The sequence below is a fragment of the Oncorhynchus nerka genome, linkage group LG10 (genome assembly GCF_034236695.1).
Source record: "Oncorhynchus nerka isolate Pitt River linkage group LG10, Oner_Uvic_2.0, whole genome shotgun sequence".
NCBI lineage: Eukaryota > Metazoa > Chordata > Actinopteri > Salmoniformes > Salmonidae > Oncorhynchus > Oncorhynchus nerka.
In genome coordinates this window covers 14721281-14793369 of record NC_088405.1, presented here as the reverse complement: position 1 = coordinate 14793369, position 72089 = coordinate 14721281, and the positions used below count along the sequence as shown (strand labels likewise).

General features: G+C 44.6%; 1 long non-coding RNA gene across 1 annotated transcript; it reads right to left on the bottom strand.

Annotated features, from left to right (window-relative positions):
* Positions 1-35505: 35505 nt before the first annotated feature.
* On the bottom strand, positions 35506-65532 carry LOC135573657 (uncharacterized). Its single transcript, XR_010464808.1, has 3 exons — positions 65422-65532; positions 43127-43323; positions 35506-35640 (listed from the first exon to the last, which is right to left on the bottom strand). It is a non-coding gene; the product is annotated as an uncharacterized LOC135573657 (long non-coding RNA).
* Between the last annotated feature and the right edge of the window lie 6557 nt (positions 65533-72089).

Sequence of the window (72089 nt, the reverse complement as noted above, 5' to 3'; positions counted from 1 at the left end):
AACATTGTCACACACAGTTACGTCCTGCCCATCCAGGTGCACAGACACAGGTGTAACTGCTGGCGTTGTTCCAGACACAACGTCCTCCGTTGGCACATGGCTGTAGAGAGAGAAGAGAACATTGTCACACACATCAATACGTATTCATTTACTCCAAAATGACATGTGAAGACATCGCACCATTCACACAACAAGTGCTTATTCACTATGTAATACTGTATCTCGGGGACAATACCAAATAACTCAGGCCTTTTTTTGCAAAGCAAATTACATCTTGTTTCTTTAAAAAAGCTGGCAGAATCTTTGATATGATGTGTAGCTAGATTCAGTATCGTATTCCATAGCCACATCTCGTTCCTTCTCTCTATTCCATAGCCACATCTCGTTCCTTCTCTCTATTCCATGGTATATGCCATTTTAATTCTCATCAAAGACAGGATATTGTTATGAAGAGTAATGTATTGTAAAATAATGCATTTCTATATCTCATCGTGATCCACTGGGATGAATACAGTGATTAGGCATAACGCAGACAGTGATTTTCCATCAATACGTAGATAGTGTTTGAGTTTGACAATTTAAAGCATAAAATAGATTGTGATTGCTTCGATTAAATTATCTACAGGGACAACAGTGCGTGTGTGTGTGTGTGTGTGTGTGTGTGTGTGTGTGTGTGTGTGTGTGTGTGTGTGTGTGTGTGTGTGTGTGTGTGTGTGTGTGTGTGTGTGTGTGTGTGTGTGTGTGTGTGTGTGTGTGCACGCGTGTGAGATCCATGTTCATTTGTCTAACGAGACTAAAATGACCTGATTAATGGCAACATTCCAAAGCATTTTACGAGGCAACCATCATCGAGGTGTGACTAATTTGTCAATATGCTTCGCAATGGTCATCGACATGTATAAAAAGGTTTAAAAACAGACAATGAAGATACTACAAACTTTATGATTTTTTAAAAATCAATCAGATAGTGACTGAATTATAGAACATAAAACATTGTACTTGCATGGACGAATAATTAATGGTGTTCAGTCATTAAGGTGGGAATTTAGGTATTCAATTTATTGTAAAATGTCACTTTTTTCATATAATGCACTTATATATACACATTTCCTCAGTATATCAGGTATCTTTGAAATATTTTGTGATAAAATGAAGAAAATTATATGTGCCTCATTTGAATATATACATTGAGGGTATTTGCATACATTAATACATTAACATCAATGGGAAAACTGGGCTGAAACCACCCAAAACATGCTCCGTCTCTAGGTCTACCTGCACCTTCTAGACTGCCTCATTAATTATTCAGTATTGTTGTTGTCACATTCTCTTGCATAATTAAACAATGCCAGCAGCATACCACCCTGCATACCACTGCTGGCTTGCTTCTGAAGCTAAGCAGGGTTGGTCCTGGTCAGTCCCTGGATGGGAGACCAGATGCTGTTGGAGGGCCAGTAGGAGGACTCTTTCCTCTGGTCTAAAAAATATCCCAATGCCCCAGGGCAGTGATTGGGGACACTGCCCTGTGTAGGGTGCCATCTTTTGGATGGGATGTTAAACGGGTGTCCTGACTCTCTGAGGTCATTAAAGATCCCATAAGTATGTCAAGGAAGATACCCATGGCTACACCGATCTAATCATACTTCACATTGTTTGTGAGATCAGATATAATATCACTATCATCCCAGTGTTCCTTCTCGGAAGTTACTTTCATTTCAGCGCATCTAATTAGTAAACATTCCAACTGTATTAAATTATTACTATTTTTTAATTCCTCAAAACACACCAACTTAAAGTTCTCTTTCTTGTGATGTAACTGTCAAGACGGTGCGTTAAATCCCAGACGAAGAGTTTGCATTTTTATAGATTCAACGGAAAGCCAGTGTATTCCATTGAACATATTTCAGCCATTACCTGAGAGTTTGACAGGTCATTACAAATGTTTCCGCAGTCGTTACGTTATCTGTAGTGCCAGATGGGCGGGGTTTGCTTTAGTCTGTCTGTAGTGCCAGATGGGCGGGGTTTGCTTTAGTCTGTCTGTAGCGCCAGATGGGCGGGGTTTGCTTTAGTCTGTCTGTAGTGCCAGATGGGCGGGGTTTGCTTTAGTCTGTCTGTAGTGCCAGATGGGCGGGGTTTGCTTTAGTCTGTCTGTAGTGCCAGATGGGCGGGGTTTGCTTTAGTCTGTCTGTAGTGCCAGATGGGCGGGGTTTGCTTTAGTCTGTCTGTAGTGCCAGATGGGCGGGGTTTGCTTTAGTCTGTCTGTAGTGCCAGATGGGCGGGGTTTGCTTTAGTCTGTCTGTAGTGCCAGATGGGCGGGGTTTGCTTTAGTCTGTCTGTAGTGCCAGATGGGCGGGGTTTGCTTTAGTCTGTCTGTAGTGCCAGATGGGCGGGGTTTGCTTTAGTCTGTCTGTAGTGCCAGATGGGCGGGGTTTGCTTTAGTCTGTCTGTAGTGCCAGATGGGCGGGGTTTGCTTTAGTCTGTCTGTAGTGCCAGATGGGCGGGGTTTGCTTTAGTCTGTCTGTAGTGCCAGATGGGCGGGGTTTGCTTTAGTCTGTCTGTAGTGCCAGATGGGCGGGGTTTGCTTTAGTCTGTCTTAGTGCCAGATGGGCGGGGTTTGCTTTAGTCTGTCTGTAGTGCCAGATGGGCGGGGTTTGCTTTAGTCTGTCTGTAGTGCCAGATGGGCGGGGTTTGCTTTAGTCTGTCTGTAGTGCCAGATGGGCGGGGTTTGCTTTAGTCTGTCTGTAGTGCCAGATGGGCGGGGTTTGCTTTAGTCTGTCTGTAGTGCCAGATGGGCGGGGTTTGCTTTAGTCTGTCTGTAGTGCCAGATGGGCGGGGTTTGCTTTAGTCTGTCTGTAGTGCCAGATGGGCAGGGGTTTGCTTTAGTCTGTCTGTAGTGCCAGATGGGCGGGGTTTGCTTTAGTCTGTCTGTAGTGCCAGATGGGCGGGGTTTGCTTTAGTCTGTCTGTAGCGCCAGATGGGCGGGGTTTGCTTTAGTCTGTCTGTAGTGCCAGATGGGCGGGGTTTGCTTTAGTCTGTCTGTAGCGCCAGATGGGCGGGGTTTGCTTTAGTCTGTCTGTAGTGCCAGATGGGCGGGGTTTGCTTTAGTCTGTCTGTAGTGCCAGATGGGCAGGGGTTTGCTTTAGTCTGTCTGTAGTGCCAGATGGGCGGGGTTTGCTTTAGTCTGTATGTAGTGCCAGATGGGCGGGGTTTGCTTTAGTCTGTCTGTAGTGCCAGATGGGCGGGGTTTGCTTTAGTCTGTCTGTAGTGCCAGATGGGCAGGGGTTTGCTTTAGTCTGTCTGTAGTGCCAGATGGGCGGGGTTAACAAACTCAATCAAGCCCAGATCCAGTATTTTAAATTATTTCAAATGGTATTTGGACCCAGAATTGTACTGTGCGCCAATTTGTTTGCTGGGGTTTGTTTGTTCAGTTGGGGGCAAATCCTACATTTAATTTAAGACAAATGTTCAAGTAGTGATGCATTGATGTCAATGGGAGATTAAGTGAAAATGTAATTTAAATGGAAGTTAGGATTAACCCCACGTTCTGCACAAAAAAAGTGTTGTTTTACCCACTTGTATATTCGGTGGGCACAGCAGGCGACATGTGTACTTCAGTCCATCAGGCAGATCCAGACAATGTGTGTTTCTAGGGCATGTGGTGTTGGGTAGGGTACAGGCATCTACATCCACCTCACACTTCTGGCCCAGAAATCCTGCAAGGAAGCAGCGAAACAGACTCATTATCATCAACATTGAGATTAGCCACTGAGTAAAACTCAGCTGACTGGTAAAATGAGAAGGGAACAGACTTTGCAATTTTCCCCAAACAAGAAGTACAATAGGATGAAGTGTTTGTGAGGAGAAACAACGAATTTCTGACTGATAACATTAACTCAAACTTCTAGGGTTGGTTTCCCAGACACAGATTAAGATCCTGGATTTAAAAGCATATTCAATGGATAATTTCCATGTTTTTTTTTGTCTAGGACTAGGCTTAAAGGTGCAATATTGCAGAAATCGCTCTGCCATTTCCTGGTTGCAAAAATCCTAATAGTACCATTCATTCATTCATTGTACCATCTAAACCGCTGTGAAATATATTTATAGTAATATAAATAAAATATAGTATTTTGTGCTGTTTGAAAATGGTGCACAAAACCGAAAGAAAAAGCTGCAGGCATAGAAATAACACAAATGGAACAGATCTACCACTTATTAGACTTGCTTTCAATGAGAATGACTGATCTATAACTCGCATTTCTATGTGAATTTGGTCAGGTCACCCAAAAAGACACATATTGCAGCTTTAATCCGGGTCCTGGAAACTGGCTTGTGATGTAACAAACCAGGTAGTACTTGACTGTAGACTGAGTCTAAAGCCTTTTCACAACTGATCTTGTCCTGCCGGAGATCCTGATCTAAGGACAACTCGTTCAGAATAACCTGCCCCATCTCTGGTCTTAAAGATGAACACCAGATCTGCGTCCCAAAAGGCATCCTATTCCCCTTATAACGCACTACTTTTGACCAGAGCTCTATATATAGGTAACAGGATGCCATTTGGGACGCATTCCATGTATTGCTATGGATGGATGATGGTGAAGTGGACACATGGGTCGTGTTCAATTCCATTTAAATTCTGTCAATTCAGGATGTAATCAGAAATTACAACGATCTCCTTTGATTTCTTAATGAGGAAGAAATGGAATTTGGTTTTGAATTTCCGTTTCCGTCCTGAATTGACTGAATTGAAATGGAAGTGACCCCGACTCTGGTGGACGGTGTGATGGGGACAATGCTCTGATTGAAAGTGCAGCATCATCTGGCAGCCCAGCATAAACTCTGCCCTGCATGCCAGTCACACACACACACACACCCTCTCATCTCTAGGGTGGTACATCTCCATCAGACTGCATCACTGAATGTAAATTCAGCCTCAGCCGGTCGAGACGAATAAACAATTACTGCAGAATCATATTAATACAGGAGTCGAATGCCCCATGAAAGGAGAGAGTATTCCATATCACAATATTGACATAATTCTCCCGCAGTAATGAGCTTTGGCAATGAGCCGAGTGATTTGCTCAGCTGTCAGTCAAAGGACACTGTCCAAAAGGCACCCTGTTCCCTTTATAGTGCACTACTTTTGACCAGGACCCATAGAACTGGTCAAAAGAAGTGCACTATATAGGAAATAAGGTTGGATTTGGGATGCATCCAATGGCTTGTTTGGGGCTGGGATGGATAGGGCCCTATCTTAGTGAAACTGAATGTGAGGGGGCACAACATACATACCTGGTGGACACCTGCATTTGTAGAAGCCAACAGAGTCCAAGCATGTCCCATTGTGCAGACAGGGGTTGGAGAAACACTGGTTAATTTCTGTCTCACAGTGGGGTCCTGAAAGACAAGAGGAAGGTGTAGTAGTGACTGATTACACTGTGTTTAATTAGTTTATGTAGGCATTTTAATTAACCCCAAATGTAAATGGACTCAATGATTCAACATTGGGATTGTAAATTCCCCATTACAATTCTGAGGGAACATTCCAAAGTCCTGTAGTTTTATAAACAGTGTAGCAGTTCATTCTTTTAATTTCTCTTTAAGAATTACAAATACTGGAAAAACAGCAGGAAAAACTCTTTTCAAAAGCTATTATGCCACTAAACATTAAAATGCATAAGAATCTTAAACTGTGAAACACAAAAGCCAGTGTCTCACAGTGCTCTATCATGTTCCGAGTCTAGTTTAAATCTAGATGGGGATTCTCACAGTGCTCTATCATGTTCCAAGTCTAGTTTAAATCTAGATTGTGATTCTCACAGTGCTCTCTCTTGTTCAAGTCTAGTTTAAATCTAGATGGGGATTCTCACAGTGCTCTCTCTTGTTCAAGTCTAGTTTAAATCTAGATGGGGATTCTCACAGTGCTCTCTCATGTTCAAGTCTAGTTTAAATCTAGATGGGGATTCTCACAGTGCTCTCTCTTGTTCAAGTCTAGTTTAAATCTAGATGGGGATTCTCACAGTGCTCTCTCTTGTTCGCTTGGATTGCGGGATCCTCATCTCTCCCAAGTGGTCATTCTCTCTTTCTCCCCTTACCCATCTGTCTATCGCCTCCTTTGAATTCCATGCTGTCACAGTTACCAGCCCTTTCAAGCTTAACATCCTTATCATTTATCGCCCTCCAGGTTCCCTCGGAGAGTTCATCAATGAGCTTGATGCCTTGATAAGCTCCTTTCCTGAGGACGGCTCACCTCTCACAGTTCTGGGCGACTTTAACCTCCCCACGTCTACCTTTGACTCATTCCTCTCTGCCTCCTTCTTTCCACTCCTCTCCTCTTTTGACCTCACCCTCTCACCTTCCCCCTACTCACAAGGCAGGCAATACGCTCGACCTCATCTTTACTAGATGCTGTTCTTCCACTAACCTCACTGCAACTCCCCTCCAAGTCTCCGACCACTACCTTGTATCCTTTTCCCTCTCGCTCTCATCCAACACTTCCCACACTGCCCCTACTCGGATGGTATCGCGCCGTCCCAACCTTCGCTCTCTCTCCCCCGCTACTCTCTCCTCTTCCATCCTATCATCTCTTCCCTCTGCTCAAACCTTCTCCAACCTATCTCCTGATTCTGCCTCCTCAACCCTCCTCTCCTCCCTTTCTGCATCCTTTGACTCTCTATGTCCCCTATCCTCCAGGCCGGCTCGGTCCTCCCCTCCCGCTCCGTGGCTCGACGACTCATTGAGAGCTCACAGAACAGGGCTCCGGGCAGCCGAGCGGACTCGCCTCCCTGCGGACCTGGCATCCTTTCACTCCCTCCTCTCTACATTTTCCTCTTCTGTCTCTGCTGCTAAAGCCACTTTCTACCACTCTAAATTCCAAGCATCTGCCTCTAACCCTAGGAAGCTCTTTGCCACCTTCTCCTCCCTCCTGAATCCTCCTCCCCCCCCCCCTCCTCCCTCTCTGCAGATGACTTCGTCAACCATTTTGAAAAGAAGGTCGACGACATCCGATCCTCGTTTGCTAAGTCAAACGACACCGCTGGTTCTGCTCACACTGCCCTACCCTGTGCTCTGACCTCTTTCTCCCTCTCTCTCCAGATGAAATCTCGCGTCTTGTGACGGCCGGCCGCCCAACAACCTGCCCGCTTGACCCTATCCCCTCCTCTCTTCTCCAGACCATTTCCGGAGACCTTTTCCCTTACCTCACCTCGCTCATCAACTCATCCCTGACCGCTGGCTACGTCCCTTCCATCTTCAAGAGAGCGAGAGTTGCACCCCTTCTGAAAAAACCTACACTCGATCCCTCCGATGTCAACAACTACAGACCAGTATCCCTTCTTTCTTTTCTCTCCAAAACTCTTGAACGTGCCGTCCTTGGCCAGCTCTCCCGCTATCTCTCTCAGAATGACCTTCTTGATCCAAATCAGTCAGGTTTCAAGACTAGTCATTCAACTGAGACTGCTCTTCTCTGTATCACGGAGGCGCTCCGCACTGCTAAAGCTAACTCTCTCTCCTCTGCTCTCATCCTTCTAGACCTATCGGCTGCCTTCGATACTGTGAACCATCAGATCCTCCTCTCCACCCTCTCCGAGTTGGGCATCTCCGGCGCGGCCCACGCTTGGATTGCGTCCTACCTGACAGGTCGCTCCTACCAGGTGGCGTGGCGAGAATCTGTCTCCTCACCACGCGCTCTCACCACTGGCGTCCCCCAGGGCTCTGTTCTAGGCCCTCTCCTATTCTCGCTATACACCAAGTCACTTGGCTCTGTCATAACCTCACATGGTCTCTCCTATCATTGCTATGCAGACGACACACAATTAATCTTCTCCTTTCCCCCTTCTGATGACCAGGTGGCGAATCGCATCTCTGCATGTCTGGCAGACATATCAGTGTGGATGACGGATCACCACCTCAAGCTGAACCTCGGCAAGACGGAGCTACTCTTCCTCCCGGGGAAGGAGTGCCCGTTCCATGATCTCGCCATCACGGTTGACAACTCCATTGTGTCCTCCTCCCAGAGCGCTAAGAACCTTGGCGTGATCCTGGACAACACCCTGTCGTTCTCAACTAACATCAAGGCGGTGGCCCGTTCCTGTAGGTTCATGCTCTACAACATCCGCAGAGTACGACCCTGCCTCACACAGGAAGCGGCGCAGGTCCTAATCCAGGCACTTGTCATCTCCCGTCTGAATTACTGCAACTCGCTGTTGGCTGGGCTCTCTGCCTGTGCCATTAAACCCCTACAACTCATCCAGAACGCCGCAGCCCGTCTGGTGTTCAACCTTCCCAAGTTCTCTCACGTCACCCCGCTCCTCCGCTCTCTCCACTGGCTTCCAGTTGAAGCTCGCATCCGCTACAAGACCATGGTGCTTGCCTACAGAGCTGTGAGGGGAACGGCACCTCAGTACCTCCAGGCTCTGATCAGGCCCTACACCCAAACAAGGGCACTGCGTTCATCCACCTCTGGCCTGCTCGCCTCCCTACCACTGAGGAAGTACAGTTCCCGCGCAGCCCAGTCAAAACTGTTCGCTGCTCTGGCCCCCCAATGGTGGAACAAACTCCCTCACGACGCCAGGACAGCGGAGTCAATCACCACCTTCCGGAGACACCTGAAACCCCACCTCTTTCAGGAATACCTAGGATAGGATAAAGTAATCCTTCTCACCCCCCCCCTTAAAAGATTTAGATGCACTATTGTAAAGTGGCTGTTCCACTGGATGTCTTAAGGTGAACGCACCAATTTGTAAGTCGCTCTGGATAAGAGCGTCTGCTAAATGACTTAAATGTAAATGTAAAGTCTAGTTTAAATCTAGACGGTGATTCTCACAGTGCTCTCTCTTGTTCAAGTCTAGTTTAAATCTAGATGGGGATTCTCACAGCGCTCTCTCATGTTCCAAGTCTAGTTTAAATCTAGATGGTGATTCTCACAGTGCTCTCTCTTGTTCCAAGTCTAGTTTAAATCTAGATGGGGATTCTCACAGTGCTCTATCATGTTCCAAGTCTAGTTTAAATCTAGATGGTGATTCTCACAGCGCTCTCTCTTGTTCAAGTCTAGTTGAAATCTAAATGGGAATTCTCACAGCGCTCTCTCTTGTTCATGTCTAGTTTAAATCTAGATGGTGATTCTCACAGTGCTCTCTCTTGTTCAAGTCTAGTTTAAATCTAGATGGGAATTCTCACAGTGCTCTCTCATGTTCAAGTCTAGTTTAAATCTAGTTCGTATATAACCTTCCTACGTAATGCATCTAGATGGTGATTTAATAGTTCTACGGTGATTTAGTCGTTAAGCTCCTACCATACAGGGGATTTGTCTCAGATGTGACTGTGGAAGGGATTTATCATAAACATCCGTTCATCAATAACGGAAAATCCAGTACATGTAGTAAAAGGCCCTCTTGAAAGAGTCAATCTCAGGATATGTCCCCTATTCCCTATATAGTGCACTACTTTTGACCAGAGCCCTATGGGATCCACTATGGGCCCTGGTCAAAATAAGTGCACTATCAAGGGAATTGGGTGTCATTTGGGACGAAGCCTCAGTCTACTGTACAGCAGACCTACTGTGATTAATATCACAATGTTCTTTCTGTTGGTATATATATATAAAAATGACACATTGTGCAGCTACAAATTGTACAAATCCATCCCAACAGCGATGTGCAAAGATATCTGTCAGAAGAAATGTATTATAAGTATTGTTCAGGTAGTACTCTCAATGGGTGGGGGGTCATTCTTCATGGAGGATGGAAGATGAAACATGACCCAAGAAATAACCAACATAAATATTGGTTTACTGCAAAGGAACTCGCCATCCGATTATTAAGTAATGCATTTCAGTGTGTGCATTTCTTTTTTTTACCATGGGAGACAGAATACATATTCCAGACTGACCGAAAACAGAGAAATAATTCTACCAACAACTAAGTCAACTCTCTGCTACTCTTCATTATTTTTTTGTCATAAACAGAGCAGAAGACACATTTCTGATGTAACAGTTGGACAAATAAAGTTGTATTGTACAACACAGTCCCCCAAAACGTCTGTAGCCTTCAATAGAATGGAATAGATGGACATGGAATAGAACCAAGAACGTTACAGTACCGTCCAGCTGCCTTAATCTGAGTGGCAGTCTGCTTGTCATCCATAAGGAGGTGGAGAGAGAGAGCAGAAACAGGCTGGCTCCCTGGTTAAAACCCACAGAGGAAGAAGAATTGGTCTGTTGGGGTGATGATGATGAATGTGAGTCGGTCAGATAAACTGTCCTTGAAAGGTAAGGTTGAAAAATCATGTAAACTGGTCATTGAAAGCTCAGGTAAAATGGTTATTGAAAGGTGAAGTAAACTGGTCATTGAAAGGTCAGGTAAACTGTTAATTGAAAGGTCAGGTAAACTGGTCATTGAAAGGTAAGGTTGAAAGGTCAGGTAAACTGGTCATTGAATGGTCAAGTAAACTGGTCTTGAAAGGTCAGGTAAACTGGTTATTGAAAGGTCAAGTTGACAGGTCAAGTAAACTGGTCATAAAAAGGTCAGGTAAACTAGTCATTGAAAGGTCAAGTAAACTGGTCATTGAAAGATCAGGTAAACTGGTCATTGAAAGGTCAAGTGACCTGGTCATTGAAAGGTCAGGTAAACTGGTTATTGAAAGGTCAGGTTGAAAGGTCAGGTAAAGTGGTCAGTGAAAGGTCACAGGGAGAGGGTAGCTGATATAGAAGCCAGGATATAACCAGGGGATGAGTCTCCAATGGCACTGATCCCTATATAGATCACTACTGTTGACAGATAAAAGCAGAAAGTGATGAGATGCCCCCTGAGATGAAGGAACATAAAAGGTCAAATGGGAATATAATTGGACATGGAAGTAAATGCAGGTCGTTCAAGTCAAGTAGAGAGAAATGTACAGGAGTAGTATCAGAAGGAAATATGTGCTCCTACGAACGTATCAGCTAGTCTGTCTTGTACTGTTAATATTATGTCATATGGATTAGGAATGGGCACGCTTATTTGAATATTCAAATATCCGAACGGACGTTAGTAGTAGTACTCAAACATTTTGCAGGTCTATTTTATCCAGAAAAAGCGTATTTTTAATTCAATTATCCTTGTGACATAGTTACATAGACATTATATAACCATGACATTTGAAAGTCTTAATTTAATAAAACAAACTTTGAATGTAGTTTTTATGACGATGCATTGAGCTACTACTACACATTTAGTCTCCAGTCAGCGCTGACAAGGGATTACTATTAACCCCTCTTTAAATAGAGATTACAGACACACACCTAACTGAGGGCCTGACACAGATCAACGCTAAACACTCATCAGAAATATTATTTGTACTATTCTAATAGTGAAATTATTGGATAACAATAGTATGTTGTGTTAGGCTATGTTATGTCCCATATAAATCTTGGTTAACCCAGAACTAAAATCTCACTTAATGTTTACTTAGTCTGTCCACGGGATATGTCAATATATAATGAACAAAAATATGAACAAAAAATGTAAAGTGTTGGTCCCATGTTTCATGAGCTGAAATAAAACATCCCAGAAATATTCCATACTCACAAAAAGCTTATTTCTCTCAAATGTTGTGCACAAATGTGTTTACATCCCTGTTAGTGAGAATTTCTCCCTTGCCAAAATACTTCATCCACCTGACAGATGTGGCATATCAAGAAGCTGATGAAACAGCATGATCATTACACAGGTGCACTTTGTGCTTGGGACAATAAAATGCCACTCCAAAATGTGCAGTTTCTTCACACAACACAATGCCACAGATGTCTCAAGTTTTGAGGGACTGCAGGAATATCCACCAGAGGTGTTGCCAGATCATTTAATGTTCAATTCTCTACCATAAGCCGCCTCCAACATAATTTTTGAGAATTTGGCAGTACATTGAACCAGCCTCACAACCGCAGACCACGTGTAACCACTTCAGCCCAGGACCTCCACATCCGGCTTCTCACCTACAGGATCGTCTGAGACCAGGCACGTGGACAGCTGATGAAACTGAGGAGTATTTCTGTCTGTAATAAAGCCCTTTTGTGGGGTAAAACCTATTCTGATTGGCAGGTCCTGGCTCCCCAGTGGGTGGGCCTGGCTCCCATGTGGGTGGGCCTATGCCCTCCCAGGCCCACCCATGGCTGTGCCCCTGCCCAGTCATGTGAAACCCATAGATTAGGACGTAATTATTTTATTTAAATTGGACTGATTTCCTTTTTATTTGATTTATTTAGTCCTTATATGAAATGTAACTCAGTACATTCGTTGAAACTGTTGCATGTTACCTTTCTATTTTTGTTCAGTATAGAACAAATCAAACTTTTATTTTTTATTTAAGCTTTATTTAACTAGGCAAGTCAGTTCAGAACAAATTCTTATTTATAATGACGGCCTACACCGGCCAAACCCGGACGACGCTGGGCCAATTGTGCGCCGCCCTATGGGACTCCCAACCCCGGCCAGATGTGATACAGCCTGGATCAGCATGGTAATGCTCCCCTGAATATTTCCAAAATTCCCATTATGAGCATTTACCTAGTTAAGTAAATAATCCTCAAAACCACCTCAAAATGTATTCATGAAATATCATAAATACCTTCGATACTGAAACACGAAGGTCATGTAGCAAACCATGAACCGTCAATGAGGAATAAACTTGGAAATGGTTCAGGGTGAATGTTTGTGATTACTTCATTGTTATACATTGGGATTAATTTCCCCTTTCTAAAGCTCCAGGTTAGGTGAAGTGGATAACGATGTGTGCATCGCAGATGAAATATGCAATGGAAACCAATTAAGATAGGATTATATCTTTCTGCAGAGCAAACTTAATTACTAATGTACCATGAACTTTACACATTAGCGTAGGAACGCTCACAGAAAAGCATGCATGTAAAGGATATTGAGATGAATGAGAGAAAGAGGCATTAACCAGATCTGGGTTCAAATAGTATTCAACATATTAAACATTGCTTTAGCCTGCCTGGAGTGGGGGTGCCTGTTATGCAGGGTTTTGGTTTGCACTTTTGAGACTTTTGAGACTTTCCTGATGGTTCCATCACAGCAGGCAAGCCCAATCAAGCACAGATAGAGTATTTGAAATTATTTTGAATAGTATTTGAACCCAGGAACCCAGACAATAGCATTAAGAACTGAGATTAGTGTGTGTGTGTGTGTGTGTGTGTGTGTGTGTGTGTGTGTGTGTGTATGTGCGTGCGACCATGTGGATCACAGTTCTTCATTGACGCATCATGGCGAGAGAGAGCACAGCAAGGTTCAATGTATGTTCCAAAATGGCACCCTAAAGTAGTGCACTACTTTTGACTAGAGCCCTATGCGCCCTGGTCAAAAGTAGTGCACTATAAAGGGAATGTGGTGCCATTTGGGACACACATTAAAACTCAGATCTCCAGCATCATGTAGCCAGCTCATAAATACCCAGAGAGGACTTGGCTGGTGTCAGTAATTGGCTCATATACTGCAGTTCTTGGGCACCGTCCAAGGCCAAAGCAACACACTATGCAAACCTTTGCAAAAATTATAAAATAATGATAAATTGTATTTTCAGAAAGAACACCACCGCCAAAGAAGCCCTCTGCTTAATGATACATTTCTTACTGTACAGCATGGGTCTGCAACAGGCGGCCCGCGGGGCAAAACCAGTGTAATGAAGGTATGAAATGATTGCTATTTTCAAATACAATCTCTTTTCGGGCTTAGTTGGGGTCAATTTGCAGTGTACAAATGATTATGAGGTTGATGAAGCACAACTTTAGATTTCCTACATTATTATTATATTTATTTTATTCTAGCACTTAAACGATTTAATCTATAAAACACAAAACCAACTTTAAAACACAGATTGATTGAAAAAATATTTGTGATAGCATTTATACTTTTTGTACTACAACAATATATTAATGAGTTCCCAATGCATTTCAATGGCAAACAAAGGGTCCATAGACTTTTAAAGATTCTAGAATCTAGACCCATCTCCTCTTTCACATTTTAAGCAATCAACCCCAAACCAACGTTGAGATGTTCAGACTGCCCCTGCTTAGATTGCCTGTCTAGCGATTTTTTATACTATGTACAGTATACTTTCTGAACTATAAAGATTTTAATTGTGCGTAATATAACATGAATGAGAACCATAGGTATACAGAAGTAGCTTTTTAAAATGGTCCTGCTCCTTGGCCAGTTACGCTTCATGATCAACTTCAAAACATTCATCTTCAAACTCTTTATCAACTATAACTACACTGAACAAAAAATATAAAACACAACATTCAACAATTTCAAAGATTTTACTGAGTTACTGTTCATATAATGTTCACAAAATTGACATCAGCAAACCGCTCGCCCACACAGCGCCATACACACTGTCTGCCATCTGCCCGGTACAGATGAAGCCAGGATTCATCCACGAAGAGCACATTTCTCCAGCGTGCCAGTGGCCACAGAAGGTGAGCATTTGCCCACTGAAGTTGGTTACTTCACCGAACTGTAGTTCGATGAGCACGCAGATGAGCTTCCCTGAGACGGTTTCTGACAGTTTGTGCAGAAATTCTTTAGTTGTGCAAAGCCACAGTTTCATCAGCTGTCAACTGGTCAGCTGGTGAAAAAGCTGGATGTGGAGTTCCTGGGCAGATGTGGTCTGCAGCCATGTGGGGGGGGCAGACGTGACACTCATGAAACGTGGGACCAACACTTTACATGTTGCGTTTATATTTGTGTTCATTGTATGTACACATTTGCATAAATGTGAATACAATTACAATTCTTAAAAACTTTTATCAACAGTATTTGCATAAACTACATTTGCATAAACTACATTTGCATAAAATAACTCAACAACAGTACCTTTTGAACCGTTCAAGCTAGAGATGCCAAACCAACTTCACATGTTCAGGCTATCCTTTACATTAAATCATCATTCACAAGCTAGAGATGCCAAACCAACTTCACATGTTCAGGCTATCCTTTACATTAAATCATCATTCACAAGCTAGAAAGCACACCACATTTTCTTCAGGAAATGTACTTTTCTAGTTATAATAATTTTGTCGGCCTCAGAACCATTTGCTCCAACAAAAATCGTTAATTTGATGCCTTTTCGGTTTGTTTTTGGAGATTCTACCATAGCTCCAATTTCCTTCCTGTATACCATTGGATAGACACATGGGTTTTACAACTGTCTGCCTGTCTGTCTGTCTGCCTGTCTGTCTGTCTGTCTGCCGGTCTGTCTGCCGGTCTGCAGTAGAGCACTGGCCTGTGATGTACTAAAATGTGAGCACTGGAACAACGAAAGGGGGCATTTTACTACGGCCATTTTACATTTATTGTCTGCTTTCTTTGCTTAGAGGTACGGTATGCATCGGTAGAGATGTGTTTTATTCAAGATAATAGTGCACCACTACCGGAGACATCACAAGCCACTAAATCTACCTTTTATGAGGAAACAGGAAGCGGGCAGAATATAAACATTCAGAGTAAGTAAATAAAAAGAGGGTTGGTGGCAAGCATGTGAAGCTGTCTAATAAAATCTAAGCTCTAACATTGATGATATATGAACACTGACAACCACAACCACTTTGGTTCGGTGATTGAAGCAGTGGTACAACCATCTACTGTATATTGTGGGCAGAGAGAGAGAGGGAGAGAAACATGATATTCAAACCTTTAGTAACCTTAAAATGTGTATATTTTAAAAACTTCTTTCGTCATCCTAAAATGTACATCTTTTAAAACCTCCTTTAGCTAACCTAAAATGGAAGTATCTTAAATCCTCTTTGGAATTCCTATTTGATGTTTTAAAGAAATGAACCCTAATATTCTCCTGCTCCTTGATTTTACATTATGATTGCTTCCACTTGGAGAAGAACCTAGCAGTTGGTCAGACAGTCTGTTGTTTCAAGGGCCATATAAAAAGAGACAGGATATGGAGCGGAGATTAGCTTCTTTAAATCCACAAGACTGAATTACTGGTGTTCTGGGACTCCTTGGCTTTTCAATAGCTGTGTGATTTCAATTAGGAGACTCTGATTGGAAATATAACAAGGCAGGGGAAAGATACGGACAACAAAAGGCATGGTCTGCGTCCCAAATGGCACCACATTCCCTTTATAGTGTACTACTTTCTACCAGGACACATAGGGCTCTGATCAAAAGTAGTGCACTATATAGGGAATAGAGTGCCATTTGAGACACATGCCCTATCTCGGAGGAATCTGCCCTTCTAAAGTTTCATAGTGTCTCTTCAGCATGTCACCGGACATTTTTTGGCAGATTACAATCAGGTGCTTGGCATTTTGTGATGGCCTTTTGGACAGCACCTTGTCTGCCTGCCTGGAAAAAGAAAATAAACCTTTGATATGCGTCTGGAGGGAAAAAAAACTATAAAGCCATGCCAGGTGAAAAATGTCTCCAATGTCTGTACAGTTTCCCTAAGAATAAAGGATAACACTTTATACGAAGGGTACCGACATAGGGACTTCATGACACATTCAAAACCCCTATATCTGCAGTACATGAGCATTTCATAAATGCTTATACCATCGGCCGCAAGTTCATATTTTTCTAGTCTGAATAAAAACTTAAATATCAGGGGCTTGAGCAATGCACTCAGAAATGCTTGATCTACTCCAGACAGACTGGTCCTGAGGGGCTTCGAGACGGGTTCTGAAATTAAACGGGGGCCTTCTGAAAGTCCGCCCGCTTCAACGCTTCATAATTCCACATCGAAAAAGGGATCCCTGGATGCCTAGGGCTGTGTCCCAAATGGCAGCCTTTTCCCTGCATAGTGCTTTACTTATGACCAGGAGGAGCCCTATTGGCCCTGGTCAAACGTAGTCCCCTAAATAGGGAATAGGGTTCCACTTGGCATGGACGCCTCGGAGTGAAGGGCTCCATCAGTCACTGAGGTGCTGCCACATTGTGAGAGACAATTTTCCATCAGCCAAGTGGCAACCGATATTTGAGCCTGGCGCAGCACAAAAAAAGCCCTAGCTCATGTAATGCTATGTAAGGACTTATCGGAGTGACAGGGGTGAGTGTGTCAGCTAAGATGGGGACGGAGGTTCTGCTGACAGGATTGAGGGACCAACGATGAAAGACATGAAATGAAGAGAGCCACTTGTTCCTTCTGAGGGGTTGTGGTTTGGTTTAGGCTGTTGTATGTATGATGGAGAACTAGATACTCGAATTCTATTTCTGGGTTCCAAATTAAACACATATCGAGAAGATGTGCATTTTTTAACACCAGAGGAAAACACATGAAAGTTATAATCTAAAGACTTGTTTACTAGTGGTCCTCGAAAACTCTTTTCAACAGAGTCTAAAGTATTTGGAATTTGGTTAATGGACCCAGAAATGAATAGTGTACGATGTATAAAACAAATTGAAAAATGACTTTTCATGGCATCCAGCTTTTTGTACAGGTTTAGAATAAACAAGGAGCATCATTAACTATCAAACGACATGAGTCTAAAATTGTATTGAAATATTTCTGTAAAGTTAATTACTTTTTTGGTCGAACCCAACGATTACACTTTTGGACTTAAAAATGGTAAAAAAAAATATATATATATATTTTTTTAAGTATGTGTTTCAATTTGATCATAGCTAAGACAACAAATATTGGTTAATGTTTTTCCTTTAGGGTGGAAAGAAGTGGTTAAATTACTCCAATAGCTGCTGCTTATAGTATTCATGTATTAGCCAATATCTTGTTGCTGTCCTTGGTAGGCAGGTTCAATGAAGAAATGTCCTGCAACCTTTCATATTTTAGACAAAAATAACGCAAATTATGGAATAATCCACTTGGAGAGGAATTGTGAAAAGATGAGCAATGGGAATGACATGCCTTATAACGGGAATGACACGCCTTATAACGGGAATGACACGCCTTATAACGGGAATGACTTGCCTTATAACAGGAATGACATGCCTTATAACGGGAATGACACGCCTTATAACGGGAATGACACGCCTTATAACGGGAATGACTTGCCTTATAACGGGAATGACTTGCCTTATAACAGGAATGACACGCCTTATAACAGGAATGACACGCCTTATAACAGGAATGACACGCCTTATAACAGGAATGACACCCCTTATAACAGGAATGACACCCCTTATAACAGGAATGACACCCCTTATAACGGGAATGACACCCCTTATAACGGGAATGACACGCCTTATAACGGGAATGACACCCCTTATAACGGGAATGACACGCCTTATAACGGGAATGACACGCCTTATAACGGGAATGACGCCTTATAACGGGAATGACACGCCTTATAACGGGAATGACACGCCTTATAACAGGAATGACACCCCTTATAACGGGAATGACACGCCTTATAACGGGAATGACACGCCTTAGGGCAATGAACTATGGCCTCCAACACATTCAGCAGATGGCATGTGGAGAGGAGGAAGAAACACTGTATTAAATGTGTGATAGGATACTCAGATCCAAACACATGAGGAGAAACACTGTATTAAATGTGTGATAGGATACTCAGATCCAAACACATGAGGAGAAACACTGTATTAAATGTGTGATAGGATACTCAGATCCAAACACATGAGGAGAAACACTGTATTAAATGTGTGATAGGATACTCAGATCCAAACACATGAGGAGAAACACTGTATTAAACGTGTGATAGGATACTTTTATTTCCCTCACCAATTTTAAACATCAACTATCTGAGCAGCTAACCGATCACTGCAGCTGTACATAGTCCATATGTAAATAGTCCACCCAATCTACCTACCTCATCCCCATACTGTTTTTATTTTATTTACTTTTCTGCTCTTTTGCACACCAGTATCTCTACCTGCACATGTTCATCTGATCATTTATCACTCCAGTGTTAATCTGCTAAATTGTAATTATTCGCTCCTATGGCCTATTTAAAGCCTACCTCCTCATGCCTTTTGCACACACTGTATATAGACTTTCTTTTCTCTACTGTGTCATTGATTTGTTTATTGTGTTATTGGCTTGTCTATTGTTTACTCCATGTGTAACTCTGTGTTGCTGTCTGTGTCACACTGCTTTGCTTTATCTTGGCCAGGTCGCACTTGCAAATGAGAACTTGTTCTCAACTAGCCTACCTGGTTAAATAAAGGTGTTCTCAACTAGCCTACCTGGTTAAATAAAGGTGAAATAAATAAATTAGGATAACTGCTGTATTAAATGTGTGATAGGATATTGCAGATCTAAGACCAGTAGTATCCAATATGCACTTCAATGTACAAACATTTATCTTAAAACTGCAAAATAACTTCATATTTAAAGTTATATGTAGAGATCAATACTCTGAAAATAGTGCATCCTTATACAGTACTAAATTATTTTCCAAAACAAACACTACAGTAAAATGACTTTCACATAAAACTCTGAAGAAGTGTATAATTTGTATTTCTCAACCTACCAAGGAAGTGGCAGTGAAAACAACCAACCATGCGTATACTAACACAGTAGGCGGCAGGTAGCCTAGTAGTTAGAGCGTTGGGCCAGTAACCGGAAGGTTGCTAGATCGAATCCACGAGCTGAAAAGGTAAAAATCTGTCGTTCTGCCCCTGAGCAAGGCAGTTAACCCACTGGGTGTCGATTAAGGCAGCCCCCCGCACCTCTCTGATTCAGAGCGGTTGGGTTAAATGACTCCTGCACCTCTGATTCAGAGGGGTGAGGTTAAATGACTCCTTCACCTCTGATTCAGAGGGGTGGGGTTAAATGACTCCTGCACCTCTCTGATTCAGAGGGGTCGGGTTAAATTACTCCTGCACCTCTGATTCAGAGGGGTGGGGTTAAATGACTCCTGCACCTCTGATTCAGAGGGGTCGGGTTAAATGACTCCTGCACCTCTGATTCAGAGGGGTTGGGTTAAATGACTCCTGCACCTCTCTGATTCAGAGGGGTGGGGTTAAATGACTCCTGCACCTCTGATTCAGAGGGGTTGGGTTAAATGACTCCTGCACCTCTCTGATTCAGAGGGGTGGGGTTAAATGACTCCTGCACCTCTCTGATTCAGAGGTGTTGGGTTAAATGACTCCTGCAACTCTCTGATTCAGAGGTGTTGGGTTAAATGACTCCTGCACCTCTCTGATTCAGAGGGGTGGGGTTAAATGACTCCTGCACCTCTCTGATTCAGAGGGTTGGGTTAAATGACTCCTGCACTCCTCTCTGATTCAGAGGGGTGGGGTTAAATGACTCCTGCACCTCTCTGATTCAGAGGGGTTGACTCCTTCACCCTCTGATTCAGAAATGACTCCTTCACCTCTGATTCAGAGGGGTGGGGTTAAATGACTCCTGCACCTCTGATTCAGAGGGGTTGGGTTAAATGACTCCTTCACCTCTGATTCAGAGGGGTGGGGTTAAATGACTCCTGCACCTCTGATTCAGAGGGGTTGGGTTAAATGACTCCTGCACCTCTCTGATTCAGAGGGGTTGGGGGTCTGATTCAGAGGGGTGGGGTTAAATGACTCCTGCACCTCTGATTCAGAGGGGTGGGGTTAAATGACTCCTGCACCTCTGATTCAGAGGGGTTGGGTTAAATGACTCCTGCACCTCTCTGATTCAGAGGGGTTGGGTTAAATGACTCCTGCACCTCTGATTCAGAGGGGTGGGGTTAAATGACTCCTGCACCTCTGATTCAGAGGGGTGGGGTTAAATGACTCCTGCACCTCTCTGATTCAGAGGGGTGGGGTTAAATGACTCCTGCACCTCTGATTCAGAGGTGTTGGGTTAAATGACTCCTGCACCTCTCTGATTCAGAGGGGTCGGGTTAAATGACTCCTGCACCTCTCTGATTCAGTGGGGTGGGGTTAAAGGCAGAAGACACATTTCAGTTGAAGGCATTCATTTGTACAACTGACTAGGTCTCCCCCTTTCACGTTCCCTTACCTGTGTAACCAGGGCTGCAGATACATCTGTACTCTGGGGGAGCCGTAGGTTGACTTGTGGTGATGCAGGTGGCCCCATTCATACAGCTGTCTGGGTAGATCAGGCAGGCGTTCCCTCCATACTGACAGAACTCCCCTATCCATCCAGGAGCACAGAGACACTGTGAGGAAGAGATGAACCAGTAATCATTGATCTGCAGGTCTTGTAAATCCATACTAACCAGGTCTGTTATTGGACTTCATCCTGTTTCCTCCTACTGCAGTGGTATGCATCACATCTTTTACTGACAATTATAAGGGTTACATTCGTTTCTTGGACTAATGTACATTCTACACAACATACTGTCATGCAGGTTACCAATAGACAGCAATAGTAATGTTGTCTTTTTGTAGGCACAAATGGAGGCTAACTCCGCACTAGTTCGTTAGCCTAAGCCTCAGGGGAAATTAATGTGGTTTTGGAGAGTTTTTTGATAAACTCTGAAAATAAGGTCTGTGGTAAACACAGGCTTAGGAGATCCTATACGTTTTGTTCTATGAAATAATCTTCATCAGCTAACATACCTTTTTGTGGAACTTGAAGTATTTATAAGCACATAAAGGCTTCATAATTCATAAAGGTCATGTTAACTGACTGATATTATCTCATAGAACAAAACATATAAGATCTCCTAAGCCTGTGTTAACCTCAGATCTTGTTTTTGGGGTTGACCCCAAAACGCCATTCTTTCCCACATAGGAATGGCTGAGGTTTCATTTCCGTTTTTAAGACTTAACTGGCGAGCTCTATGCCTCTACACTAAGGCAACTTCCTGATGAGATCCATGCCAGGGAAACCTACAATGGCACTGAGTTGACTGGTTCACATTGTGCATCTCAACACTAATTTAACTAAAGTTTCATTTATCAGCAGATCCAAGTGCTGATGGGTAGCGTACGGTATCTCTGTTCTTACCAATTAGAAGGTTTCATTTGGTTCTACGACGTGAACGCCAGTACCTCTTCAGTCTACACTGAATAAAGAGGGCAACTTCAGGACACAGTCAGCGCATCTAATGGACAACAGACCAAATTGACCTGACAAACGACCTCATCATTTTCCCCAGGGGGTAGCAGATCAAGAAATTGCAAAGGAGACGGCTCATTACGCCAGACTAGTGTCAATGTCTTGATTATGACTGACACTGATTGGAGCAAGAGAAATCCACACACAGCAACACAGGCAGCTTTAAACAGTCCTGCAGCTCAGAGTCAGAAGCAAATGGCACCCTATTCCCTACATAGTGCACTATTTTTGACCAAAGCCCATACACTACATAGGGAAAAGGGAATAGGGAATAGGGTGGCATTTCAGATGCAGCCCCAGAGCCTTCTGAATGATCTAAAGCAACAGACCAGGACCGATGGGGGATAATTAGAAGCTAAGGGCCATGGGCATTACAGCCTGGTTTCAGGTGCCTTCCGATGCAGGATTATGATGAAGTGGGCACAATTTGGGTATTTTATGGTTGTGAAATGGTTTTATGGCTTCACAAGACGTCATAGAATCCGATTTTAACCGACGGCTCTCTCATTAGCATCATATTCTCATTTTCACAATGTTTTATTATAATTTGGCATTTTCTGCAAACAAATGGAAATGTATAAGCAATGTAGTAGTCAGGTAGAATAAATGCTCAATCATCTATATCATGACAGCGTTAGACCAAGCAGATTCTATTGACTGTCCTTTACTTTAAATGAGACTAGAGTGTAATCCATTGGCTAGATTCAGGAAACAGATGTCTGAACATTTAGGAAGTGTGATGCATAGATATACTTTAATACCTATGATCAACAATGTTCATGTCCATGGACAAGCCCTAATCACCACCCATAGGAAACCTGTAATCATGTTATGATTTTTGGTTTGGAGATTTAAATATCTATATTTTTTGCTACATGATTATATTTACTTTGTTTTCTTCCCACTGTTTCAATAACATTTTGCTGTCACATTCAATATCAGCTGTACACTTTGAATAATGTGCCAAGCAGCCCATTCTATCGACTTGTTTAGAATAATATTTACATTTGATAGTAGATAGTTAAACCCCACATTGACAACTTGGCGTGGACGATATGACAAAATATAAATAGATACGATATTTTGTGAATGTTTTACCTTTTATCATCATATCTAGAACTTAGAACACTAGAACACTAGAACACTAGAACACTATAATACATTAAATAAACAAATATTGACATAAAATGATCAATACATAGCTATCTACTATCAAATGTAAATATTATTCTAAACAAGTCGATAGAATGGGCTGCTTGGCACATTATTCAAAGTGTACAGCTGATATTGAATGTGACAGCAAAACGTTTTTGAAACAGTAGCAAGAAAACAAAGTATATAAATCATGTAGCAAAAAAATATAGACATGAAAAGTGAGAAACTGATAGCTTCTAAATATGTCATAAATAAATAAATAGATGAGTGTTAAAGGGATAGTGCCTGATTTTGACAATGAAGGAAGTTTGAGGTTGTTTTACGAGCCATTGCTAACTAGTGTTAGCGCAGTGACTGGAAAAGGCTCGCAAAACTACCTCCAACTTCCTTTAAACTGCACGCAGACAAAAATAATGGAATCCACGAGTTCACTTGACTCTGGGTAAAAAAAGGCTTCGTTGGCAAAATCTCGCACTATTCCTTTAACGGCTACCAGTGGCCTGTCGTTTTATTATCCGACATTGGCATACCATAGTGGTGTTCATCGGTTGTTCGTGCTATGAAAACAAAATAACTCCTGAATGTGCACTAACCTGAAGCGAGGTACAAGGTGCCCCTATACTAGACATACTAAATCATTACACAAAACATGGAGTGAAGAGGACGAGGCCAAAATGGCCAAAAGTAGTGCACTATATAGGTACTAGGGAGCCATTTGGAACATAGAGAGGTCTATACACTAATGGTTACTGTAGTCTATTGTAAAACATTTCTAATAGCCCCAGGGTGTGTTTTCTCTGATGTGTAGAGGGCAGAACACTACCCTGTCCAAGCAGCCCACTAATAAACTATGGCTCATCATATCAAACCTTTTTTTTTGTTGCCTTTCCCACATTTCATTAGGCCTCACCTATTGGCTGACTTACATTATATCCACCAATTACGCAGAGGCACAGTCCCTGGTGCAGACAGTTGACACTGAGCAGACTGCAGTAGTCTATTATCTCTTCACAGCTCTTCCCGGAAAACCCTGGCAGGCACCTGCAGAGGAGAGGAAGAGAGCAACTGGTTGTCAGAGGTATCAATATCAATAACACCTGGCATGATATATAGACCAGATCTATGATAATAAAAGGAAAGAGGAGGAGAGCAACGGGCTGTCAGACATATCAATAACACCTGGCATGATATGTAGACCAGATCTATGATAATAAAAGGAAAGAGGAGGAGAGCAACGGGCTATCAGACGTATCAATAACACCTGGCATGATATGTAGACCAGATCTATGATAATAAAAGGAAAGAGGAGGAGAGCAACGGGCTATCAGACGTATCAATCATGATATATAGACCAGATCTATGATAATAACACCTGGCATGATATGTAGACCAGATCTATGATAATAAAAGGAAAGAGGAGGAGAGCAACGGGCTATCAGACGTATCAATAACACCTGGCATGATATGTAGACCAGATCTATGATAATAAAAGGAAAGAGGAGGAGAGCAACGGGCTGTCAGACGTATCAATAACACCTGGCATGATATGTAGACCAGACCACTGATAATAATAATGACAGAGGAGGAGATGCAGACAAGACGATCATGGTGTAGGGCCTGATCAGAGCCTGGAGGTACTGAGGTGCCGTTCCCCTCACAGCTCCATAGGCAAGCACCATGGTCTTGTAGCGGATGCGAGCTTCAACTGGAAGCCAGTGGAGAGAGCGGAGGAGCGGGGTGACGTGAGAGAACTTGGGAAGGTTGAACACCAGACGGGCTGCGGCGTTCTGGATGAGTTGTAGGGGTTTAATGGCACAGGCAGGGAGCCCAGCCAACAGCGAGTTGCAGTAATCCAGACGGGAGATGACAAGTGCCTGGATTAGGACCTGCGCCGCTTCCTGTGTGAGGCAGGGTCGTACTCTGCGGATGTTGTAGAGCATGAACCTACAGGAACGGGCCACCGCCTTGATGTTAGTTGAGAACGACAGGGTGTTGTCCAGGATCACGCCGAGGTTCTTAGCGCTCTGGGAGGAGGACACAGTGGAGTTGTCAACCGTGATGGCGAGATCATGGAACGGGCAGTCCTTCCCGGGAGGAAGAGCAGCTCCGTCTTGCCGAGGTTCAGCTTGAGGTGGTGATCCGTCATCCACACTGATATGTCTGCCAGACATGCAGAGATGCGATTCGCCACCTGGTCATCAGAAGGGGGAAAGGAGAAGATTAATTGTGTGTCGTCTGCATAGCAATGATAGGAGAGACCATGTGAGGTTATGACAGAGCCAAGTGACTTGGTGTATAGCGAGAATAGGAGAGGGCCTAGAACAGAGCCCTGGGGGACACCAGTGGTGAGAGCACGTGGTGAGGAGACGGATTCTCGCCACGCCACCTGGTAGGAGCGACCTGTCAGGTAGGACGCAATCCAAGCGTGGGCCGCGCCGGAGATGCCCAACTCGGAGAGGGTGGAGAGGAGGATCTGATGGTTCACAGTATCGAAGGCAGCCGATAGGTCTAGAAGGATGAGAGCAGAGGAGAGAGAGTTAGCTTTAGCAGTGCGGAGCGCCTCCGTGATACAGAGAAGAGCAGTCTCAGTTGAATGACTAGTCTTGAAACCTGACTGATTTGGATCAAGAAGGTCATTCTGAGAGAGATAGCGGGAGAGCTGGCCAAGGACGACACGTTCAAGGGTTTTGGAGAGAAAAGAAAGAAGGGATACTGGTCTGTAGTTGTTGACATCGGAGGGATCGAGTGTAGGTTTTTTCAGAAGGGGTGCAACTCTCGCTCTCTTGAAGACTGAAGGGACGTAGCCAGCGGTCAGGGATGAGTTGATGAGCGAGGTGAGGTAAGGGAGAAGGTCTCCGGAAATGGTCTGGAGAAGAGAGGAGGGGATAGGGTCAAGCGGGCAGGTTGTTGGGCGGCCGGCCGTCACAAGACGCGAGATTTCATCTGGAGAGAGAGGGAGAAAGAGGTCAGAGCACAGGGTAGGGCAGTGTGAGCAGAACCAGCGGTGTCGTTTGACTTAGCAAACGAGGATCGGATGTCGTCGACCTTCTTTTCAAAATGGTTGACGAAGTCATCTGCAGAGAGGGAGGAGGGGGAGGGGGAGGGGGATTCAGGAGGGAGGAGAAGGTGGCAAAGAGCTTCCTAGGGTTAGAGGCAGATGCTTGGAATTTAGAGTGGTAGAAAGTGGCTTTAGCAGCAGCGACAGAAGAGGAAAATGTAGAGAGGAGGGAGTGAAAGGATGCCAGGTCCGCAGGGAGGCGAGTTTTCCTCCATTTCCGCTCGGCTGCCCGGAGCCCTGTTCTGTGAGCTCGCAATGAGTCGTCGAGCCACGGAGCGGGAGGGGAGGACCGAGCCGGCCTGGAGGATAGGGGACATAGAGAGTCAAAGGATGCAGAAAGGGAGGAGAGGAGGGTTGAGGAGGCAGAATCAGGAGATAGGTTGGAGAAGGTTTGAGCAGAGGGAAGAGATGATAGGATGGAAGAGGAGAGAGTAGCGGGGGAGAGAGAGCGAAGGTTGGGACGGCGCGATACCATCCGAGTAGGGGCAGTGTGGGAAGTGTTGGATGAGAGCGAGAGGGAAAAGGATACAAGGTAGTGGTCGGAGACTTGGAGGGGAGTTGCAATGAGGTTAGTGGAAGAACAGCATCTAGTAAAGATGAGGTCGAGCGTATTGCCTGCCTTGTGAGTAGGGGGGGAGGTGAGAGGGAGAGGTCAAAAGAGGAGAGGAGTGGAAAGAAGGAGGCAGAGAGGAATGAGTCAAAGGTAGACGTGGGGAGGTTAAAGTCGCCCAGAACTGTGAAAGGTGAGCCGTCCTCAGGAAAGGAGCTTATCAAGGCATCAAGCTCATTGATGAACTCTCCGAGGGAACCTGGAGGGCGATAAATGATAAGGATGTTAAGCTTGAAAGGGCTGGTAACTGTGACAGCATGGAATTCAAAGGAGGCGATAGACAGATGGGTAAGGGGAGAAAGAGAGAATGACCACTTGGGAGAGATGAGGATCCCAGTGCCACCACCCCGCTGACCAGAAGCTCTCGGGGTGTGCGAGAACACGTGGGCGGACGAAGAGAGAGCAGTAGGAGTAGCAGTGTTATCTGTGGTGATCCATGTTTCCGTCAGTGCCAAGAAGTCGAGGGACTGGAGGGAGGCATAGGCTGAGATGAACTCTGCCTTGATCGGCAGTTCCAGAGGCTACCGGAGACCTGGAACTCCACGTGGGTCGTGCGCGCTGGGACCACCAGATTAGGGTGGCCGCGGCCACGCGGTGTGGAGCGTTTGTATGGTCTGTGTGTAAGATATAACATTCCTATCAGGGTAGGATATAACATAACATGTGTAAGATATAACATTCTTATCAGGGTAGGATATAGCATAACATGTGTAAGATATAACATCCTTCATCAGGGTAGGACATAACATAACATGTGTAAGATATAATATTCCTATTAGGGTAGGATATATCGTAACGTGTAAGATATAACATCCTTAATCAGGGTAGGATATAACATAGCGTGTAAGATATAACATTATCATCAGGCCAGGATATAACATAACATGTGTAAGATATAACATTCTAATCAGGGTAGGATATAACATAACATGTGTAAGATATAACATCCTTCATCAGGGCAGGATATAACATAACATGTGTAAGATATAACATTCTAATCAGGGTAGGATATAACATAACATGTGTAAGATATAACATCCTTCATCAGGGCAGGATATAACATAACATGTGTAAGCATACCCATAAGATGATGCAGTGATACTCAGGGAGGTCTTGTGTTGGATTTGCCCCAAACATAACGCTAAGTATTTAGAACAAAAGGTGAATTTCTTTGCCACATTTTTTGCAGATTTACTTCAGTGCCTTGTTGCAAACAGGATGCATGTTAAATATTTGTATTCTGTACAGGCTTCATTCTTTTCACTCTGTCATTTAGGTTAGTATTGTGGAGTAATTACAATGCTGTTGATCCATCCTCAGTTCTCTCATATCAGATCCATTCAACTCTGTAACTGTTTTAAAATCACCGTTGGCCTCATGGTGAAATCCCCATGGGCGGTTTCCTTCCTCTCCGGCAACTGAGTTAGGAAGGAAGCCTGTGTCTTTGTACTGACTGGGTGTATTGACACACCATCCAAAGTGTTATTCATAAATTCACCATGTTCAAAGGGAAATTCAATGTCTGCTTTTTTTGCAAACAAAGTGAGTTCATGCAACTTATTATGTGACTTGTAAGCACATTTTGACTCCTGAACTTAGTTAGGCCATAACAAAATGGTTGAATTCTTATTTCAGCTTTTCATTTTTAATTAACTTGTAAACATTTCTAAAAACATAATACCACTTTGACATTTAGGAGGGTATTGTGACATTTTATTGTGACATTTAGGAGGGTATTGTGTGTATGCCAGTGACAAAAAAAAATCTAAATGTAATAAATAGTAAATTAAGGCTGTAACATAATAAAATGTGTAAAATGTCAAGGGTGTGAATACATTCTGAAGACACTATGTCTAGCTATAGCATCCACACAACAGTGAAAAGCACTGTAGTCTGACAAACATGTATCATGGTCTATCAAACATTTACATAACCATGGTGCTTTTAACAATTGACAAATGTATTTTGGTAATGGACAGGAATCACTATAAATAAACCCCATTGCACTAAAGTGCTATTGTGACTACAGGATCTACATTTTAGGAAAGTGAAAATCAGGGCCTATTACATTAAAGTTTCAAGTGTCATAAGCACGATGAAAATCTAACTCACCAAAACTCTAACAATAAAACACAACAAGCCTGAACTATCCTCTACCCAACAGACAGACATGTCTCCTTCTCTACACTATCCTCTACCCAACAGACAGACATGTCTCCTTCTCTACACTATCCTCTACCCAACAGACATGTCTCCTTCTCTACACTATCCTCTACCCAACAGACAGACATGTCTCCTTCTCTACACTATCCTCTACCCAACAGACAGACATGTCTCCTTCTCTACACTATCCTCTACCCAACAAACATATCTCCTTCTCTACACTATCCTCTACCCAACAGACATGTCTCCTTCTCTACACTATCCTCTACCCAACAGACAGACATGTCTCCTTCTCTACACTATCCTCTACCGAACAGACATATCTCCTTCTCTACACTATCCTCTACCCAACAGACATATCTCCTTCTCTACACTATCCTCTACCCAACAGACAGACATGTCTCCTTCTCTACACTATCCTCTACCCAACAGACAGACATATCTCCTTCTCTACACTATCCTCTACCCAACAGACATGTCTCCTTCTCTACACTTTCCTCTACCCAACAGACAGACATGTCTCCTTCTCTACACTATCCTCTACCCAACAGACAGACATGTCTCCTTCTCTACACTATCCTCTACCCAACAGACAGACATGTCTCCTTCTCTACACTATCCTCTACCCAACAGACAGACATGTCTCCTTCTCTACACTATCCTCTACCCAACAGACAGACATGTCTCCTTCTCTACACTATCCTCTACCCAACAGACAGACATGTCTCCTTCTCTACACTATCCTCTACCCAACAAGACATATCTCCTTCTCTACACTATCCTCTACCAACAGACAGACATGTCTCCTTCTCTACACTATCCTCTACCCAACAGACAGACATGTCTCCTTCTCTACACTATCCTCTACCGAACAGACTCTCACCCAACTACCCAACAGACATGTCTCCTTCTCTACACTATCCTCTACCCAACAGACAGACATGTCTCCTTCTCTACACTATCCTCTACCCAACAGACAGACATATCTCCTTCTCTACACTATCCTCTACCCAACAGACATGTCTCCTTCTCTACACTTTCCTCTACCCAACAGACAGACATGTCTCCTTCTCTACACTTTCCTCTACCCAACAGACAGACATGTCTCCTTCTCTACACTATCCTCTACCCAACAGACATATCTCCTTCTCTACACTATCCTCTACCCAACAGACAGACATGTCTCCTTCTCTACACTATCCTCTACCCAACAGACAGACATATCTCCTTCTCTACACTATCCTCTACCCAACAGACATGTCTCCTTCTCTACACTTCCTCTACCCAACAGACAGACATGTCTCCTTCTCTACACTTTCCTCTACCCAACAGACAGACATGTCTCCTTCTCTACACTATCCTCACCCAACAGACAGACATGTCTCCTTCTCTACACTATCCTCTACCCAACAGACAGACATGTCTCCTTCTCTACACTATCCTCTACCCAACAGACAGACATGTCTCCTTCTCTACACTATCCTCTACCCAACAGACAGACATGTCTCCTTCTCTACACTATCCTCTACCCAACAGACAGACATGTCTCCTTCTCTACACTATCCTCTACCCAACAGACAGACATGTCTCCTTCTCTACACTATCCTCTACCCAACAGACAGACATGTCTCCTTCTCTACACTTTCCTCTACCCAACAGACAGACATGTCTCCTTCTCTACACTATCCTCTACCCAAAGACAGACATGTCTCCTTCTCTACACTATCCTCTACCCAACAGACAGACATGTCTCTCCTACACTATCCTCTACCCAACAGACAGACATGTCTCCTTCTCTACACTATCCTCTACCCAACAGACAGACATGTCTCCTTCTCTACACTATCCTCTACCCAACAGACAGACATGTCTCCTTCTCTACACTATCCTCTACCCAACAGACAGACATGTCTCCTTCTCTACACTTTCCTCTACCCAACAGACAGACATGTCTCCTTCTCTACACTATCCTCTACCCAACAGACAGACATGTCTCCTTCTCTACACTTTCCTCTACCCAACAGACAGACATGTCTCCTTCTCTACACTATCCTCTACCCAACAGACAGACATGTCTCCTTCTCTACACTATCCTCTAACCAACAGACATGTCTCCTTTTCTACACTATCCTCTACCCAACAGACATGTCTCCTTCTCTACACTATCCTCTACCCAACAGACATGTCTCCTTCTCTACACTATCCTCTACCCAACAGACAGACATGTCTCCTTCTCTACACTATCCTCTACCCAACAGACATGTCTCATTCTCTACACTATCCTCTACCCAACAGACATGTCTCCTTCTCTACACTATCCTCTTCCCAACAGACAGACACGTCTCCTTCTCTACACTATCCTCTACCCAACAGACATATCTCCTTCTCTACACTATCCTCTACCCAACAGACAGACATGTCTCCTTCTCTACACTATCCTCTACCCAACAGACAGACATGTCCCCTTCTCTACACTATCCTCTACCCAACAGACAGACATGTCCCCTTCTCTACACTATCCTCTACCCAAGAGACATGTCCCCTTCTCTACCCAACAGACAGACATGTTTCCTTCTCTACACTATCCTCTACCCAACAGACAGACATATCTCCTTCTCTACACTATCCTCTCTTCAACAGACAGACACGTCCCATTCTCTGCTTGGAACCCATCTTCCATCCTGAGCTATGGGACTGAAATAATGTCATGGGGTCAGGCTGCACCATGTTCCCATTGTTATTACCAGTTGGTCCCATGTGACTGACACACACACACACACACACACACACACACACACACACACACACACACACACACAGCAGTTGGTCCCATGTGACACACACACACACACAGCAGTTGGTCCTATGTGACATACACAAAGACAGACACACACACACAGAGAGAGCTGTGGGTCCCGTGAGACCGTTACCCATTTATCTGGGCACTGCCCTCCCTTGCTCTCCCACTAGAGAACCACCTACCCATGACACTGTGTCACTCACATTGCCTCATTCAACTCCCATACGTCATCAGGTCACTCTAGTTCAATACTAATATATCTTTCTCCAAAAAAAAGGTTGCTCAAAAATGTTGAATTAAAATGTTGATTGACCTTTTCCACCTCTTTGTCCACCTCTATGTCCACCTCTATGTCCACCTCTATGTCCACCTCTATGTCCACCTCTATGTCCACCTCTATGTCCACCTCTATGTCCACCTCTATGTCCACCTCTATGTCCACCTCTATGTCCACCTCTAAGTCCACCTGACTCAGAGAAGAGAAGACATTTGAATGTGTTGACTGGCCTGAACTTTACCCTTCATATCCTCTGAGTACTATTGCCTGAGACAGCAGAAACAATAGCTCTAGAACAGGGCCTGAATCCCCCATCCTAAATGGTAAGTACCTATAAAATATTATACGTTGCCATCACTTTGTCATGATCACCAGAGAACAGTTTAAAAGGGAGAAAATGTATACATTCTTTAAAGAAATGTTAATAACCAACTAATATCATTACACAGATCTGAGGTAGTGATGGGGGGGAATTGATACAGTTAAATATAGTGATCTTATTTTTGTTCAATATTATATCGATATTTGACTCCAAGTAAACCGCTAGCAGGCTGTACCTGCGCCCAAACGCCGGTATTTTTCATCCTATAGCTTGTTCTCCGTTTTATTGGTAAAGGTACAATATGCTGAAATCACTCCGCCATTTCCTGGTTGCAAAAATTCTAAAAGTCCGTCCAATTTCCGTCCAATGTGACAAAACAACCAGTTATTGTGTAGAGAATCATTGTACCATCTAAACCGCTGTGAAATATATTTTCCATAACCAAAAATATTGTATTTTCAGCTGTTTGAAGCTAGTGTACAAAACGGAAAGTGAAAGACACAAAAACGAAACTTTTGAATGGGAAACATATAAATAGTGCACATAGAACAGATCTACTGCTTTTTAGACTTGCTTTCAATGAGAACAGATCTATAAAGCATATTTCTATGTGAATTTGGTCGGGTCGTCCAAAAAGTGACATATTGCAGCTTTAAATACTGAGCCAACATGTTTTCAGCACTTTTATTTTCATGCCCAGCTGTCTAAAACACTGCATCTCAGTGCTAGAGGAGTCACTACAGACCCTGGTTCAATTCCAGGCTGTATCACGACCCGGACGTGATTGGGAGTCCCATAGGGATACAATTGGCCCAGCGTCGTCCAGGTTAGGGTTAGGCCGGGGTAGGCCGTCATTGTAAATAAGAATTTGTTCTTAACTGACTTGCCTAGTTAAATAAAAAATAAATAAAAAATGTCATACCTCTGCAGCAGAACTATGGTGAGCAATGTTTGGAACATGAAATAGCAATATCAAATTTGAATCGCAATACACATAGAGTTGTGAGTTGTGAGAATCGCACCTATCAGCACCTAAGTATTGTGATAATATCGTATTGTGAGGTCCCTGGCAATTCCCAGCCCTCATCTGAAGTATATAAAGGAAAATAATGAGCTATTATTAAAGATGCTTCCTGTCCTGAGCTTATTAGAAGCAACAGCATAGCAGACTCTTTTATCTAGGACCTTTATTATTTTTGACCCTTATTTAACTAGGCACCTACATTCACAGTAACACAGTACATTTACATTTTAGTCACTTAGCGGAACGATTTACGGGAGCAATTAGGGTTAAGTGCATTGCTCAAGGGCACATCGGCAGATGCTTCACCTAGTCAACTTGGGAATTCGAACCAGCAACCTTTCGGTTATCGGCCCAACACTCTTAACCACTAGACTACCTGCCACAAACCTGGTGTTGCTAGCTAAGCCCCTTGCTCGAACTCTGGTGTTGCTAGCTAAACCTCTTACTCTAACCCTGGTGTTGCTAGCTAAGCCCCATGCTCTAACCCTTGTGTTGCTATCTAAGCCCCTTACTCTAACCCTGGTGTTGCTAGCTAAGCCCCATGCTCTAACCCTGGTGTTGCTAGCTAAGCCCCATGCTCTAACCCTGGTGTTGCTATCTAAGCCCCTTACTCTAACCCTGTTGTTGCTAGCTAAGCCCCATGCTCTAACCCTGGTGTTGCTAGCTAAGCCCCATGCTCTAACCTGGTGTTGCTATCTAAGCCCCTTACTCTAACCCTGGTGTTTCTATCTAAGCCCCTTACTCTAACTAACACACTGGGTCATCAGGATGCGTAGGTCACTGGATCACGTCGTCCGGGTTTAGCCAGGGTAGGCCGTCATTGTAAATACGTTTTTTTTTATCACATTCATCCCTGCCATGTCTCAACCACATCCTGAATATACTGCCATGTGTCTCAACCACATCCTGAATATACTGCCATGTGTCTCAACCACATCCTGAATATACTGCCATGTGTCTCAACCACATCCTGAATATACTGCCATGTGTCTAAACAACATCCTGAATATACTGCCATATGTCTCAACCACATCCTGAATATACTGCCATGTCTCAACCACATCCTGAATATACTGCCATGTGTCTCAACCACATCCTGAATATACTGCCATGTGTCTCACCTGCATCCTGAATATACTGCCATGTCTCAACCACATCCTGAATATACTGCCATGTGTCTCAACCACATCCTGAATATACTGCCATGTGTCTCACCTGCATCCTGAATATACTGCCATGTCTCAACCACATCCTGAATATACTGCCATGTGTCTCAACCACATCCTGAATATACTGCCATGTCTCAACCACATCCTGAATATACTGCCATGTCTCAACCACATCCTGAATATACTGCCATGTTTCTCAACCACATCCTGAATATACTGCCATGTGTCTCACCTACATCCTGAATATACTGCCATGTGTCTCACCTACATCCTGAATATACTGCCATGTCTCAACCACATCCTGAATATACTGCCATGTCTCAACCACATCCTGAATATACTGCCATGTCTCAACCACATCCTGAATATACTGCCATGTGTCTCAACCACATCCTGAATATACTGCCATGTGTCTCAACTACATCCTGAATATACTGCCATGTGTCTCACCTGCATCCTGAATATACTGCCATGTCTCAACCACATCCTGAATATACTGCCATGTGTCTCAACCACATCCTGAATATACTGCCATGTGTCTCAACCACATCCTGAATATACTGCCATGTGTCTCAACTACATCCTGAATATACTGCCATGTGTCTCAACTACATCCTGAATATACTGCCATGTGTCTCACCTGCATCCTGAATATACTGCCATGTGTCTCACCTACATCCTGAATATACTGCCATGTCTCAACCACATCCTGAATATACTGCCATGTGTCTCAACCACATCCTGAATATACTGCCATGTGTCTCACCTACATCCTGAATATACTGCCATGTGTCTCACCGACATCCTGAATATACTGCCATGTTTCACCTACATCCTGAATATACTTTCATGTCTCACCTGCATCCTGAATATACTGCCATGTGTCTCACCTGCATCCTGAATATACTTCCATGTCTCACCTGCAGACGTAGTCCTCTCCTTGGACTAAACAGCTGGCGTTGTTGTGGCAGGGCGAAGGGCTGCACGGGCCTCGCTGCCTCCTGCACTGTGGGCCTGTGGTGCCATCTGAACACTGCCAGACTGAGGCTGCACACTCAGGAGAGGTCTACACACACACACACACACACACACACACACACACACACACACACACACACACACACACACACACAAAACAAACACACACGTTTGCACGCACAAGCGCACACACACATGACGAAAAAGGCCTGAAGTCAGCTTGAGAAAACACACTTAAATTAAAGGTAAAGACAGTATTAGTGGAGACAGATCACTCTCCCTAGCAGAACAAGACAGTGTTAGTGGAGACAGATCACTCTCCCTAGCAGAACAAGACAGTGTTAGTGGAGACAGATCACGCTCCCCAGCAGAACAAGACAGTGTTAGTGGAGACAGATCACTCTCCCCAGCAGAACAAGACTGTTAGTGGAGACAGATCACTCTCCCTAGCAGAACAAGACAGTGTTAGTGGAGACAGATCACTCTCCCCAGCAGAACAAGACAGTATTAGTGGAGACAGATCACGCTCCCCAGGAGAACAAGTCAGTGTTAGTGGAGACAGATCACTCTCCCCAGCAGAACAAGACAGTATTAGTGGAGACAGATCACTCTCCCTAGCAGAACAAGTCAGTGTTAGTGGAGACAGATCACGCTCCCCAGCAGAACAAGTCAGTGTTAGTGGAGACAGATCACTCTCCCTAGCAGAACAAGACAGTGTTAGTGGAGACAGATCACTCTCCCCAGCAGAACAAGACAGTGTTAGTGGAGACAGATCACTCTCCCCAGCAGAACAAGACAGTGTTAGTGGAGACAGATCACTCTCCCTAGCAGAACAAGACAGTGTTAGCGGAGACAGATCACTCTCCCTAGCAGAACAAGACAGTATTAGCGGAGACAGATCACTCTCCCTAGCAGAACAAGACAGTGTTAGTGGAGACAGATCACTCTCCCCAGCAGAACAAGTCAATGTTAGTGGAGACAGATCACTCTCCCTAGCAGAACAAGTCAGTGTTAGTGGAGACAGATCACTCTCCCTAGCAGAACAAGACAGTGTTAGTGGAGACAGATCACTCTCCCCAGCAGAACAAGTCAGTGTTAGTGGAGACAGATCACTCTCCCCAGCAGAACAAGACAGTGTTAGTGGAGACAGATCACTCTCCCCAGCAGAACAAGACTGTTAGTGGAGACAGATCACTCTCCCTAGCAGAACAAGACAGTGTTAGTGGAGACAGATCACGCTCCCCAGCAGAACAATCAGTGTTAGTGGAGACAGATCACTCTCCAGCAGAACAAGACTGTTAGTGGAGACAGATCACTCTCCCTAGCAGAACAAGACAGTGTTAGTGGAGACAGATCACTCTCCCCAGCAGAACAAGACAGTATTAGTGGAGACAGAACGCTCCCCAGGAGAAGTGTTAGTGGAGACAGATCACTCTCCCCAGCAGAACAAGACAGTATTAGTGGAGACAGATCACTCTCCCTAGCAGAACAAGTCAGTGTTAGTGGAGACAGATCACTCTCCCAGCAGAACAAGTCAGTGTTAGTGCCAGACAGATCACTCTCCACAGCAGAACAAGACAGTGTTAGTGGAGACAGATCACTCTCCCCAGCAGAACAAGACAGTGTTAGTGGAGACAGATCACTCTCCCCAGCAGAACAAGACAGTGTTAGTGGAGACAGATCACATCCAGTATTAGTGGAGACAGAAGAACAAGTCAGTGTTAGTGGAGACAGATCACGCTCCCCAGCAGAACAAGTCAGTGTTAGTGGAGACAGATCACTCTCCCCAGCAGAACAAGACTGTTAGTGGAGACAGATCACTCTCCCTAGCAGAACAAGACAGTGTTAGTGGAGACAGATCACGCTCCCCAGCAGAACAAGACAGTGTTAGTGGAGACAGATCACTCTCCCCAGCAGAACAAGACTGTTAGTGGAGACAGATCACTCTCCCTAGCAGAACAAGACAGTGTTAGTGGAGACAGATATCTCCCCAGCAGAACAAGACATTAGTGGAGACAGATCACGCTCCCCAGGAGAACAAGTCAGTGTTAGTGGAGACAGATCACTCTCCCCAGCAGAACAAGACAGTATTAGTGGAGACAGATCACTGCCATGTGTCACTCTCCCTAGCAGAACAAGTCAGTGTTAGTGGAGACAGATCACGCTCCCCAGCAGAACAAGTCAGTGTTAGTGGAGACAGATCACTCTCCCTAGCAGAACAAGACAGTGTTAGTGGAGACAGATCACTCTCCCCAGCAGAACAAGACAGTGTTAGTGGAGACAGATCACTCTCCCCAGCAGAACAAGACAGTGTTAGTGGAGACAGATCACTCTCCCAGCAGACAAGACAGTGTTAGCGGAGACAGATCACTCTCCCTAGCAGAACAAGACAGTATTACGGAGACAGATCACTCTCCCTAGCAGAACAAGACAGTGTTAGTGGAGACAGATCACTCTCCCCAGCAGAACAATGTGTTAGTGGAGACAGATCACTCTCCTAGCAGAACAATCAGTGTTAGTGGAGACAGATCACTCTCCCTAGCAGAACAAGACAGTGTTAGTGGAGACAGATCACTCTCCCCAGCAGAACAAGTCAGTGTTAGTGGAGACAGATCACTCTCCCCAGCAGAACAAGACAGTGTTAGTGGAGACAGATCACTCTCCCCAGCAGAACAAGACTGTTAGTGGAGACAGATCACTCTCCCTAGCAGAACAAGACAGTGTTAGTGGAGACAGATCACGCTCCCCAGCAGAACAAGACAGTGTTAGTGGAGACAGATCACTCTCCCCAGCAGAACAAGACTGTTAGTGGAGACAGATCACTCTCCCTAGCAGAACAAGACAGTGTTAGTGGAGACAGATCACTCTCCCCAGCAGAACAAGACAGTATTAGTGGAGACAGATCACGCTCCCCAGGAGAACAAGTCAGTGTTAGTGGAGACAGATCACTCTCCCCAGCAGAACAAGACAGTATTAGTGGAGACAGATCACTCTCCCTAGCAGAACAAGTCAGTGTTAGTGGAGACAGATCACTCCCCAGCAGAACAAGTCAGTGTTAGTGGAGACAGACACTCTCCCTAGCAGAACAAGACAGTGTTGTGGAGACAGATCACATCCCCAGAATATACAAGACAGTGTTAGTGGAGACAGATCACTCTCCCTAGCAGAACAAGACAGTGTTAGTGGAGACAGCCATGTGTCTCCCCAGCAGAACAAGACAGTATTAGTGGAGACAGATCACTCTCCCTAGCAGAACAAGTCAGTGTTAGTGGAGACAGATCATCTCCCAGCAGAACAAGTCAGTGTTAGTGGAGACAGATCATCCAGCAGAACAAGACTGTTAGTGGAGACAGATCTCTCCCCAGAACAAGACAGTGTTAGTGGAGACAGATCATGTGTCTCCCCAGCAGAACAAGACAGTGTTAGTGGAGACAGATCACTCTCCCCAGCAGAACAAGACTGTTATGAGACAGATCTCTCCCTAGCAGAACAAGACCTGAGACAGATCACTCTCCCAGCAGAACAAGACAGTATTAGTGGAGACAGATCACGCTCCCAGGAGAACAAGTCAGTGTTAGTGGAGACAGATCACTCTCCCAGCAGAACAAGACAGTATTAGTGGAGACAGATCACTCTCCCTAGCAGAACAAGTCAGTGTTAGTGGAGACAGATCACTCTCCCCAGCAGAACAATCAGTGTTATGGAGACAGATCACTCTCCCCAGCAGAACAAGACAGTGTTAGTGGAGACAGATACTCTCCCCAGCAGAACAAGACAGTGTTAGTGGAGACAGATCCTCTCCCTAGCAGAACAAGACAGTGTTAGTGGAGACAGATCACGCTCCCCAGCAGAACAAGCCAGTGTTGTGGAGACAGATCACTCTCCCAGCAGAACAAGTCAGTGTTGTGGAGACAGATCACTCTCCCCAGCAGAACAAGCCAGTGTTAGTGGAGACAGATCACTCTCCCTAGCAGAACAAGACAGTGTTTGGAGACAGATCACTCTCCCAGCAGAACAAGACAGTGTTAGTGGAGACAGATCACTCTCCCCAGCAGAACAAGACAGTGTTGTGGAGACAGATCACTCTCCTGAAGAACAAGCCAGTGTTAGTGGAGACAGATCACTCTCCTAGCAGAACAAGACAGTGTTAGTGGAGACAGATCACTCTCCCTGCAGAACAAGACAGTGTTAGTGGAGACAGATCACTCTCCCCCTGGAGACAGATCACTCTCCCTAGCAGAACAATACAGTGTTAGTGGAGACAGATCACTCTCCCAGCAGAACAACATCCTGAATATACTCCCCAGCAGAACCAGTGTTGTGAGCTCACCTCCCCAGCAGAACAAGACAGTGTTAGTGGAGACAGATCACTCTCCCCAGCAGAACAGACAGTGTGGCTGGAGACAGATCCTCTCCCTAGCAGAACAAGACAGTGTTAGTGGAGAGATACTACTAGCAGAACAAGACAGTGTTAGTGGAGACAGATCACTCTCCCAGCAGAACAAGCCAGTGTTAGTGGAGACAGATCACATCCTGAAGATACAAGCCAGTGTTGTGGAGACAGATACTCTCCCAGCAGAAAAGACATGTGTTTCAGATCACTCTCCTAGCAGAACAAGCCAGTGTTAGTGGAGACAGACCTCTCCCCTGAATATACAAGCCAGTGTTAGTGGAGACAGATCACTCTCCCCAGCAGAACAATCAGTGTTAGTGTCGACAGATCACTCTCCTAGCAAACAAGTCAGTGTTGTGGAGACTCACCTCTCCCAGCAGAACAAGACAGTGTTAGTGGAGCCAGTGTCTCACTCTCCCCAGCAGAACAAGACAGTGTTAGTGGAGACAGATCACTCTCCCTAGCAGAACAAGACAGTGTTAGTGGAGACAGATCCTCTCCCTAGCAGAACAAGACAGTGTTAGTGGAGACAGATCACTCTTGTCAGCAGAACAAGACAGTGGTGAGACAGATCACTCTCCCTAGCAGAACTCCAGTGTTAGTGGGACAGTGGTGCCTCCCCAGCAGAACAAGACAGTGTTAGACTGAGACAGATCACACTCCCAGCAGAACAAGAGTGTCTGGCAGACACACACACACACACCCAGCAGAACAAGTCAGTGTTAGTGGAGACAGATCACACTCCCAGCAGAACACACAAACACACACACACAAGACAGTGTTAGTGGAAACAAATCACACTCTCCCTAGCAGAACAAGAAAGTGGAGACAGATCAAACAGAACTCTCCCCAGCAGAAAAAGTCAGTGTTAGTGGAGACAGTCCCCAGCAGAACAAGACACAGATCACTGAGAAAACAAGTCAGTGTTAGATGGAGACAGGTAAAGAACAAGTCAGTGTTAGTGGAGACAGATCACTCTCCCCAGCAGAACAAGACAGTGTTAGTGGAGACAGATCACTCTCCCCAGCAGAACAAGACAGTGTTAGTGGAGACAGATCACTCTCCCTAGCAGAACAAGACAGTGTTAGTGGAGACAGATCACTCTCCCCAGCAGAACAAGACAGTGTTAGTGGAGACAGATCACTCTCCCTAGCAGAACAAGTCAGTGTTAGTGGAGACAGATCACTCTCCCCAGCAGAACAGGTGAGTAAAGAACTGTAACAGTACAACGTTAGGGAGTGAAAGGGGATAGCTGCAGTGACACAGAGAGAAGAAGAAGTGTATCGTTTGTTTAATGTGACAAGGTGAAAGCTGTTCTTTGAAAACTATGCTTTTTATTTTGACTCCCTTTTTCTTTTCAATTTTGATCTTGTCTCATCGCTGCATTTCCCCAACGGGCTCGGGAGGCGAAGGTCGAGTCATGGGAGGGGAAACATGACCCACCAAACTGCACTTCTTAACGCCCGCTTAACCCGTAAGCCAGCTGCACCAATGTGTCGGAGGAAATACTGTTCAACTGACGACCGTCGTCCGCCTGCAGGCACCCAGCTCGCCACAAGGAGTCGCTAGAGAGTAATGAGCCAAGTAAAGCCCCCCCCGGCCAAACCTTCCCTAACCCGGACGACGCTGGGCCAATTGTGCACCACCCTGTGGGACTCCCGGTCAAGACCAGTTGTGAAACAACCTGGGATCGAACCCGGGTCTGTAGTGACGCCACTGCGATGCGGGGCCTTCGACTACAGCGCCACTCTAACTATGCATTTCATTTGTTAAATGTCATTTGGTTTTGTATTTTGTGCACACGTACGTAAAGAAATAGTGTCTTATAAGCCCATTGGGCAACAATTGGTGTTCGAGACTTAAATAAATAAATCGATCCATCATAGAGAAACTAAGAATAGATGGAGACAGCTAGGCCATTAGCTCGACTAGCGTACTCCAGCTCTCATCACATCTCATCAGGAATGATCTTGACAATAATAATATATCTGACTCAAGAGTCAGAGATGCTAAAACCAAGATCCTTAATCAGAGAAGATACTAATATTAACAGTTGCTTCGAGTCGCCAAGGCTCTCAGGTTGAAAGATGAGTTCATTTTCAGTCAGATGAAGTCCCTTATAGAGATGAGACTAAGGCAAAATCAATGTCAAACATATCAGGTTGACATTATAGTGCTGCTATGCTATCAACACTGGGCTCCCATTAATGTGACTGTGTTATGAAGGTTGTTATGTGTAATCCTGCATCACTCATTAAGGTGTTATAACTGGTTAAGAAAGCCTTACAGAACATTCTCCAGAGGGTTGAGAAACCCATTACAAATCAGTTATTGTCAAATCTGTGGCAAATTCCATAATGAAGTCACAAGTGAAGGTCACAAAAAGACAATTAGCCATTTTTAATATATTTTTCTCTCTCTGCTTCGCCTCTTGCATAATAGAGAAACTATTGGCACTCAGCAGTTGATGATTAAAACCCCTGTCCTGTATCACCGTAACATTTCATAGATAAAAGGCCTGAAATTGAAAACGGACTGTGGCCAACAGACGCCTCCATCTAGAACAAAAGAGCCCCTTTCATAACTGCAATTTCAATCTGCCTCTTAAAATATGCAATAGTTCATTCCAGTCTAATCAAAATAGCCACCACAAATAACCAGAGCCACCACCCTCACGCTTTCCTTCCCCAAGCCATGCTAAACCCCCCCATTGAAGGCAGAAATCGCTCTCCTTCCCCAAGCCATGCTAACCCCCCCATTGAAGGCAGAAATCGCTCTCCTTCCCCAAGCCATGCTAAACCCCCCCATTGAAGGCAGAAATCGCTCTCCTTCCCCAAGCCATGCTAAACCCCCCCATTGAAGGCAGAAATCGCTCTCCTTCCCCAAGCCATGCTAACCCCCCCATTGAAGGCAGAAATATTCATTGTTGTTCCAACCTTCAAAAGTACACTCCATCTGCTTCAAAGACTAAGATATTAATTTTCATGTGACATTTCCTATTAAATCAGGCTCTGAGAGGTGGAGGAGGCCTCAGAAGAATGAAGAAGGAGAAATGGGATACGTCCATAATGACATCTTATTCCCTCTATAGTGTGATACCTTGGGCCAGACTGCATGGGCTCTGGTCGAAAGCGGTGCACTATTTAGAGTGACATTTGGGACATAGAAATAGAGTTCTCACATGTTCCCCCAAGGAGCACGCCTTTTCCCGCTGACATTCGTATGAAAGGCAATTGATGTTAACGGGGGTGTCACAGCGGAGGCCCGTGAATCCCTCCAGACAAGCACAAGCATATCCAGCGACGCTCTCGGAGCTCTCCTCACACTCTCCGCCATTCCTACATGGGTTGGGATCACAAGATGTCCCACAAGGTGGACCTATGGATGAGAATGAACAGTTGGTTATTGGATAAGATTCCCAGAGGCGTTGAACTTCAATGAATATTTGACACGTGACAGCTCTCAGGCTGGATGTCAGAGATAGAGCAGAAGTGTCGGTCCAACAACCCATGATAACTCAGGACACCTGAAAACAATCGGAGAGGTCTCCACAGCTGAACTCGACAGTATTTGTTACAGCCACACAAACTTCACGGACACTGTTAGTTCAAGTCAGTCCGATTGAGAGCATGGCTCCAAAAAGAGCAAATGATTGTGATAATTTGTTGAGGAAAAACTTGATCTGTTCCTCACTTCAACAACTCTGATTTCAACATTTCATCTCACAGCAACATACAGTTTAAACCATGTAAATATAATTAATTATATTTCTATGGTTTAAACCACAGAGGCGGGAAATACAGCAAAAAAAACAGGATGAGGATGTGAACAGTACCTCAGTACCTGGTCAGGGATGTGAACAGTACCTCAGTACCTGGTCAGGGATGTGAACAGTACCTCAGTACCTGGTCAGGGATGTGAACAGTACCTCAGTACCTGGTCAGGGATGTGAACAGTACCTCAGTACCTGGTCAGGGATGTGAACAGTACCTCAGTACCTGGTCAGGGATGTGAACAGTACCTCAGTACCTGGTCAGGGATGTGAATAGTACCTGGTCAGGGATGTGAACTCAGTACCTGGTCAGGGATGTGAACAGTACCTCAGTACCTGGTCAGGGATGTGTCAGTACCTCAGTACCTGGTCAGGGATGTGAACACTACCTCAGTACCTGGTCAGGGATGTGAATAGTACAGTACCTGGTCAGGGATGTGAACAGTACCTCAGTACCTGGTCAGGGATGTGAACAGTACCTCAGTACCTGGTCAGGGAGAACAGTACCTCAGTACCTGGTCAGGGATGTGAACAGTACCTCAGTACCTGGTCAGGGATGTGAACAGTACCTCAGTACCTGGTCAGGGATGTGAGTACCTCAGTACCTGGTCAGGGATGTGAACAGTACCTCAGTACCTGGTCAGGGATGTGAACAGTACCTCAGTACCTGGTCAGGGATGTGAACAGTACCTGGTCAGGGATGTGAACAGTACCTCAGTACCTGGTCAGGGATGTGAACAGTACCTCAGTACCTGGTCAGGGATGTGAATAGTACCTCAGTACCTGGTCAGGGATGTGAACAGTACCTCAGTACCTGGTCAGGGATGTGAACAGTATCTGGTCAGGGATGTGAACAGTACCTCAGTACCTGGTCAGGGATGTGAACAGTACCTCAGTACCTGGTCAGGGATGTGAACAGTACCTCAGTACCTGGTCAGGGATGTGAACAGTACCTCAGTACCTGGTCAGGGATGTGAACAGTACCTCAGTACCTGGTCAGGGATGTGAACAGTACCTCAGTACCTGGTCAGGGATGTGAACAGTACCTCAGTACCTGGTCAGGGATGTGAACAGTACCTCAGTACCTGGTCAGGGATGTGAACAGTACCTCAGTACCTGGTCAGGGATGTGAACAGTACCTCAGTACCTGGTCAGGGATGTGAACAGTACCTCAGTACCTGGTCAGGGATGTGAACAGTACCTCAGTACCTGGTCAGGGATGTGAACAGTACCTCAGTACCTGGTCAGGGATGTGAACAGTACCTCAGTACCTGGTCAGGGATGTGAACAGTACCTCAGTACCTGGTCAGGGATGTGAACAGTACCTCAGTACCTGGTCAGGGATGTGAACAGTACCTCAGTACCTGGTCAGGGATGGATGTGAACAGTACCTCAGTACCTGGTCAGGGATGTGAACAGTACCTCAGTACCTGGTCAGGGATGTGAACAGTACCTCAGTACCTGGTCAGGGATGTGAACAGTACCTCAGTACCTGGTCAGGGATGTGAACAGTACCTCAGTACCTGGTCAGGGATGTGAACAGTACCTCAGTACCTGGTCAGGGATGTGAACAGTAGTACCTGGTCAGGGATGTGAACAGTACCTCAGTACCTGGTCAGGGATGTGAACAGTACCTCAGTACCTGGTCAGGGATGTGAACCTGGTCAGTACCTCAGGGTACCTGGTCAGGGATGTGAACAGTACCTCAGTACCTGGTCAGGGATGTGAACAGTACCTCAGTACCTGGTCAGGGATGTGAACAGTACCTCAGTACCTGGTCAGGGATGTGAACAGTACCTCAGTACCTGGTCAGGGATGTGAACAGTACCTCAGTACCTGGTCAGGGATGTGAACAGTACCTCAGTACCTGGTCAGGGATGTGAACAGTACCTCAGTACCTGGTCAGGGATGTGAACAGTACCTCAGTACCTGGTCAGGGATGTGAACAGTACCTCAGTACCTGGTCAGGGATGTGAACAGTACCTCAGTACCTGGTCAGGGATGTGAACAGTACCTCAGTACCTGGTCAGGGATGTGAACAGTACCTCAGTACCTGGTCAGGGATGTGAACAGTACCTCAGTACCTGGTCAGGGATGTGAACAGTACCTCAGTACCTGGTCAGGGATGTGAACAGTACCTCAGTACCTGGTCAGGGATGTGAACAGTACCTCAGTACCTGGTCAGGGATGTGAACAGTACCTGGTCAGGGATGTGAACAGTACCTCAGTACCTGGTCAGGGATGTGAACAGTACCTCAGTACCTGGTCAGGGATGTGAACAGTACCTCAGTACCTGGTCAGGGATGTGAACAGTACCTCAGTACCTGGTCAGGGATGTGAACAGTACCTCAGTACCTGGTCAGGGATGTGAACAGTACCTCAGTACCTGGTCAGGGATGTGAACAGTACCTCAGTACCTGGTCAGGGATGTGAATAGTACCTCAGTACCTGGTCAGGGATGTGAACAGTACCTCAGTACCTGGTCAGGGATGTGAACAGTACCTCAGTACCTGGTCAGGGATGTGAACAGTACCTCAGTACCTGGTCAGGGATGTGAATAGTACCTCAGTACCTGGTCAGGGATGTGAACAGTACCTGGTCAGGGATATGAACAGTACCTGGTCAGGGATGTGAACACTACCTCAGCACCTGGTCAGGGATGTGAACAGTACCTCAGTACCTGGTCAGGGATGTGAACAGTACCTCAGTACCTGGTCAGGGATGTGAACAGTACCTCAGTACCTGGTCAGGGATGTGAACAGTACTTCAGTACCTGGTCAGGGATGTGAACAGTACCTCAGTACCTGGTCAGGGTTGTGAACAGTAACTCAGGACCTGGTCAGGGATGTGAACAGTACCTGGTCAGGGATGTGAACAGTACCTCAGTACCTGGTCAGGGATGTGAACAGTACCACAGTACCTGGTCATAGAGTTCTGTTCAAGTTAATAACATTATCCCCTACTAGTCCTACGTGTGAATCACACACTCATTAAAGAAAGAGTGCCTTCCTTTACTCAGTGTTTTATTGGGTTTGATGATGGTGTTTTCAAACACATGAGCAATCCTGAAGTATCTCATGTATATATTTGTCTTCATGTGAATACAAGGCTCCATGGCTCTCTCTCTCTCTCTCCTTGACTCTAATTAATAATCATCTGCTTTTCCTGGACTCACTCACTTGTTCCTTGAGCAAGGTCTCCCTACACTACACTGTGGTATCATCCCAAATGGCACCCTATTCCCTATATAGTGCACTACTTTTGATCAGGGCCCTATGTGACACTATATAGGGAATAGGGTGCTATTTGGGATGCAAGCCTCCCTATACTGTATCATCTCTCCTATGCACTTCTTCCGTCTATTTTGGAACGCACAAGTGAATCTGAACTCCACACCAATTCCCACAACCCAAGAGAAGAACCAGGAAGTTGGCTTTTCATCTCAGTATAAAAGACAAAAGAGAATGAATTTTCAAGCATGCAACCAAACCACTAAACCTCACGCAACAGCTCCTATGTTTACTCATAAGAAAACTAGGCTATATTCGTTGTGTCAAATTGGCCCTCCTAATGATGCAACTTTCTCTGGCACAAAAAGTCAGAGAAGAGGAGCTGGAAACACAAACTGTGTGGTTGGTATTCTCCTTTTCTCTTTAATATTTTTCCCTCCTTTTCAATGCTTTTATTGTTATTGTGTTCTGTTCTAATTAGCAAATAGACCTTTTAAAGTAAATCGCAGTCTTCTCCAAGTACCTGTACCATTGATGTCCTCCTATTGTATGATCGACATAACAACATGAATAAGACATAGAAATGAAAATATATATCCCCTCAGGGCATAAAATGATTCAACTGCTTATTGGCATTAGGATTCTGTCAAACACTGTTGGACATTGTACAGCTCTTGATATCTCTGTTGATGTTTCCTGTCCTGAGACTGAAAACACAACAGGTATCATGCTGTTTCTGTTCTTTTGTTTGGTCTACATATCATCATCCCCATACTACCAGGGGAGAATGCAGAACAAACATCCCAAGCTGCTTAATACATTATTACAGTCGAGAAAAAGGAAATCAGTTGGCGGACTGCCACCACCATCTTTAATATCACAATGGACTTTTAACTGGGAGAGAAAGATGAAGTATGACTGGTCAAACTGTCGACAGGAAGATATAAGAAAGGTCCAGAATTGACTGGAACATCAACAGTCTACCTAGTACGAGTGGTCTCTTTTCAACATGGTCTCATTTCAATATGCCAAAATGGTGACATTTAATCATTGTGACCTACTTGTTGTGTGTATTTACTGAAATGTATGTGTAACTAATAGATGAGCGCACACACACATTTTTAAATGTATGTAAATTGTAAAGTCTGTTGTCTGTAATGTATTTTTCTTTATATGTCGGACCCAAGTAAGACTAGCTGTCGCCATTGGCGTCGGCTAATGGGGATCCTTATGAATCAAAAAATACATCAGCTGAGCTAACCTTTTACACTGAACAAAAATATAAAACACAACACGCAACAATTTCAAAGATTTTACTGCGTTACAGTAAAATCAGTCAATTGAAATAAATTAATTAGGTCCTAATCTATGGATTTCACATGACAGGGAATATGGATATGCATCTGTTGGTCACAGATACCTTCTTTTTTTAAGTAGGGGTGTGGATCAGAAAACCAGTCAGTATCTGGTGTGACCACCATTTGCCTCATGCAGCGTGACACATCTCCTTCACATAGAGTTGATCAGGCTGTTGATTGTGGCCTGTGGAACGTTGCCTCACTCCTCTTCAATAGCTGTGCGAAGTTAATGGATATTGGTGGGAACTGGAACACTCTGTCGTACACGCTTCGATCCAGAGTAGGGGTATGAACGTTTAAACATTTTAATGAAGTTGGGATCCTTAAGTAGGCTGTCAAGTGTTTATAAGAATTTGTTCTTAATTAACTTGCCTAGTTAAATAAAGGTTAAATAAAAAATGTATTAATTAAAATCACAGTTCAGTGATCACAAAACATTATTTTCTGTGTTCTAGCCGATAGGCTATAAATGCCTGGGGAAGTTGTGTAATTCAAATAAAACCAGAGAGGATGAGGCAAATTTTAGGCTTGGTGAATTTGCAAGGCATGCAAGACAAGACATGACATAGCGAGATGCAGATTACCAAAACATATGACCAGGCTTCTGCTTTTTCCATCTCTCTCCCTCACACTCGCCTGGCTGCTCCGCCTCTCTCTCCCTCACACTGGCCTGGAAGCTCCGCCTCTCTCTCCTTCACGCTGGCCTGGCTGCTCCGCCTCTCTCTCCTTCACACTCGCCTGGCTGCTCCGCCTCTCTCTCCCTCACACTGGCCTGGAAGCTCCGCCTCTCTCTCCTTCACGCTGGCCTGGCTGCTCCGCCTCCCTCACGCTGGCCTGGAAGCTCCACCTCTCCCTCCCTCACGCTGGCCTGGCTGTTCCGCCTCTCCCTCCCTCCCTCCCTCCCTCCCTCCCTCACGCTGGCCTGGCTGCTCCGCCTCTCCCTCCCTCCCTCCCTCACGCTGGCCTGGCTGCTCCGCCTCTCCCTCCCTCCCTCACGCTGGCCTGGCTGCTCCGCCTCTCCCCCTCACGCTGGCCTGGCTGCTCCGCCTCTCCCTCCCTCCCTCACGCTGGCCTGGCTGCTCCGCCTCTCCCTCTCTCCCTCCCTCACGCTGGCCTGGATGCTCCGCCTCGCCCTCCCTCCCTCCCTCCCTCCCTCACGCTGGCCTGGCTGCTCCGCCTCTCCCTCACGCTGGCCTGGCTGCTCCGCCTCTCCCTCCCTCCCTCACGCTGGCCTGGCTGCTCCGCCTCTCCCTCTCTCCCTCCCTCACGCTGGCCTGGATGCTCCGCCTCTCCCTCCCTCACGCTCCTCCGCCTCTCCCTCCCTCCCTCACGCTGGCCTGGCTGCTCCGCCTCTCCCTCCCTCCCTCACGCTGGCCTGGCTGCTCCGCCCTCCCTCCCTCCCTCACGCTGGCCTGGCTGCTCCGCCTCTCCCTCACGCTGGCCTGGCTGCTCCGCCTCTCCCTCCCTCCCTCATGCTGGCCTGGCTGCTCCGCCTCCCTCCCTGGCCCTCCTCCCTCCCTCACGCTGGCCTGGCTGCTCCGCCTCTCCCTCTCACGCTGGCCTGGCCTCCGCCTCTCCCTCCCTCCCTCACGCTGGCCTCCTGGCTGCTCCGCCTCCCTCACGCTGGCCTGGATGCTCCGCCTCTCCCTCCCTCCCTCATGCTGGCCTGGCTGCTCCGCCTCTCCCTCCCTCCCCCTCCCTCCCTCCCTCCCCTCCCTCCCTCCCTCACGCTGGCCTGGCTGCTCCGCCTCTCCCTCCCTCCCTCCCTCCCTCCCTCACGCTGGCCTGGCTGCTCCGCCTCTCCCTCCCTCCCTCCCTCCCTCACGCTGGCCTGGCTGCTCCGCCTCTCCCTCCCTCCCTCACGGTGGCCTGGCTGCTCCGCCTCTCCCTCCCTCACACTGGCCTGGAAGCTCCGCCTCTCCCTCCCTCCCTCCCTCCCTCACGCGGTCCTGGCTGCTCCGCCTCCCTCCCTCCCTCCCTCCCTCACGCTGGCCTGCCTGCTCCGCCTCTCCCTCCCTCACGCTGGCCTGGCTGCTCCTCCTCTCCCTTCCTCACCCCTTCCTCACGCTGGCCTGGCTGCTCCGCCTCTCCCTCCCTCACGCTGGCCTGGCTGCTCCGCCTCTCCCTTCCTCACCCCTTCCTCACGCTGGCCTGGCTGCTCCGCCTCTCCCTTCCTCACCCCTTCCTCACGCTGGCCTGGCTGCTCCGCCTCTCCCTTCCTCACCCCTTCCTCACGCTGGCCTGGCTGCTCCGCCTCTCCCTTCCTCACCCCTTCCTCACGCTGGCCTGGCTGCTCCGCCTCTCCCTCTCTCCCTCCCTCACGCTGGCCTGGATGCTCCGCCTCTCCCTCCCTCCCTCATGCTGGCCTGGCTGCTCCGCCCTCCCTCCCTCCCTCCCTCCCTCACGCTGGCCTGGCTGCTCCGCCTCCCTCCCTCCCTCCCTCCCTCACGCTGGCCTGGCTGCTCCGCCTCTCCCTCCCTCCCTCCCTCCCTCACGCTGGCCTGGCTGCTCCGCCTCTCCCTCCCTCCCTCACGGTGGCCTGGCTGCTCCGCCTCTCCCTCCCTCACACTGGCCTGGAAGCTCCGCCTCTCCCTCCCTCCCTCCCTCCCTCCCTCACGCTGTCCTGGCTGCTCCGCCTCTCCCTCCTCCTCCCTCCCTCCCTCACGCTGGCCTGCCTGCTCCGCCTCTCCCTCCCTCACGCTGGCCTGGCTGCTCCGCCTCTCCCTTCCTCACCCCTTCCTCACGCTGGCCTGGCTGCTCCGCATCTCCCTCACTCACGCTGGCCTGGCTGCTCCGCCTCTCCCTTCCTCACCCCTTCCTCACGCTGGCCTGGCTGCTCCGCCTCTCCCTTCCTCACCCCTTCCTCACGCTGGCCTGGCTGCTCAGCATCTCCCTCACTCACGCTGGCCTGGCTGCTCCGTCTCTTCCTAATGATGCCAGTGTGTGCTCAGTCTTCGGTCTGTTGCCTGTAGAATATTCTAGCCTATTCATGGCACTAATGTCTTCGAGACAGCTTTGCAAGCATTTTTGCCTCATGAAATAACAGTAGGCTACTGGTAGCCTGTATCGATTACGCTTTTCAGACATAATCGAACATGGCTCCTTGAAAGCGCCTCGGCTACGGCATGTTATTCTGTATGTTAGGGTAGGCTACGGCATGTTATTCTGTATGTTAGGGTAGGCTACGGCATGATATTCTGTATGTTAGGGTAGGCTACACTATGTTTTTTTTTAATGCAGACAAAACCTTCTCTGGTGAATCGAACAGACATTTTACTTGTCTGTAAAGGAATGCCGCTTCTAAAGTCCATCACTAGGAAACCAGAACTGTCAATCAAATAATCTCCAGCTGCTACTCGCAGCCTGCCAACTACACACAGACCACTCTCTCCTCTCTTTTTAAATACCGTGACTTACCAAGACATTTAGTAGAAAGAAAGCACATCTAGTTACCATACCATAAAAACAGCATAAACAACAACACAGCAGCTCATCAATCAGTTAACTGTAGTCAGGGAAACCATACCGAACATGTAAAGACCTGAAAAGGCACTTTTTTGAATTCTCTGAAAAGTTATTAATAGTTGATATCAACATGTTACCGTAGCTGTGTTGTATGTCTGTAAAGTGTTACAGTAGATGTAACTTCTTCAAGTCCCTGGGGTTCATACATACGTAATATGACTATTATTCTGCACTGTAAATTGACACGGAAAACCGATTTTAAAAAATGTGAGTTAAAACATTAAGCAAAATTGTCCATTTGTCACATCGCTAATTCAAAGCATCCCAAACAATGTGTGGCATGTCTGGTGAGTATGCAGGCCATGGAAGACGGGACATTTTCAGCTTCCAGTTGTGGTCTTCAGATCCTTGCGATATGGAGTCGTGCATTATCATGCTGAAACATGAAATGGTGGCGGAGGATGAATGGCACGACAACGTTGACATCAGCAAACCGCTCGCCCACACAACGCCGTCTGCCCGGTAAAGTTGAAACAGTTCCAGCATGCCAGTGGCCATCGAAGGTGAGCATTTGCACACTGAAGTCGGTTACGATGCCGAACTGCAGTCAGGTCAAGACCCTGGTGAGGACGACGAGCACGCAGATGAGCTTTCCTGAGACGGTTTCTGACCGTTTGTGTAAAAATGATTTGGTCGTGCAAACCCACAGTTTCCTGTCCGAGTGCCTGATCTCAGACGATCGATCCCGCAAAATGAAAAAGCTGTCTGTGGAGGTCCTGAGCTGGCGTGGTTACACGTGGTCTGCAGTTGTGAGGCCGGTTGGGTGTACTCCCAAATTCTCTAAAACGACGGAGCTTATGGCAGATACATTAACATTAAATTCTCTGGCAACAGCTCTGGTGGACATTGCTGCAGTCAGCATGCCAATAGCACGCTCCCTCAAAACGTGAGACATCTGTGACATTGTGCTGTGTGACAAAACTGCACATTTTAGAGTGGCCTTTTATTGTCCCCAGCACAAGGTGCACCTGTGCAATGATCATGCTGTTTAATCAGCTTCTTGATGTGCCATACCTTTCAGGCAGTTGGATTATTGTGGCAAAGGAGAAATGGTCACTAACAGGGATATAAACAAATTTGTGCACAAAATTTGAGAGAAATAAGCTTTTTGTGCAGATGGAACATTTCTGGAACTTTTTATTTCAGCTCAAGAAACATGGGACCAACACTTTACATGTTGCATTTATATTTGCAGTGTAGTTGTATGTCACTTAGGGTGACATATTACCTACTGTATATCAGATCAATTATAATGACGTGCCATATTTAACCCTTATAAAGAATCATAATTACATTGAATGCCTATGATTCGTTTTGAATTATCCTCCTCCCCTCTGTAAATCATATTTCAATTATGCAAAACAACTAACTTAATTGAATAAAGGAGAATAAATGGACTTTATGGAACTGACAACAGTAGCTCAGATCAGAGCTAGAAGTTTTGGACAAGAGCATCTTGGCTTGGAGACACATACATTACATACTGTAATCCACCTCTAATGTCAAATGCCGCGGTGGTGACATTGGCTTCTCCACGTGGGATAAAATTAGACTGAACACACCGCTGGTTCAAGGTGAATACAATTTGATTCTATTCCCTGGCGTAGGCTTTTCATTTTTGTGTTCTTCAGTAGGCGCTAACTCATTTATCTTTCTCTGTGATTTTTCTTGTAGCATATTCCTCTATGCTAATTCCCCTGCGTATTCTAGTGCTCTTGTTCCCAGAGGCTTCCCATAGGATGTATCCCAAATGGCACCCTATTCAATATATAGTGCACTACATATGGGCCCTGGTAAAAAGTAGTGCACTGCAATGTGAATAGGGTGCCATTTGGGACACAAGCATAGCCTGTGTGCAGGTATCAGTGGACATCAATCTTACAGTATATACATACAGCTTCTGGGCTTGTTGGGGCTTGCTACACTAGCCATTGGAAATTGAGTTTGCATAGCGGGTTGCCTACCAAAGGCCGAAACAAGAGTCTTTGGGAATAATATAGTTTACGCAAGTTCAACATCACTAAGGCTGGTCACTTTCACATTTATCTAGTAAGCACAATATAATTCACATCGCTTCCTTTCACAGGCATAGCAGGTATCTATAGGGTAGTATTTATAATGATACCTCATCAGCATAGCAGGTATAGTATAGGGTAGTATTTATAATGATACCTCATCAACATAGCAGGTATAGTATAGGGTAGTATTTATAATGATACCTCATCAACATAGCAGGTATAGTATAGGGTAGTATTTATAATGATACCTCTTCAGCATAGCAGGTATAGTATAGGGTAGTATTGTAATATTACCTCATCAACATAGCAGGTATAGTATAGGGTAGTATTTATAATGATACCTCATCAACATAGCAGGTATAGTATAGGGTAGTATTGCAATATTACCTCATCAACATAGCAGGTATAGTATATGGTAGTATTTATAATGATACCTCATCAACATAGCAGGTATAGTATAGGGTAGTATTGTAATATTACCTCATCAGCATAGCATCACATCTCCGCTGGTACTTTTCTATTAGCAAGTGTGAGGAATGTCATTCACCTATTACCTTCAGCCTATGAGCATGGCACACTAGAGAAATCCCACCACGCTTGCTGAATGGGCGCACTTGTGCAATAATCACTTTCCCTTCCTCCAACCAATGGGAATGAATCTAGGAGAGTTTGTCAACTCAACCCTTGTGTCTTGATTGTTGTTTTGCAGCAACAGTCTTCCAACCACCTTCCACCACCACCACCAGTCATCGGAAGCCCATTCTCCCAGCTGGGGTTTTTGATGCCAGCTGCCCAGCATAGAGCAACCGGTAATCAGCATTTGGCTCCGAGGAGCATTCCTCAGAGATGAGGCCTACCCCAAAACTATTCAATAAAATTATATGTTGCATTTAATCTATGTTGTCATTCAGTTAAGCCTGTACTCAATTAAACTTGTGTCCCTTAAAAAATGGTTTTATACCTATCCCAATAGGTGCTCTTGTAGGAAGCAATCACTCCCCTATTGTTGACTACTAATGATCTATAACTGGACTAATAACTCACTAACTAGTAATCACTCCCATATTGCTGACTACTAATGATCTATAACTGGACTAATAACTCACTAACTAGTAATCACTCCCATATTGCTGACTACTAATGATCTATAACTGGACTAATAACTCACTAACTAGTAATCGCTCCCCTATTGTTGGCTACTAATGATCTATAACTGGGCTAATAACTCACTAACTAGTAATCACTCCCCCATTGCTGATGACTAATGATCTATAACTGGACTAATAACTAACTAGTAATCACTCCCCTATTTTTGACTACTAATGATCTATAACTGGGCTAATAACTCACTAACTAGTAATCACTCCCCTATTGTTGACTACTAATGATCTATAAATGGGCTAATAACTCACTAACTAGTAATCACTCCTCCATTGCTGATGACTAATGATCTATAAATGGGCTAATAACTCACTGTGTAGAGTAGGGGCTGAGTCCTGCTTGTCAACGCACCGGTCTGTGTAGAGAACGGGCTGAGTCCTGCATGTCAATGCAATAGAAACCTACTCTGATGTGTTCTGCCTACAAGAAAGTGTCTTGCATAGTTAGTTTTGTTGTTTTGGTATGTTGCATTGAAAGTGGCTAATATTGCGTTGATTTGATTACAATTCCCACAGTAAAAGGAAAGGTTGATAGTGTTAACAGGGAAAACAGTGGTCACCAACCTTTTCTGAGTCAAGATCACATTGAGTCAAAATGCAAGCCGAGATCTACAGCTCAGATGTTTTGTATTAAAATGGCTTTTTAAAAAACGTACGCCTTTGCAACATTAACCAATTACATACAGTACTGTAGCAATGAGGTTTGTGCAGTAGGCTACAGGCCCAAAACATTATAATGACATATTGGCTTTGCTTGAATTGCCCTGCCAATGCATTGCTGTTCAGGCCATCTTTTTAAATTATATTAAAACATTTGAGGTAGGTTGCATGATCATACCAGTAATAAATCCGTTGTTGTATTACTTGTGAGGCACAGCTGAGTGAGCATACATTTTTAAAAATGGCTTTTTATTTTATTGGGCTGATGGTTCCTTCATCTGATGGTCGGTCTCAGGCTAAGGGTCCGCCTCAACATCCCTCCGCTCTCCCTTTCCTCCACAGACACTGACCAAAAAGCGACACGGTTTCCAGCTGATGGTGAAACTCGAGTCGCACCGCATTATTTCTGCCTCATGCACAAATTCGTGTTGTTACTCCTATGAACACATCAATATTCCTTGATATTAAAAAGACCCAATCTGCTTATAATAACAACACAAGCCTATAGATACACGTTCCTACTCATTCATTACTGCTGCAGTACTTGTTGTAGCGCTGAGTGGAAATAAGAAGAATGCACATTGTATGGCTTATAAAAGTCTTGAATACAAAGTGTTGACAGGGCTGAGTAAGAAGTTAAACATGAACTCACTCATAAAAACAGCAGCTCTTTGCCAAAGACGAATAAAATGTAAAGAAAGATTGGCCAGTGGATCGTGATCGACCAGCTGGTGACCACTGCTCTAGAAGGTTGAGTGAAGTTCAATCTCATGCTTCTCTCCATGGGCTGATATTTCTTCTGAGCAGAAGTGCCGTGGCTACAGCGCAGCATGCGCACGGCTTAGAGGGAACATTGCTTGTGAACCTTACAAACCATGTACAATTTATAGACATTGTTGTACAGAGGGGTTGATGTGGTGGAACAGTGTATAAAACATTAAGAACAGTTTCCTAATATATTTAGTTGTGCCCCCCCCCACACCCACACCCACCCTTTTACCCTCAGAACGGCCTCAATTCGTTGGGGCATGGACTCTACAAGGTGTCGAAAGCTATCCACAGGGATGCTGGGCCATGTTGACTCCAATGCTAGGTTTCTTTTGTGTGGTGGACCATTCTTGACACAAAGGAAACTTTTGATCGTGAAAAACCCAGCAGCGTTGCAGTTCTTGACACAAACCGGTTAGCATGGCACCTACTACCAGACCCTGTTCAAAGGGAACTTCAATATGTTGTCTTGTCCATCACCCTCTGAATGGCACACATACACAATCCATGTCTCAATTGTCTCAAGGCTTCAAAATCCTTCTTTAACCCGTCTCCTCCCCTTCATCTACACTGATTGAAGTGGAATTAACAGGTGACATCAATAAGGGATCATAGCTTTCACCTGGATTCACCTGGACAGTCTAAGTCAAGGAATAATAATAATAAATAATACAATCCATAGAATACATAAAAAACGATGTATTATGTAAGAGGATAATATTGAATAATGTGCTCAGGAATGCTCACTTAATCTCTTGTCAATGTAACCTATATACAGTACAGTCTTAAATGTATCTAACAGGACTCAGATATACCCACAACTTAACAACGCAGTCCCCAACCAAATCACTCCCTCATAGATGAATCTACCCACTAAAACAATGGGTTAAGTGAATTGCGAAAACAAGCTGTATGATCCCAGATGGGATGTTGCCCTATAAGGCGGTAATACCTGGTGATAAATACCATAGACGAACTCTGCAGGAGAGCCGGAGAATCAAAAGAGAAATCTCATTTGAAACGTCCCGTGAGTTTGGGCCTGATTATTCTGTGAGTATAGGCTCTGGCCTGCGAGGGCAGACCGGCTCTGTTCTGCAGTAGGGGAGACAGGTGATTCCAGGTGATTAATGAGGGAACAGCCATGGGCTGCGTCCCAAATGGCACCCCATTCCCTATATAGTGGATTACTTTGTTACTTCGTAAATGAGACAGTATTAGACAGTGTTCCAGGTAGATGACATACAGTATTAGACCGTGTTCCAGGCAGATGGAGACAGTATTAGACTGTGTTCCAGGCAGGTAAGATGCAGATAGTATTAGACCGTGTTCCAGGCAGATAAGATGCAGACAGTATTAGACCGTGTTCCAGGCAGGTAAGATGCAGACAGTATTAGACCGTGTTCCAGGCAGATAAGATGCAGACAGTATTAGACCATGTTCCAGGCAGATAAGATGGATATAGTATTAGACCGCGTTCCAGGTAGATGGAGACAGTATTAGACCGTGTTCCAGGCAGATAAGATGCAGACAGTATTAGACCGTGTTCCAGGAAGGTAAGATGCAGACAGTATTAGACCGTGTTCCAGGTAGATGGAGACAGTATTAGACCGTGTTCCAGGCAGGTAAGATGCAGACAGTATTAGACCGTGTTCCAGGTAGATGGAGACAGTATTAGACTGTGTTCCAGGCAGATAAGATGGAGATAGTATTAGACTGTTCCAGGTGGATAAAGACAGTATTAGACTGTGTTCCAGTATCCACACCTCTAAGTTGTGTGCTAGTATAGACATTGGACTACATCCTGTGACAAACCTCTTCAAGGTCAGGAGAGTTTGTCACAAATTAAGCAGGAGACCGTCACCAAAATCACCCCAGAATGAGAGTTTCTTCGAACAGGACTGTACCTGTGTGTCTGGTGCTCTGTCCTGGTCCTCCCAGGCCGCAGGCGAGGTCAAGGATAGCAGTGTTCGGTACACAAATCGGGTTTTCGGTAGGTCCAGGTCCAAACGGCAACAGGTAAGTCCAAACAGTTCAGCTTATACACGGTAAATCCAGCTGAGATATTTATATAAATATATAAATATATATATACTGTAAGTCAGAAGTTTACATAAACTGAGTTTAAATGTATTTGGCTAAGGTGTTTCACCATTCCTGACATTTAACCCTTGTAACAATTCCATGTCTAAGGTCTGTTTGGATCACCACTTTATTTTAAGAATGTGAAATGTCAGGATAATAGTAGAGAGAATGATTTATTTCAGCTTTTATTTCTTTCATCACATTCCCAGTGGGTCAGAAGTTTACATACACTCAATTAGTATTTGGTAGCATTGCCTTTAAATTGTTTAACTTGGGTCAAACGTTTCGGGTAGCCTTCCACAAGCTTCCCACAATAAGTTGGGTGAATTTTGGCCCACTCCCCCTGACAGAGCTGTTGTAACTAAGTCAGGTTTGTGGGCCTCTATGCTCGCACACGCTTTTTCCACATGCTTTTTCAGTTCAGTTTCAGATCTTCTATGGGATTGAGGTCAGGGCTTTGTGATGGCCACTCCAATACCTTGACTTTGTTGTCCTGAAGCCATTTTGCCACAACTTTGGAAGTATGCTTGGGGTCATTGTCCATTTGGAAGACCCATTTGTGACGAAGCTTTAACTTCCTGACTGATGTTGTGAGATATAATCTCTCTCCCTCTCATATATATATAATATATATATATATTATATATATATAATTAACTTCTCCTATTCTCTCCCGTACTTCATATGGTCCTGTCCATATGGCTAGTAGTTTATAGTGGGGACCAGCACTCACATCTTACCTCCTGGGTTGATATTCCTTCAGGGTAGCCTGCCGGTTATACATGTGCCGCTAGTGCTCTTGTGCTTGCCTCATGTGATCTCTGACGATGGGCATGACTGTGGCTATCCTGTCTTGCATTGCCGTGACGTATTCTATAACACTAGTATATGGGGTGGTTTGATGCTCCCAGGTTTCCCAGGCGATGTCTAAGATTCCCCGAGAGTGCCTCCCATATACCAGCTCAAAGGGGGAAAACCCCAGCGAGGCTTGGGGAATCTCTCTAATGGCAAACATCAGATATGGCAACATGCAATCCCAGTTTTTCCCATCCTCATCGATTACCTTCCTGAGCATTGACTTCAGGGTGCGGTTGAATCTCTCAACCAGCCTATCCGTCTGAGGATGGTAAACCGATGTCCGATGTTTTACCTGCGACAATTTACAAAGGTCTGCCATAAGGTGGGACATAAAGGGGGTCCCCTGGTCAGTAATAATCTCCTTTGGAATCCTTACCCTGGTGAACAGGAGCACTAATTCTCGGCAATATTTTCGGAAGCCATTGTCCGAAGGGAATGGCTTCTGGGTAGTGAGTGGCATAATCTAGGATGACCCGAATGTATTGGTGCCCTCTGGCGGATTTGGGTAGCGGGCCCACTATATCTATCCTCTCAAATGGCATTTTGATTATGGGGAGTGGCACGAACAGGCTTCTAACAGCTGGTCGGGGAGCTGTTAACTGGCACTCTCCACAATGCCGAGCCACTTCAGCCTGAATTCATGGTCAGTAAAACCTCTTTACAATCCGGTCTCGGGTTTTATCGATACCAAGGTGTCCACCGAGAATGTGCCCATGAGCTAGGTCCAGTACTGTCCTCCGGTACCAGGTGGGGATCAACAACTGTTCCACCACATCAACCCCTCTGTACACCAAATCCTTTTCATGATGAAGTGGGGAAAACTACTAGGCATCGTCCCATCATTTATTGGGGTACCATCTACGACCTGCACATCTGCTCTGGCTTGCTGCAGGGTTGGATCCTGGTTTTGGGCCGTCCCGAAATTAGTCAGGGACCCTAACAGGTCTGTTGGTTCTAGATAGTCGTCCTCTGGATCCAGATCGACCCCGGCCCCACTAGAACCGGGCTGCTCATTATGGATGAGGTCTGCCACTTCTTCCTCATCCTCCCCTACTAGCACCTGTGAGGTTGGCCCCTGGGAGACCTTCTCTTTTCTTGGCTTTGGTTGAAGGCCACATGCCATTTCCTGCTTGGTGGTGTTCATTCTGGTTGAATAAAGACATTTAACCAGAATTAAGCCCATCACATCAAAAAATTAGGAACCAGTATCTCCACAGTTAGTTGAGGGGAGAGTAAGCTCCTAAAGCCCAGACTTGGAGGCTCTGTTAGAAGCGGTCACTACAATGTAACCAGTGATGTAGTGGTAAAAGAAAATAGGTGGGTAAACTCTGATTGTCGTTCCCTGTGGAAAAAGTAACACTTCCTATACAGTACCAGTCAAAAGTTGCCACACCTACTCATTCAAGGGTTTTTCTTTATTTTTCACTATATTCTACATTTAGAATAATAGTGAAGACATCAAAACTATGAAATAACACATGGAATCATGTAGTAACCAAAACAAAGTGTTAAACAAATCTAAATTGATTTTATATTTGAGATTCTTCAAAGTAGCCACCCTTTGCCTTAATGACAGCTTTGCACACTCTTGGCATTCTCTCAACCAACTTCATGAGGAATGCTTTTCCAACAGTCTTGAAGTAGTTCCCACATATGCTGAGCACTTATTGGCTGCTTTTCCTTCACTCTGCGGTTGAATCCATCTCAATTGGGTGGAGGTTGGGGGATTGTGGAGGCCAGGTCATCTGATGCAGCACTCCATAACTCTCCTTCTTGGTCAAATAGAGCATACACAGCCTAGAGGTGTGTTGGATCATTGTCCTGTTGAAAAACATATGATACACCCACTAGGCCCAAACCAGATGGGATGGCGTATCGCTGCAGAATGATGTGGTAGCCATGCTGGTTAAATGTGCCTTGAATTCTAAATCAATCACAGACAGTGTCTCACAAAGACACAGAGGTTGGAACCAAAAATCTCAAATTTACACTCATCAGACCAAAGGACAGATTTCCAACAGTCTAATGTCCATTGCTCATATTTCTTGGCCCATTGCTCATGTTTCTTGGCCCAATCAAGTCTCTTCTTCGTATTGGTGTCCTTTAGTAGTGGTTTCTTTGCAGCAATTAGACCACGAAGGCCTGATTTACGCAGTCTCCTCTGAACAGTTGATGTTGAGATGTGTCTGTTACTTGAACTCCGTGAAGCATTTATTTGGGCTGCAATTTCTGAGGCTGGTAACTCTAATGAACTTATCCTCTGTAGCAGAGGTAACTCTGGGTCTTTCTTTCCTGTCCTCATGAGAGACAGTTTCATCATAGCGTTTGATGGTTTTTGCGACAGCACTTAAAGAAACTTTAAAAGTTATTGAAATGTTCCAGATTGACTGACCTTCATGTCTTAAAGTAAAGATGGGCTGTTGTTTCTCTTTGCTTATTTGAGCTGTTCTTGCCATAATATGGACTTGGTCTTTTACCAAATAGGACTGTCTTCTGTATACCACCCTTACCTTGTCACAATACAACTGGTTGCCTCAAACGTAATAAGGAAAGACATTCCACAAATTAACTTTTAATAAGGCACACTTGTTAATTGAAATGCATTCCAGGTGACTACCTCATGAAGCTGGTTGAAAGAATACCAAGAGTGTGCAATGCTGCCAACAAAGCAAAGGGTGGCTACTTTAAAGAATCTCAAATACAAAATATACAGTACCGTTCAAAAGTTTGGGGTCACTTAGAAATGAATAGGAAATAAAGTCAAGACGTTGACAAGGTTATAAATAATGATTTTTAATTTAAAATAATAATTGTGTCCTTCAAACTTTGCTTTCGTCAAAGAATCTTCCATTTAAAGCAATTACAGCTTTTCAGACCTTTGGCATTCAAGTTGTCAATTTGTTGAGGTAATCTGATTTCACCCCATGCTCCCTGAAGCACCTCCCACAAGTTGGATTGGCTTGATGGGCACTTCTTACGTACCATACGGTCAAGCTGCTCCCACAACAGCTCAATAGGGTTGAGATTCGGTGACTGTGCTGGCCACTCCGTTATAGACAGAAAACCAGCTGACTGCTTCTTCCCTCATTGTCCTGTTGTAGGAGGGAATTGGCTACAATTAAGCGCCGTCCACAGGGTATGGCATGGCGTTGCAAAATGGAGTGATAGCCTTCCTTCTTCAAGATCCCTTTTACCCTGTACAAAACTCCCACTTTATCACCAAAGCACCCCCAGATGATCACATTGCCTCCACCATGCTTGACAGATGGCGTCAAGCACTCCTCCAGCATAGTTTTAAAAATTCTGTCTCACGAATGTTCTTCTTTGTGATCTGAACATCTCAAACTTAGATTCGTCTATCGATAACACTTTTTTCCAATCTTCCTCTGTCCAGTGTCCGTGTTCTTTTGCCCATCATAATATTTTATTTTTATTGGCTAGTCTGAGTTTTCTTCGCAACTCTGCCTAGTTGGCCAGCATCCTGGAGTCACCTCTTCACTGTTGACGTTGAGACTGGGTTTTGTGGGTACTATTTAATGAAGCTGCCAGTTGAGGACTTGTGAGATGCCCGTTTCTCAAACTACATACTCTAATGTACTTGTCCTCAGTTGTGCACCGGGGCCTCCCATTCCTCTTTCCATTCTGGTTAGGGCCAGTTTGTGCTGTTCTGTGAAGAGTGTAGTACACAGCGCTATACGAGATCTTCAGTTTCTTGGTCATTTCTCACATGGAAGAACCTTAATTTCTCAGAACAAGAATAGACTGACGAGTTTCAGAAGAAAGTTCTTTGTTTCTGCCCATTTTGAGCTTGTAATCGAACCCACAAATGCTGAAGCTCCAGATACTCAACTAGTCTAAAGGCCAGTTTTATTGCTTCTTTAAATCAGCACATAGTTTTCAGCTGTGCTAATATAATTGCAAAAGGGTTTTCTAATGCTCAATTTGCCTTTTAAAAGGATAAACTTGGATTAGCTAACACAACGTGCCATTGGGACAAAGGAGTGATGGTTGCTGATAATGGGGGATTTAATAAAAAAGACAGCCGTTTCCAGCTTCATTTACAACATTAACAATGTCAACACTTTATTTCTGATTCATTTTATATTATTTTAAATGGACAAAAAAAAAGCTTTTCTTTCAAAAACAAGGGCATTTCTAATGGACCCCAAACTCTTGAATGGTAGTGTATTTTGATTTGTTTAACACTTTCCTGGAGTTACTACATGATTCCATATGTTTTACTTCATAGTTTTGATGTCTTCACTATTATTCTACAATGTAGAAAATAGTAAAAATAAAGAAAAACCCTAGAATGAGTAGGTGTGTCCAAACCATTGATTGGTACTGTACTTTCAACTGTATTTTACGTTCCACTACATCACTGAATGTAATTGAATAGTGATGACAACGGATGTACTTACATATTAATAGTCTACGCACTGTAAGGGGCATTCCAAGTAGTGTCAATGCATTGCTTCATTTAGGTGTGCCATCTTAATTTGATCACTCTGTGGTCACAGATAATGTTCCTGTCCAGCAGGAAATGCAAACTTGTGTATTCCAGGCTTCTGAAGTTTGTAATTTCAACTTTAAAAAGTCAGACTTGATTTGCCCTAACGACCTATGGATCAACCTCTACAAAATTGTGCATTCATTATAATCCACATAATAATTCATGTTCTGTTGCTGAAGGATTATTTTCTTGCTGTGAGACTAGTCAAATGAAGATAGGACACCTGTACTAAGTGGTCTACAGACCAGAGTCCAGTAGTAATCTAAACTTGGGCTTGAGGAGCCCACTACGGACTAACTTCATGATTAGAGCGAGACCATTACCATCCCATGGCATCTGAACATCAGTTTTACTTCCATAGATCAGTCTGAAACTACAGGTTTGACTGACTTCTAGAACACTGTAGATCTCTGCATAATGCTCCAACCAGGGACACAATTATTGTACAACTCTGCAGAAATGAAAGACATCTCACTGTCTGGTACTGTTCCTCACCGTTCTCCCCTATGACATTCAGAATAGTTATCCACTACTGTATTTCTCTGAGCTGTTATTTCAACAAATCAAAAGCACAGTATGTTTCTATAAGTGGCTTAGTGAGATAGCTATATAAATAATGAAAGTGTAACCTTGAGAATACAAGCACCCAAATAATCAGCCTTAAAGCCTCTGCAGCGAGGACTGCAGCCCAGCACAGCTCAGAGGGAAGGTATACAGGTATGACATTTCCCGAGTGTTGCCTGGACAAATTGCACGCGAAAACAAAAACAATGAATCAAGTTGGAAGGCCACCTGGAGTTTGTTACAGCAGAAAGTCCATCATAAGGCCCCTGCTTTAGCTAGGTTGTGTCACAAATGGCACCCTATTCCCTATGCAAGGGAACCACTTGTCAAAAGTAGTGCACTATAAAGGGAATAGGGTGCCATTTGGGACACATGCCTAGAGACCATTATCCAGGCCAAGAACTAGGAAGCGCTGGTTGGTACAACTTTTTGTAATCCATTTGTGAGAGACCCCCATTAACATAACTGTACTGTTACTGGAGAAAATGAGGCTCATTATGAGGCTCACGATCTACCTAAAGGGTGCGGTAGCAGCCGTGTGTCGTGAACAAATGGCACCCTATTCCCTATGTAGTGCACTACTTTCACCAGGACCCATGGCCCGTAGATGCAATCAGTGTGTCATAAACAAGAGTTCATGTCATTGTTGCCCTTACCAGATCAATCAATCACATTTATTTATAGAGCCCTTTTAACATCAGCCGATGTCACAAAATGCTATACAGAAACCCAGCCTAAAACCCCAAACAGCAATACCGATGTAGAAGCAGGCTGTTATAAACAAGACTACATGTGATTGTTGCTCTTACCAGATGTAGGCTGTTCTAAACAAGAATACATGTCATTGTTGCCCTTCCCTAAGGCAGGCTACCTACCCCCTGTACTGTACGTTTGTGATTGATTATAAATCCAACACTGTAGCAGGGATTGTAACCCATGCAGAACAGAATAATACTGTGGTTCCTTACCTGGTTGTCCTGTGTAACACACACATTTGAAGGAGAAAGGTGAAACTTGGAGACATGTTCCATTACGACAAAATCTATCGCAGTTCTCTCGTCCAATCACATCAGAGCAGTTAGCCCCTGAGGGAAAAGATAAAGCATGAATTATGAATAATTTAATAATTTTCTACAGTATTTTATTCATATAGATTCAATCTATTGTTTTTTATTTGATTTGAAGAAACGTAGGGTCAACAATTACCTACAGTAATTAACTATGCAGATTCTGGAAATTAAATTAAACTGAAAGACATCATTGCAGCTTGAAAGTCTACATCGAAACTCTCACTTACGGTGGCCCCATTGCACAAAGTTAGTTTCTAATGATAACGGTGTTCATTTCATGATTCAGATGACTTGTGATGTCAAAAACATGACAAGTTGGCTCCTAAGTCTTCAGAGCCCATGTTTAAACAACATTTGAGAGCTATCGTTTATTGACAAATACATGGTGAGAGAAGGAATCAAATCTAAATGAAAATGGTAGAGAGGAGGTAAAGTAACTAAGAATGCATTCAGGTGGTACAAAAACCCATTCCAGAAATAATTATGGTGATTAACACAAAATAAAGTCCTGGAAGAAAATATTGTTCACATAAATAGCCCATAGGGTATCTGTGTCTACATACCAAATAGCACCCTTTTCCCAATGAAGTGCACTACTTTTGACCAGAGCCCTATGTGTACTATGAAGGGAAAAGGGTGCAGTTTGGGATGGAATCTGGATATTCTTGAAATAAATGCATTAAGCTAGATGAGAACTAGTAATTATGATAGATAAATAATATGGAAGTATCTCCAAGCAATAGGGTTGTAACATTAGGGTTATGTTCCAAATTGCACCCTATTCTCGATATAGTGCACAATTTTTTTTACCAGAGCCCACAATGTAGGGAATAGGGTGTCATTTGGGAGACAGCCTTAGCCTCCAGGTAGGTAGGTGGATTCTGTCACGGCAGATTTAATTAACGAGAGCAATTTATTTTCGCATTTATAGTAATTGAAGGTACAACAATCCATTGAGTTTAGCATTTGGTGGATGAGTACAGGGTGTAAAGTAAAGCATCAAACCCTGATGAAGGCTATTTGGCCAAAACATTGGTTAAATAAATCCGCTGCAAGGAGAGATGAGTGTGCAACTTTAACATTTTCACAAAGTAGCTTAAAAAAAGAGCAACATCCATTTTTGGACTATATATAGCGCATCAGTGGCGGGAGGGGGGCTTTGTTGTTCTTTTAACTGCAGAATGCCCCTTTAAAAACATAACAGTAGTAACAAAGTCATAGTTATTAGTTGTATTCCTCACCTGTAAAATGTGGAGGGCACAAACACTTATACGATGCGTGGATGTGATCTGTCGTACCATTGCTTACACAGACTCCTTCGTTCTCACATGGGTTTTCCAAACACGCATCAAACTTCTCACAGAACTTTCCAGAGTAACGCTGGCGGCACTGACAGCGGTACGCTCCGTCTTCCCAAAAGCTTGTCCTACAAACACCGTTCCCGGAGCAGAGTCGCACTAGTGGGCTGCTTCGACACTGTTGTTCCTTCACAGAGACGTTGAGACGAAGACCCAGCTTGCAGAGCTGTGAATTCCCCTCATGCGAAGCTATGAAATAATGAAGGCCCGGGAGAAGCCACTTAGGTTGGACCTGCCTAGACGCATTCATAACATCATCGGAACAGAGAAACTGGTCTTGTGACTGTGGTGCAGTGGAACAACTTTCAAAGTCCTCCTTTGACACATTGAGGATCCTGATACCGTATAAATCCAGAGTGGCATCAATAGAAACAAACAGCTTGACGCCAAACTGCACCTCTAGAGGACAAATCTGAGGTAAGTTCCAAGTTGGCGGAACATCTGACTTTTGAGTCTCTGTCCTTTCTTGATCACTCCAACATTGGACCATACTCTCACAGATGTTTTCCATGAGTGTCCATTTCACCTGAGCAGTTTGTGGTTGTAGGTGCCATTCCAGATTGGCTGGTCGGTTGCAGACTGTCTGGCTGTGAACAACTATGCAGCCATTGAGAAAATAGCTTATTATGACAGCGATGATGTGAAATGAAAGCCTCTGCATTTTTAAGTTTCTCCCTTTTGGTGCTTCCCTATTCGCTTTCGTACAGGTCTTCAGAGCTTTCGTACAGGTCTTCAGAGCTTTCGTACAGGTCTTCAGAGCTTTCGTACAGGTCTTCAGAGCATTCCTGAAGACATTTAATTTGAGGAATGTTCAGGGTAAAAGAGATGTAATTAAATTCCTGTCTGATAAAGTCAGAGGTCCAATGGAGGAGGCTTGATGAACGTCATGGCAACACACCAACCTAAAGACAAAACAAGGAAGAGTTTGATTAGCTAAAATCAATCAAAAAGATCATATTTTCTGTCAATATGACAACCTTGAATGATGCTGCTGATGAAAAATGTAAATGTAATTAAAAAGTTCTGTTTATACTGCCTGGACTTCCAACAATGTGAACATCAACTAAACTAGTTAAGTTTTAGTCTAAACCATTTTGTGTCAACATGACAACATTTTGAATGACAGTCCTAATCCACAAAATATACAATCAAGTTTAAGTAAGTCAGTTCTGACGTTGCAGGCTACATGTATAGTTAAAACTGCAGTGACTTTACCATCAGTTGTTTGATCTGACCTAGGATCAAATACTATTATATAAGCACTAGTCTGCCTGGAGTGAGAGATGGGAAAGGTGGGTTGACACTTTTGGGACTCTTCTATTAGCAAGTAGAGCTCAATTACGCACAGATAAAGTATTTGAAATCATTATTAGTATTTTAACCCAGGTATGGGTTGTACCGCTGCTGACCACCGAGAATGTCACATAGCCTCATTTCCCTGAGGTTTATACAACCAGTGACAGCGTCAGATAAAATATTTCCTCTCTCGCTCACACACACACACAGACACACACAGACAGATCCCTCAGTGTCAAGCATGTGAGATGAGTTAAACCAGAAGCAGTTGTCTCTCTCCCCTAGGACCTTCTTTAACCTGTGTACTCCAGATAAAAGAACTAGGGAGTAGAGAGATAAAAAAGCCCTGTCTACGTCCCAAATGACACCCTATGGGCCCTGGTCAGAAGTAGTGCACTATGTAGGGAATAGGGTGCCATTTGAGGCACCCATCCCCCAGTGTTACTGTAACTGCACATTCCCACTGTCAGATCTGTCTGACTCACAATGACTGATATGAATAACTGCCTGGTGATAAAGTAATACATTGAGAAGTGTGAATACACGGAGCAGTAGTATCAATACAAGGGGGAGTGATAAAGGCAATGAGATTGGGGAGGGTATTGTGACTGAATGCTTTGTAGGGAACTCGGTAGCGGCCTACACTGTTTGACAGAGCAAGCTGTCTGGAGAGGGATTGTTCCTGCTTTGCATTGGCAAAGATCCCTTTGACCTGAATACATTGTATTTCTATCAACGGTTGTTTTATCCACATTGTATGATTGTAAAGCAATGAGGAACAATCATGCGAGCGTACTGTAGTCAATTGCAATGACATGGTGACAATGCTGGACATACTGTAGTTATCTCTATCAATAATGAACCATGTTTCCAGTTTAAACATGGTGTCCTTGTATATGAAACCATATCACAATCCCTTCCCATCTATAGCCATCCCATTGAAGTGTTATCCTTTCTGAAACGTTACACTGTAGTATGGATAGCAGACCCACTCACGACCAGACCAGACAGACCAGACAGACAGTTAGAGAGTTACAGAAAGGAGAATGACAGTGAAAGAAAAAGGAAGACAGAAGAAAGAGAGAACCTTCCAGTGCAGCAGCCCTGTAGCAGTACCATCATCAACAACCAGGCCTGGAGCAGTACCATCATCAACAACCAGGCCCGGAGCAGTACCATCATCAACAACCAGGCCTGGAGCAGTACCATCATCAACAACCAGGCCTGGCGCAGTACCATCATCAACAACCAGGCCTGGAGCAGTACCATCACCAGGCCTGGAGCAGTACCATCATCAACAACCAGGCCTCAACAACCAGGGAGCAGTACCATCATCAACAACCAGGCCTGGAGCAGTACCATCATCAACAACCAGGCCTGGAGCAGTACCATCATCAACAACCAGGCCTGGAGCAGTACCATCATCAACAACCAGGCCTGGAGCAGTACCATCATCAACAACCAGGCCTGGCACAGTACCATCATCAACAACCAGGCCTGGAGCAGTACCATCATCAACAACCAGGCCTGGAGCAGTACCATCATCAACAACCAGGCCTGTAGCAGTACCATCATCAACAACCAGGCCTGGAGCAGTACCATCATCAACAACCAGGCCTGGAGCAGTACCATCATCAACAACCAGGCCTGGAGCAGTACCATCATCAACAACCAGGCCTGGAGCAGTACCATCATCAACAACCAGGCCCAGGTAGCAGTACCATCATCAACAACCAGGCCTGGTACCATCATCAACAACCAGCAGTACCATCATCAACAACCAGGCCTGGAGCAGTACCATCATCAACAACCAGCCCTGTAGCAGTACCATCATCAACAACCAGGCCTGGAGCAGTACCATCATCAACAACCAGGCCTGGAGCAGTACCATCATCAACAACCAGGCCTGGAGCAGTACCATCATCAATAACCAGGACTGGAGCAGTACCATTATCAATAACCAGCCCTGTAGCAGTACCATCATCAATAACCAGGCCTGGAGCAGTACCATCATCAACAACCAGCCCTGTAGCAGTACCATCATCAACAACCAGGCCTGGAGCAGTACCATCATCAACAACCAGGCCTGGAGCAGTACCATCATCAACAACCAGGCCTGGAGCAGTACCATCAACAACCAGGCCTGGAGCAGTACCATCATCAACAACCAGGTCTGTAGCAGTACCATCATCAATAACCAGGCTTGGGGCAGGGCAGTACATTACCATCAACAACCTTCCTTGATTAACAATTTGCAATTGTTTATAACGGGGCTCTCCAACCCTGTTCCTGGAGAGCTACTGTCCTGTAAGGATTCACTCCAACCCTAATAAAGTGCACCTGATTAATTGGTTGATAAACTGAATTAGATAAATTACCACTGGGCTTGGAGCGAAAACCGTACCGTTTGGGAAGCAGTCGGAGACAGGAAGGAACGATGCCATTGTGTTCCTCAGCTCACCATCTCTCTCACGGTACAGTCGTTCAGGAGGGAGGTGAAGAAAAGAGCATGGAAAGTCTGTACTGATAACCCAGCTTTACTGTGGATAAAGACAAATCCAGCTGCCCTTTACTATGCAAAGATTGTATAAATACTGTACATTTATTTGTATTCATAAACAAATCAACTATGTTGCTATAATTAAAATAATAATATTTATTATATTGGGTAATAGACCAATAATAACGAGACTGGACAGTATAATTGTTTTACTGTGTTTCTATAGTAGGAAGAATAATCTCTATACGTGTGGAGGTTAATTACTATGTAATCAGAGGCTCATGATTACTGAACAAACAAAAAGGAAACCACAACTGGATACATAGGTTGTCTCCCAAATGGCACCCTTTTCCCAACAAGGGACCTACCCCCATGGGCCCTGGTCAACATTAGTACAGTAGTCAAAAGAAAAAGAGTGCCATAGAGTACCACAGTATGAGTCATAATACCCATAACACCTAGCGGTCAAACAGGGAAATTATTCCAATCGTTTTACCACCACTAATTTTTCCCATAGTGGATTTTAGAAACACTTAAAATAAGCGCTGTGTTTCGTGTATTCTTACCCTGGTGTGACGTTTTAAAAGTAATGTAAATCTCTCTAGGACAAGGTGACTTTTATCAATATAGTCGCCTGTATTTATCCACAGCCTCTATCATAAAGAACTACAAATACCATGGTGATCTGGACGAGACGACCAAATTGAAGCAAAGGTAAGAATCTCTGGATTAACTATCTAATGTTAGCTAAATGTAGTAATGAATAAATTGGCTGCATTTCTTTAACTTGACAATGCTGTCAACTGTCTTGTGCAAGTTTTAAATTGACACAATACCTGTTTAGCAAAGGCTTCAGCTAGTGATGACATGCAGATCCTATTTAACTATTGCTGTACATCTACTATTCTTCAAATATACTACATATTCTATCCATATACTGTCCATATTGTCTATTCATCCCATAACATTTATACTCCGGACTTCGACATTTCTCATCCTAATATTTCTTATTTAACTTTTTAGATTTGTGTGTATTGTTGTGTATTGTTAGATATCACTGTACTGGGATTTGTAGTCTTGCGTGATGTCTACTTTGACGCTAATTAGCATTTTCGAATATGAGACCAAATACAGGCGACTATATTGATAAAAGTCACCTTGTCCTAGAGAGATTTACATGGTTAGCAAAACGTCACACCAGGGTAAGAATACATGAAACACAGCCTTTATTTGACGTGTTTCTAAACTCCCCTATGGAAAAAAACTATTGGAAAGCTTTCCTTGTTTGACCACTAGGTTTTATGGGCATTATGACACCTCCACTGTGGGGCTCTATTTGGGGAGTATCCATGTTGTCAACAGGAACTGTCAGACATACTGAGGTATCAGATCCTAGCCTAATTATCAGCCTG